The sequence below is a fragment of the Anser brachyrhynchus genome (genome assembly GCF_964034855.1).
Source record: "Anser brachyrhynchus genome assembly, chromosome: 2".
NCBI lineage: Eukaryota > Metazoa > Chordata > Aves > Anseriformes > Anatidae > Anser > Anser brachyrhynchus.
Window position 1 is genome coordinate 31,470,432 of NC_137695.1, and position 55,073 is coordinate 31,525,504.

At 37.2% G+C, this 55,073-nt stretch overlaps 1 long non-coding RNA gene across 3 annotated transcripts; it reads right to left on the reverse strand.

Moving 5' to 3' along the window:
- Positions 1-248: 248 nt before the first annotated feature.
- On the reverse strand, positions 249-29,523 carry LOC308191236. 3 transcript variants are annotated; one of them, XR_013947829.1, is made up of 5 exons: positions 26,802-29,523; positions 19,511-19,585; positions 18,533-18,723; positions 14,138-14,231; positions 249-682 (listed from the first exon to the last, which is right to left on the reverse strand). It is a non-coding gene; the product is annotated as an uncharacterized lncRNA (long non-coding RNA). The 3 variants fall into 3 exon arrangements; XR_013947830.1 differs by lacking the exon at positions 249-682 and adding an exon at positions 2,359-3,957; XR_013947831.1 differs by lacking the exon at positions 249-682 and having other exon boundaries at positions 13,427-14,231.
- Between the last annotated feature and the right edge of the window lie 25,550 nt (positions 29,524-55,073).

A 55,073-nucleotide genomic window follows, 5' to 3' on the forward strand; every position in this document is an offset into this window, starting at 1 on the left:
GCTTTGTTCAGGCATTTAACTCTTTCATTCCTAATATCAAATCACAATGCTTAAGCTGTTTTTATTTTGCACTTGAAAATAAATATAAAGGGAAGCCATAACTTAACCCATATGATGTGTTTGAGCAAATCTGGGAGAAGATTTTAACAAGAGACAAAAATTTTAAAAAGAGACAAGGATGTGACCTAGCCAAAGTTTTGATTTTTTTTAACCTCATTTTTTTAGAGGGGTGTAATGGGGAGCTGGGAAGTAATGGGGGGAAGGGGAACGTGCTAAAACTTTGCTAATTGTTGGAGAATTCAAACCTGTTTTCGTTTATTTGAAATTATTACATAATGGAAGTGGGACGCTATAATTCAACCCAAATGGACGACTTCAATAAGCGGGTGGAAATGATTCAGTACATTAAAGAGAAGCTGCTTCAATAACAAATCTTTATTATAATCAGGAGTGAAGTGGTTAATTTAAGTTTTTACTGAAAAACAGGCTGGCAAAAATGTTTCCAGGGATGTGGGGATTTTTTTCCTTTTACTCAGTAGGGGTTTGGAGAGGAGGTTTGGAAGGGAAGGAGGGCTTCAGTTCCAGGATCCCCGCATTCCCACGAGTTCCATTAAGGAAGGGGGAAGGGCTTCCTGCTGAGGCAGCCATCTGCAGCTTTCTGTGAACAGCAGGAACCAAAGGCCTGGTAAAAGGAGAGTAAACCCAGGGTGACAATTTTGTCTGCATTCAAAGGCAAAATGTGGCTGATTTTTTTTATTAGTGGTATTATTATTATTACTATTATTATTAAGGAGGAGGGAGGGCTTCTCTGGCAGAATTAGCGGGTCTATAATGGTATATTAATTATGAGTGAACAATAGCGTTGCAGGCAGAAAAGTGGCTAGCACAAACACACCCTGACAGCCTCTCCTGGAATGCGCCGCCAACAGCAAGCTGGGATTGTCATCATCCAAGCTACTGTCGCTCTGCTGCAAACTATCTGGAGTCCATGGATGCATGTCTGAGGTCCCCTTAACTTATTGCTTTCTAGGCTAGAGTAAATTAGACCTGGATTTTTGTAAAGTGCTGTCACTTAATACCTATTTTATTAAGGCTATTTTTATGCCCATAATTTGAGGCTAACACATCTGTTATTTCCTCCACTGCCTGGCTTTGGTGAACGTTGCCTATGGAAAGTAACAAAGAGTGACACTGGAAAAAATAACAAGGGTGTTTTAACTTCCAACATCTGGAGAAAACAATATTAAGGAAACAGGAACAAATAGGTACGGTAGCCTACAAAGCAAAAGTCCAATTTTTAACAACAGGGAATAGTTTATACAGTACAGTAGATTTTTATTATTTTAGTCTGGGCAAGCTAATACAAAAAATAAGGTTGAAAAATCTCATTAAAGAAGCAGCAGTTCCAGTTCTTGTTTAGGTCATCCTAATGCCAAAACCCCAGGTACACAGGGAAAAAAAATACATAAATATATAAAGGTACTAATATCCCTTCCAGAAAAGGGTTTCAAAATTCCACCCCAAAAGCTTCCTGTTATGTAGTTTTCAATTAAGTTTTATCACTGCAACATATATGTCCCTGGCTGCTACCTACAGAGATGCAGAAAATTCTACTGGATCATATGAAACTTCAAAACTGAATTAAATATTCCTGTGGAGTGATAAATAACAAGATTAAAACAGCAGCGGTAGTTTTCTAAGGGGAAAAAAAAAAAAAAAAGGAGAGAGAGTGACAAATATAAAACCTCTTAATATTTGTATTCACATGATTGAATATAACAAAATAGAAAATCTATCAAGAAATATTTTAAGGAAAGGGATGTATTTACTATACAAACATCTATTTGGAAATACCACAATTCAATACCACTGTTTTTTTCTTTTTAAATTTGATAGATTTATTTTTACAATGTGCATTCCTAAACCCTCCCATTTGTTGTCTGAATTCCTGTTTGTGACCTTGGAATTCCAAATTTATGATGTCATCCTCTGCCTTTTTTTTTCCAAGGGCATTGTATTAGAAAATGAAAACAGTATGAAAATATTTCCCTATTCCTTCACACCCTCTCCTTTTCTCCTATTAATAAGCATAACCTTGGCATCAATTAAAGAGAGAGAGAAAAAAACACATTTTTAAATGGAAAGGTAACTTATACTTACCATACTCTGTAATCCAGAAGGCCTATCTTTGTTTCACAAACATTACAGGATGTGTATAGCAGCAGCTGATAAATTCTAGCTACTTTTTTGGTGCATGGACAAGATTTCTGCTTTCATTTAATATTTTCTTTTAAAGAAAACAGTACATTATACTGCTGAAGATTTTTTATTTTTTATCCAGCTCTCCAAAAGGAAGACTCTGTTTCCAGTTGCAAATGATTGTTTTTTGCAGTTTTACTCATATGAAGACTACAGGTAAGTAAAACTGTTTCTCCTGCCAGTAATGAGAAGTAGATAAATGGTAGTTAATAACAGATGGTCCTAATGGCAGGACCATTTCTTATGACAGCAAAAGCAGGAGTCATTACACACCTAAAATAGTTGTGCTTTCAGTTCCCAGTACAAATAATACGTGCTCCAGGTCAGTAACACACCCCTGCATTTGAACAGATTGGCATTCCATGCTAACAAGGCTAAAGGTATACCTGGGGGGTTTTCTGAGAAGGTTCACTTCCTAGGTACATAAGAGTGACTCCAGGCATGGGTGAAAAAACTCCATGTGCTCTACAAGCTGAATATCCTGGCCAGGCTATGAAATGACATGTTGCAACATGGGTGAAATTCAGAGAGTCACAAGAAGCTACATTTAAAAATGATACCTGTTAAAAGCTTAGTGCAACAGGAAAGCTGACATAATGAATGCCAGCCTAGTATTTTAACAGATTTTACAATTGCTCAGCACCTCACAGGATTAAGTTCAAAGTTACCTCTACAAATAGCATTTCCTTCATGACCCTAAAATACTAATTTTTCTAAAGAAACTTTGGGGCCCAAAACCACATAAATCAAATTTTAAAGTAAATAAATAAATAAAATAATCTGCCTCAAATACCACCGAGACCACAATGTTTGTAGAGTGTTAAGAAGAATAAGAGAACCTTTTTCTATCTTTACATCATAACATATTGTTTTCCTCATATCATATGAGGCTGTAAATCGCAATGCCGAAATCAAAGTGCTTCAGCAACATAGCTGTTGTACCATTTTATGGAGGAAAAAAATTAAAAAAAAATAATAACAAAAAAAAAGAAAACTACAACTTTGCCTTAATAACTTTACAGTTTAAAAGTTCAGGAAGCCAAAGTGATTATTCTAAGGCAATAAGATTTTCGTAGCTGTGCCCACTTCTAAGCCCCGCAGCAGCTTCCACAGAGATGCTAGTTCTGACAAGTTTCCCTTATGGAAAAACGCCAGACACTCTTACAGAATTTCTAGATATTTAATGTCCACAGTGTGGATTGGACTAATACACAATGTGGATTGTTTCTTTATATATGTTTATATCAACTTCTATGATTGTTCTGTATCACTTAGTACAGAAAACACTTTGTGCTTGAATACATCAAAACATAGCAGGCCTTACTGATGAAAGATACATCTGTTTGAATAGTATCTAGTTTTTTTCAGTTGGTTAATATTGTAGTAGCTTTCACTATCAGAGGAATGGTTTACCTATGAGTAGCACCTCGGAACAACGTGTGGGTACAGTATATGCATTCACAAAATGAGTAAAATTCAACACTGAATATATAGTTATCAAGAGACCTCTCTATCACTAAGTCCTCAACGTAAGGCTCCAGTGGGATTTGAAAAATGCATGGGCTCTTTTCCAACCCTGTGAGGTGAGTTATATCCAGTGAGACTGTAGATATGCCTGTGCAGACAGGTGCAGGCAGTTCCCTCAGTTCCTCTGTGTCTCTGGTCCCAGTCTGCTGCAATCCAACTCCATTGCAGAGGCTACACAAACACATTTAGATGAGAGGTAGGGTGTATTGGCTTGAGCACAATCACACTTCAAAAATACTAGCTAAGAATCTACCAACTAGTTCATGAAATGGGTCTTTTGTACGCAGAATGCTGCTTAGAAATCAAATTGCAGAAAGTAATGATGTCTTTCTAAGTTTGTCATACAAATTTAAAAAAGAAAACATATATAGCAATATAAATAGCCTTAAAAATGTACCAAAATTGTTCAAAATTGAGTATCAGTGAGCACATTACAGTTTTGAAAAAAAATCCAGTGAGTTTATTTTTAAAGATACCCAGTCACATCCAGTCTCCATGGTAGAAGAAATAAGGTCAAGAGGCCAGTTTCTCTTTTAAATCCTGATATCCTTCCTCATGTATAATATGTGCCATAGAATGAAGTGGAAGAGGTAAATGGAGCAATGAACACCTAATAGCTTTACTGACAGTTTTTGCAGTACCAAAACAAACTACACTGTGTTTTTACTTTTAATACCAGCAATTCACCAGCTGAAATACTGACCAATGACCCCCAGTTCAGTAAAGTACCTAAATATGTTTTCAAGCATTTTCTGAGTGTGTAAAGCAAAAGCTTAGATTAAAGCGTATGCTGAATTACTTTGCTAAATTAGAACTTTACTCCACATAAACTGCAGTTGCAAAGCAAGCAATTACACTACAAATTATTCTGAAATTATTCCAAATGCTTATCACAGAAATCTAATTAATTCATAACACTGGAAAGTCAACAGGCAGACCAACATCTGTCAACTTGTGTTTGGAACAAGATATTGATTCCCAAGTGAAGCAGGCTTAAAATGATATAGCAACATGATCTTGCATGATTTTTCAAAAACTTACAAGCAAGAGAAATATACCAGGCAATATGCCCAGGAAGCATTAGGCCATGCTTCTGAGTTTAAGAGTAGAACCCAGTGGAAATCAAAAAGAGAAAATCAGATACCTTTCAGTCCCCAAGGATCTGCCTATGAGTTTACAACCAGGGAGGTGAACCTCCACATCACCTTTGCTTCAGATTTGTCAGAAAGAAACTTTTCCTTATTCTCTTCCCCATCACAGATATCACTCCTCTTCATTAACCAATATTCTGTTATGTCTAGTCAAATCTGTATATTGAAAGTCATAATATTAATATTAATAATAATAAATAAACTGTCTTTATTAGGAGAAGGCAGGAATAGGGTCAAAACCTCTTCAACCCCCCTTTGCTTTCCAATTTGACACTGAAAGAAAGTAAAATGAGCTAAGGGAAAAGCCAGCAAAATTTTTCTGAGCTTCTCTTGGGCTCAGCAAAATAACCAAGGAGACTTTGTAAGAGCTGTGACATTTGAAGGAACTGTACAGTGCAAAAGGAACTGAAAATATTTACTAACCCAAAAGCTGTTGCCCACTAGTGTTCTCAACCAAGAGGCAATGACACCCTTCTCATGTTCCAGTGGGATAACAACTCAGTTAAAAAATAAACCACGGGAAAGGTAGGGGTCATTGCTTCTGTGTTTGTATTAGACCTGGTTTCTCCTTAATTTTAACATATGAACCCTGAAAAAAATATCCATTTCCTTTGTACCATGGGAAGAGGAGGTCTTTTAAAGCAGAACAAGTAATTGAAAAAAGCTATTTTCTGGCTTTAATAAGAAGTAAGTCAACATGATATAAAAAAGCCCTATGTATTGCAACACCTGTCACAACTTCAAAGAACATAAAAGTGGCTATTGTGAAAATAACAGGTGTCTGCCTAGAGATGTAAAGTCCAATATGTGGCAGAAGCACAGCAACTCAAGTAATTGCTGTTCAAAAACACACCCAAAACCCCTCAAAAAGTGAAAGAAAGAGAGAGAGAGAGAGGGAGGGAGAGAGAGGGAGAGGGAGAAACACCTATGATCCACAACAGTGGATATGATTAAACTGTCCATTTTCATATTATCTCATAAGTAATATATCATCAAAGTATGCAAAGAGATTCAAAAATAGATTGGAACAGAACTGAGGTTGAGAAATCAGGCATTCAGGGCCAGGAAAAAGAAAAGTGAAGATTACTGTTTAATTTTCTTCTTTAAAATATGGCCTTGCAAATGGTGTAGATAGATAAATACAATACAAAGTGGATCATCAGGAAAAAAGAAAAGGAAAAAAAAAGATAAAGCTTGCATGATCTCGGAGAGCTATGATCTCAGAAAACTAAGTTTCCTTGTCAAAAAGGATTTAAAGCATCCCAAAGCCTCTAAACTGATAAATCTCTGATACAGTTTTGAAAACTGGGCAGAGCTGTCCAGTTAGTCCAAAAGAGAACATACTTAGTGACAAGAGCATTGATGATATTACAATTTTGTCCTAAAAACAAGTTGCATATTAACTGCAGTTTGCATAGGAGACGATACCTTAGAATATGCTGTGGATAAAGGTATCATAACTGAAATCCTAGGATGGCTCATTTATAATAATAATCTGTTCATGATTTCATATTTTTGAGTCTACTGTCTCTAAATCTCTGCTAAGGGCAGACGTTAAAATTTGGGGGTTAACAACATGAAATTTCATTTTCTTTTTTAACTACCCAAGAGGGACAGAGAGAGTAACATCCGCTTAGCAACCACACTTCCTCCGTGATGCTAACTGTGAAATATGTAGCTGGCCCAGGGTGTTAAGAAGTATGCTCTTGAAGCATAGAAACAGACTGGATTGTTTGAAACATAGCAACAGACTGGGTTGCAGGGTCGTCCCTCACTGCTACCCAATTTTGCTTATTCAAGGATATTCATGGTCTGGGTCCCCTGAAGAAATGTCTTGATAACTCATATGAGCACCATATATGGTGTGTTTATCATCATGCTATTGTATATGAGAACAGAACATCACTTGCTTTATTGATAGGCAGATGTGTGTTTGATGTAAGGTTTTCAGGAGTGCTTAGGTAACATAGACATTTATTCTCATTTTTTAAAAATGCCTCAAATACCTGGGGAGCCTGTCTGATGGCCCAGCAAAGTCACTGAGATCCTTTGGAGCCTTTTACCTTAGATTTTCAAAAATACCCATTCTTCATTGTAAGACTGAAAAGTGTGAGCCTGCTCAGCAGATAAATAACTGTTTGCACAAATAAGAAAACAGGAACATCATTTAGAACCAGTTCAAACCACCAAGGTTATATCTCATAGAATCAAGGCAGTTTCTTATCATTTTTAATGAGCCACCTTTTTCTCCTTTAGTACAACTCCTGAATCTCTTAACAGATCTCTCCTCAGTTATCAGATTCTTTGACCTGAAATTCTAAAATTTACACTTTACATGAATATTACCTCTTCAAACCGATGGATTCTTATTTGGCGCAAAATGGAGTGAGGGGCATTCATTACTTTGTTGTGTTTTGCAGGAGGTACAATGCAGATTTCCAGCTGGATAAACTTGAGAAGAAAACCCTCTGAAGCTATCACAACCCTGTCAGATGCTTTGCTACTTTGCTCTGTGCAGCTTAGAGCAACTTCCATTTTAGACTGCTTTTTACTGAATAGACAGTTTCAGATGTTCTCAGGATGAGAACTTAAGGCTGTACCTAATTAATCATGTTAGTTTTGTCCCAAATGTTTAACTGCCAACAACAACAAACAAGACAGTTACGAAATCTGAGTGAAGGTAGATTGAATATTATCATTACCCTGCAGCATTGATGGGAATTCTAAAACTAGATTTGTATTAAGGATTTATTTTAACTTATTTAGAATGTCAAACTTTATAAGAGCAAAAAGAGAACAGACAACAGCATATTTTTTAAGCAACAGTGGTTAAAACCTCTCTGCCTGCTTCAAAATCCCCAATCAATGTTTTCCTTTAAAGTTATGTTCCATGATTCAGGCTCTTGAGAATTTAAGTTCTTTGCTTCTTTGCCTGGCTTAGCCAGCTCAGTCAGGTCTTTGTCAGCAACTGGGAAGCATTGCAAGTGCGTAGCTATGTGTTCATTAAGAACTAAACTGTGGTACACTTATTCATGATGAGCAGGAACTTATTCTCCCCTTATTAGTTTTAATAGGAGACCATTAAGAGAAAATGCTGCAAAAGCCCAGCATTTAGTTGAGAAATTGATATATTTTCCAAGTATCAAACAGGATTGGAGTCTGCAAAATGTAACTCCAAAACAAAAGTTTCAGGTTTCATTGCAGTAGCCAAGAAGGTAACATTTCCTGATCTCAAGAGGAATTCTCTGCATCATATGCAGCTTTAACTTTTACCTAACAATACACTAGAAACTGTACAATATTCCAATCTCAATGAAAACAACAAACAAACAAACAAACAAAAAAGTGGTCATGACAAGGGGATATCTGAAGACTAGCTCTCTTCCCAGCAGAGAAATAGCTTTCATAATTCTATTTTACTCCAGTAATGACTTTCTAACAATCTTCTCTCTATATTTCTCTTCTGTGTATAAAAAGGAAGATAAAGAGGTGTGTTTTACAGAAAAATCATTTGACCCAGGCTCCTACATGACACAGACTCCCTGAGAACCTCCCTGGAAGTGAAACACAGGGAGGAAACAGGTGTGGGAATGAGCCATGCACACATTTCCCTCAACAGTAGCCACAGCAGCTGAACCCCACTCCTGCAGAAGCAATGTCTACAATATAATATCAGATAGAGTTACAGTAGAATAACAACTGCACAAGGTACCTTCTAAAACATGAGAGTAGATGAAGGTGAAGAAATGTTTACCTAGAAAAGAGACAGCTAGAGAGAGAAAAAAAATAAAAGCACACAGAACCAAGGAATAGCACCTGAGAGTAAAATTATTCAAAAACTGATATATAGTTCTGAATGCAAAGTACTTCTCTCTAATGCAGAACATTTTTCATGTTACATATTTGTTAGTCCTCACAGAGTTGCTAAACTCTGACTTAGTTGTATTCACCAGTGGATTATAGAATGCTTCAAGGATCTTTGATTCGTTGTATATTTCTATAGCATCTATCAAAAGTGAGTCTTGTTTCCTGGGTCACAAATAGTGACAAGAATCCACTGACAGCTTTACCTGCTGTCGCTGATCCCTAGTGTTTCATTACTACATCATAAACTGAAGAGATTCACTTCTATGCATTTCATAAAGGTTATAGCCAGTCTAAAAATACTCACCCACAGCTTTCTCTTTTGTTGGAGACTGAAACAATGTACAGTATGATCACTTTCTAGCTACTCTAATCATTCTATGAAGTTTCCATTTTTGACCCCAAGCTTTTGTTAGTGACAGTGTTCTTGTCCACCATGTTTCTACAAGCATTATATGTATGCATAATCTTCACCTTTTATTTAAAATCATTCTAACCTACAAAACGCAACTGCTAGAAAATCTGTGTTCTTTCTATATCTTGCTTTGCTGAGATCCTCCTGGACACGTGCTGCCGGTTTTTAAATTGGAAGGAAAATGGACCTTCTACACAGATGGTAGTTTCTAATCCTTACCAAATTAACTGGCCTAACTGTGCAATATTCTCTGCATTGCAGTATTCACTCCCATCATGATATCCGTCACCCACCCTCTTCCTTCCTCCACAGACTCTCAGAAGATTCACACTATATCCATTTCCAACTCTCCTCTCAGATTCCCAGGCAAATGCCAATCAAAGCTTCCTTTGTTGGTGATATGTACATTCCTCCATGAGCTATAAAGGGTAAGAATTTCCCAACTTTCTACAGACTATCATAGGCACGTGCAATATTATTGTCCCATAGTTTATCTTACCATACCCCAGAGAAATCTCATCATCCTGTTTTCTTTATATGGACTACAGATGTCTTAGCCAAGCTTCCTCACCACTGAGTCACTGACCAGAATTGTTTACGTCTTCATAATGAGTCACCTTCAGGATTTGGCTCACTGTCAATAAATGGGCTGACGGCTTCAGCTAGTCTCTCTTTTGTCTCACTCTCCTTCATCTTGTCAAAGTAACTGTACCTGTTGGGAGCATGAATGTAAAATGGCTCCCTCCTAATTTTCCTTTTGCTTTCTTTATGACACTTCATGTAGACTGATGTCACTTTCTATCTCTAGGTTGACTGCTGTTCCAAAACTTTGACTTTCATGTTGTTCCAAGTTCCTGTGCCATAGGAAATCCAATTCAGATTTCTTTTTTGCATCCAAGAATATCAGTTGACATTCAAAAGTGATATATCTTTGGTCAGATGTCAAACTATACTTAATATGTCTTTCATCCTCCTCATTTATAAATAAGAATATTGTGAACATTGCAAATATCTAGAATGCTTTAGAAGTCATGTTGCTTTTTATTATTATTATTTTATTTTTTTCTGTATGATATCTTTTCACTGATTGGAATGTGTAAATGACCAGGAATTCTGCTGGGCCAAGAACTTTCCTTTTTTCACTATCCATTGCCTTGAAGGTTCCTTTTATGAATGTTCTGTATTTATTAATTCTTTCCTTTTCTAATCAGTATGTTTAGTGTGTCCACTCAGCACCTAACTCCCCTTTAGATCTAAGCTCCTTGCAATCAGTGGTTGGCTGGGCTCCCAGAGTTAGTCAGATTCATTTTCTGTTTCACCTTCAGGCTTTCATGTGCTACTTCAGAGCTATTATAGCTATGTTTCCAAAACAGAAGAGCAATATTAATATTTTCAGTATTTCATTATTTTCTAAATGTATCTTGAAAATAAGTTCTTATATTAGTTCCTTTCCTTTAAAAGCATTAAAATATATATATATTAAAGTTCTTGATAAGGTTCCTTTAAGAGTCTTTCACAATTCCTTTCTTCTAAAGTGGCATTTGCCTTGTAGTACTAAGGAAAAAAAAAAAGAAAAAAAGAAAAAAAAAACACTTATGGTAACTAATTTGAGGTGAGATGTAAAATACTGCCATGAATTAGAAACAGGTTAAGAAACCAAACCAAAGAGTCAGAATTAAGAATCAGTTTTCAAGGGAAAAAGTTAACAAAATGACCAGAACTGACCCCAGATTTCTAGGTGAGTGTAGATTATAAAGATGCAAGTAAAAATATTATTGTAATTATTACTAATAATATGAATAAGTCATACCTAAGTGCTTTGCAACTAAATCCATGGAAATCACACCCCCAAAAAACTCCTCTTAAGTTTCAGTCAGTAACGTTCAAATTAAACCTGATTATAATAAAAAACACAGCTTTTTTGGAGAGAAAAGTGTTGTAATCTCATTTTAAAACTCCAAATCAGTTGTGTGAAGGGCAAAATATCTTTGAAGAGCTACAAACCCTGTAAAAAAATCTAAAAAATTCTAAAAAGTGAATCAGTTATTTAATTCTTCAGCTTTGTCTATTGGTCTTAGCTACAATTTCTTAGGTATACCAAGGTTAACCATACCCACATCGACACCGTCCAGAAAAAGGGATTTTTGTGTCCTCTGGTGCCAGTTCAAACTAATGTGTAACTGGCCACCCTTATAATTTTGTTTATTTTTAAATCAATCTAGATAAACAAAACCTTCCATTTGTCATTATTGTTTCTCTTTTTGTAATTAATCTTCTGAGAAGTTACAGATTAAACAGTACTTACTCAAGCAAAATGGAAAGTTTAGATAATAGTTTCTTTCATAAAGTGCAGATCAAATATAAATTCACATTTTTGGAATATGGAAATACTCATAGTGATGAAAGTTATACTAAGTGCATGTGGAATGTGTGCTTCATTTTTTAAGTGTGTGGGTTTTTTTTTTTTTTTTTTTTTTTTTTTAAAGCAACGATGCCAGTGAATTTCAAGATGATGAAGTTTAATGGGCCCTGGAGCCTGCTCAGATCTAGCTGCCTCAATCCAAATGCTAGTGTGCATTTAGAACTGTGAGCAGAAATACTCAGAACCTGAAAGACTCATTGATCTGGTAGGAAATATTATTTGTGCCAGTGAGAGGAGCCACTGGCTGGTTTATGTGATTGAAGGATTGAGAACATTGACCCATATGAAGTGTAACTTGGTTGTAGATGGGATTCCACTGTGGAACTCTCTCTGCCACTATAACTGTTTTTAGATGAGGCCAAGAACAGTGCTTTTTGTGTAGCCTGAACTGCCTGAGGTACAAATAAAGAGAGCAATCCAGCACTCACTGTGCTGGATTCCAGAGCTGAAGAATGATCTAATAAGAATGTTTTGTATTCAGATCCTGCACCCCATTTCAATGCTTTCTCAGTGTGGTGCAGGATAAGAGACCTGCTATTAAAGGCAACTAGCCATTTGTACACTCTGGCACATACAACCATTAAAAAATAAACTTATTATGGGTGTGACAGAGCCAATATTCCAAGTTGTGCGGGAGAGGGGGGGAACTATTAAATGACCATTCATGAGGATCTTGATGGACTTCTGCCTTAAAAGAAATAGCAACTTGTGACCTCGCATTCTTAACAATGAGACACACATACACACAAATACATTCATAATAAAGAAAACATAATTTATCCTGGGCTTGGCTGATCTGACAGTATAGAACAAGGTAATCTCAGTCATGCAGTTTAGCTGAGTGTTATGCTATCCATCAAAATATAAAACAAATATAAAGCAAAACGTAAAACATTGCTATATTATTGAGAGTCAGCATAATTTTTAATTAGAAGATGTGTTTTGAATGTTTCCTCCTTTGATGTGCTAAATAAACAAGTATTTTTGAATATACAAAAACCAAATAATTTATGGGCAAAACAATGAAATCCTCATTCCAAAACCAAAACCAGCCAAGCATGAATTCTGCCCTCAACTCTGCTACTGCAGCTAATGTGAAAACTAAGAGACTGCTTAGATAAGGCATAATTAAAAGACAAAGTCTGTTTGAACTGAAAATAAATTAAAAGTCTAAATGGACTTTTCAATTATTGGCTAAACACCTGCCAGGGAGAATAATGCAGATCTAGATTCTCTTCTCAGGCCCAGTTATAAAGTGCCATCTCTAAATAAAGCATAAGTTAGCATGAAGCACAAAACATAAAAATAGAAAAAGTAGTGTCTAAAATTGAAAGAGAGAAAGTCAGGTTGAAGGTGGGATTACTAACAGTTTCACAAGGTTTGCTACTTAAACTGATTTTGTTTAATTTTTTGATTAATGCCCTGGCTCTAGACCACAGAAGTATGCAGAAAAAATCTGCAGCCAACACAAAGATAAGAGTCATACATTAGAGGACTGGGTGTTTGTGAACTGAAATGATTCACTGAATGTCATCACATTCAGTGATGAGAATCACAAAGTTTGTATTGAAGTCTAAGAACTCATTTTGAAAAGATTCAATAGGGTCTGCTCTGGAACTATCAGATGATTGCAGGAGGAATACAAGCTACCAAAGTGATGCTTTTTTTAACGCAACAGTAGAGGATGAGCAGTAAATTCTTACTGTGTAACTTTGACAGACCTCATTGGCAATACTGTATACAACTGGTGTTCAAGAGAAATGAATTTAGCACTAGAAAAGGTGTAGAGATGGAAACTGGGATAGCCAGAAGAATTTATCATAGGAGAAGAAACTAAGTTCAGCTGTTGTTAATTATAATTAATTTAATTCATTTTAAAATACATTATTAATTATTATAATCAACTGTAATCAATTATAATTAATTTATTTAATTATAAAATTAATTTGAGGTGGGCAAGTAAACATCAGGAAAGCAGAATACATATTTATAAGCCAACAGATAGTACTGGCAAAATAATAATTCAGCAAGCAGTGGTCATATATTACTTGAGACTGGAAACTGAAAGATAGTGTCTAGCCATTAGCACAGTAACCTTCTGATGGAAGTTCTTCAGAGTTGAGACACAAAAAACATAACTGCTCTTCAGAAAAAAAAAAATAATAATAACCAACTGTGAAAATATATGGTAACTATATCAAACAATTTGAATAGATAACTCAGGAGTACACTTCCACTCCTATGTTTCTGTCTGATGAATTCACTTGGAAGGATAAATGCCCATCTGGACATAATTTTTGTTTCTAGAGGCCCATTAGCTCTCTGAGGAAACAAACTATATTACAAAAGCAACTTTTTCTCTGTGACAGTGAAGTTTTCTGCAAATTAGAGACAGGAGCAGAGGAATGAACAGGTTGACCATTCCCTATTGGATAACTATGAAACCCTTCACAGCAAAGGATACCATGTCCCCTTCTGACCCAGCTAAAAGTCTATTACCTGTTAGCAATTTCAGCCTGGCAAAATGAATTCTTGTCAGGTGTTCAAATCTGAGGGCCAAAACTCAGGGTGTCTAAAATCACGCTTGACTAGTCTGAAATGAAAGTGAATTCAACATTAAAGAGTCATAATGGTACAATTGAAAAAGTATTGAACTAAGTGGTCAACTTTTATATATACATAGACTTTGGGGATACTTAAAAGGTTTCTAAGGCTCCTTTAAAGCTAACATTAGTTTTCTACTTAAGGTCCTCTGATGAACAGCATTCTATAGTAAATTTATGTCGTATAAATGAATATAGCTATGGTTAAGCAGGCTTACAGAATAGTTCTAAAGAAACATTTTGTTCCAATAGTTTACTCATGCCTGCATGATGTGATATATGCAGGAAATCTTTTTGAAGAAAAGAGACTATTTACTGAGGAATATTGTTTAATCCAAAAAGATGCAGAACAAAGTAACCAGAGTAAAACGATGTTTAAAACAGACTGCTTCAATGTTAGAAAACATAACACAAGTCAATTCTTAACACTGTTGAAGAAAGGAATAAAGTAATTCTTATTCCATACTTGGGCTGTCCCATCTTAACATTTTTTCTGTGTCTAATTAATTCATTAAATTTAAGCGATAGGTTCTGACTTAAAGTTCCATATTTTCATTTGAACCCCTGAAGGAATTCATCGAGAATGGCCCTTAGACCTTATTTTGCTAAATTCAGGAAAAGTCAGATTTCCTTCAAGACTAACAATTCTTTCTTTCTTTCATAAATGGTGAATTAAAAATACAAATATCAGCTCATTTCTGATCCTTTGCATTGCTAGGATTTTGTTCTACATGCTCAGATCATTCATTCATTCAAAAAATGCATGTTTAGTAGCTGTTCAAAAAGCAGATTAAATCTTTTAACACATTATTATTGCACTGCCTCAATAAGACCTTAGTTTACCAAAAAGGATATTTACTGTAAATATGGCACTAGAACCAGCTGCATCACATTTACACAAAAAGAAAACATACTGGATTGTTTAGAAAAAGAGGCATAATATAGTGGCGATTGCTTTTCCCTATACTTCAGAATTAAGAGTTTGAAATACTGTGCTTGAAGTCCCATAAAGCTTGGTATGCTTTGGGAACAGCACACCGAGCTTAATTTGGGCCAGGCTCCTTTTTCCACTTTGAAGGAACAAAATGAGACTTTAACAGTTCCAGGAGCCTCTAGGTAGTTGTGAACTGAGGGCTCTAAAGTATTCACATGGGCAGAGCTCAGCCCATAGTATAACGCATATTTGAAGGAGCCTGACTTCAGAACAAGATTGATCTGTCTCCCCTCCTACCAATGCAGAAACAAAATAGAAATCAGTTTATTCCCCTCTCTGATTGTCTACTGTATAAGTTCTGAGGCTTGAGACCCTTCTTGAACTAATATATGCAAGTGAATTGCAGTTATGATTCATATCATTTAGGGACGTTCACAACTCAAAAATCAAAAGAGGATAAGCATTTGGAAAGCACAGTATGAGACAGTAAGTGTGTAAATGCTAAGTTTCATCAAAAATGTTGGGGAGCCATGTAAAATTTAAGTACAAAATGTATTTAGGTACAAAGGCAATAGGAATCTTCCCTACTCATTCACCTCCCAAAATAATAGGGTTTCATTTCCCAGCATGGATCAATTTCAGAAATTTGTGTCATGCAGAACTATGTAGCTCAGGGCTTTTAGCCAGGAAATTCTGCAAATTTGTCCTCAGATTAAATGGTGCCATGCAACCCAATCACATTACAGCTTTATTTTAAATGCTTGCACTTGGCAATGCCTCTGGCTGAAGATGCCTTGTATTTTTTGGCTCCTGCAGAGTTTGTACTAGAAAAACATTTTGGCACAATTGGCATTTACTGTTTAATCTCTTAAATGGGTATAGAAATAAAATCCCTTTAATTGCGCTTAGGTATGCACAGGTCTTGAAATACTGAGGTCTAATTTCTATAACATGAACTAAATATACAACATGGACTAACTTCCTACCCAGCCAGTACGATCTTTCCTGATCAAAGATGAGGATGCAGAAGGAATGCAATAAAATTGCATCAGAGAAGAAGCTTACTGCTTGGCATTGCTATGCAGGGGTTAAAGACATGGCAGCCAAGAAGTATGATTTAAAACTTGTTTGAGGATGTGTGTGCAAGCTGCAGCTAGCTGGTCTATGAATGATAAACATATAGCCACAGCAGAGCAGAGTGTGGACTGAAAACTTAATCTGAAACTTTGGGCAAATATTTCGGTGGCTAACCTGCACTGAACTCCAAGCTACCACAGACAACACTTAAGTCATAGGATTTATGCTCTTATCTAACCATGAGTACAAAAAAATCTGACATTGTTCTAAGTATATTATAAATTCAAACAGTGGGAGGGAAACAGGGAACAGAAGGTTGTTACTGGACCTTTTCACATGAAATTGTTTCATCAGTAAAACTAAACTGTTAAGTTTCTGTGATACTAATGCTTCTAGCAAAATCCCTAGCATTTCTAATTTCTTGTTGCAGTTGCTGAACAGCATTTAGAAACACTCCCTGGGCTGGGATTTTTCATGTGAAATTTCAGAAGAGAGTTTAGACGTGTTCTTCCTTAATTGACTAGATCCACATACTGAAAACAACCTTGAAAACCTGGAATAATAGTGCCTGCTTACTTCAACAGACCCACCCATGATTGTGTGCTTTAATTTTTCAAAAAGATGTGGAGGTAGGCCTGAGGAAACCCATAAAAATGTTTGGTTTGGCTTTCTGGCAGCTCTCCCCTGCTAGAGTGCATGAAAAGCAATGAGGATGCAGGATCCTGCTAAGTTTCCATAGAACGCCTGACTTGAACACCACAGAACATTCTGTACATCCCGTAGTGGAGTATCGGATTGCTCCACTCACCCTAGGGACTGCAACAAGCAGCAGCAGGTCATCAACTGAAAACTGGAAACCTGCCATCTTTTAATTAATTTCTCTCTACTTCATAGTAATCCGGTTTAAAATCCTATATAAAGCAAGGTCAGATTTGCTGTACGAGCTCAAATAATGCCAAGACAAAATTTTAATTGTGTAATTAGCCGGCAACACCTTTTTAGATGGAGTAAATATCATCTCCTCATTAACATTAGGGAATATAACATATGGCTAAGTTTTGTTCTTTCCTATTCTTAATGATTGTCCAGATAAACAAAAATGCTTCCCAACTGACTGTGCATTCAAGAACCACTTTTTTTTTTTTTTTCTTTTTTTTTTTTTAAACCAAAGACAACTGCTTTCTATATGACTTAACTTGGAGCTGGTCTCAAATTCCTTCTAGATAGCCTTTCAGATACAAGGACCAAATTCTCAGTCTCATACAAAGACATTTTAAGCCACTCCACTTTCCAGTGATTTAAAACCAAAGTGGTTTATGAGCATATAATGCTACCTCATACAAACTGTACACAAGACCTTAAAGCAGAGGATATCAAAGGCATCAAAATCTTATCATCATTTCACAGACTGTTGCTGAACTGAAAAAGAAAGATTAAGTGTTACTTAGTCACACAGCAAATCAGTTCCTGATTCAGGAGCAGAATACAGGTCTCCTGACTACTGATCCAATAGCATGGAAGCAAATGTCCTCATCTGGATCTAAAAGGAAGAATTCTTACATCTGGTCCCTTTCCCACTTTCAGTGTCATACCACATTGCTACTTGTTCAGGGTGCTGGTTTGAAATGCGATCCTTGCTGTGCATTAAATAATAATGATAACAATAATAATAATCAGTAATTTACAGTGGGTGTGTTCATATTAATGCAAATTAATGAGGTTCTTCTGTAAATAAGCTGCAGTATATTGTGTAATAGAACATAATCCTAGTAATATGAGCCCTTGCTACAGCTCTCTGCTATTAAATCATTGCCAAAAAGTGGGGGAAAAACTGCCAACCTTATGTGCAAATTATGAAGTGTGTAGATTCACAAGATTCTGCCTTATTGACAACAGTAAACTATTTTTGAAATAGACTGATTTAGATAGCTGATTTCTTTAAATACATTTATTTTACCTTGCAGGCTTCATCCATTTGGGCAGGAAATTAAATTTTCAGCTAGTGATCTTTTTCACAACACCTCTTAAAATGATATTTTTGTATGGAATGCTAGCAAGAATAGCTCTGCATGATCACACCCCAAGAATAAGTTTACAATGCCTGACAATACCCCAAATATTTCAGTAGGTGCAATGCATACAGGCACTTGGCATTAAGTCAGAACTCCAAGTCCCAACTCACAAAACAGCACAGAGCTGCACACAGAACTCGGCAGGTCTGGGGCTTCAACCTCACCCCAAACAGTCAGACAGGCAAGCATCCAACCTTTCAAGAACTACCTTGGGCTGCTGTAGAACTCCCAGCTCTCAGCCTAGACCTTTCATCGACCACTGGATCATCCCTCCTCTCCAATGGATTCTGTTCTAATGGGATGTCTTGTGGGATTCTTCTCCACAGTCTTCTCACTCTTTAAAGCTCACTCTTTAATTCCAGTCCTCTCTGCAGGATCCTGCTCTCCATCATTCACCCACTTGGGGAAAAAGAGATGAGCTTGAGGTTTCCCATTCCCACAGTAGATTTCTTTCTCATACTTACAACATTCAGACTTGTTTATCTAACCTGCAATGGCTTAACAACCATGACAAGTAGTATGTTTCTCCAGAGAAAAACAGCATTAGTAAACAGGGAGAAAAGGGAGCTCATTACTTTTTACTAATGCTTTCTCAGATAGAGGCAAAATAGAAGCCGTTCTCCTACACCTGAAAATGATCCCACACCAAAATCTAGCTCATATCTTTGAATATGTTCTTTGCACTTGGTTTAAATAATATTTCTCACTGCACAGACTGTATCTATCTCAGGATCTTCCTGATTTTGTAACCAAAGCTGTCTTTGGAAAGAGTTGACTATAATTTTTCCAATGAAAAGTGACCAAATGTAATATGCTCATGGAAAGTCATTCTAGTGAAATGCCCCCCCTCATTCTTTTGCCATAAAACAGAACATTTTTGGTAAATGCTGAAAGTTGTTTATTTTAGAAAATAAAAAGTAGTTCTTCGCAAGTCATTTATAAAATCAAGACAGTTCAGATTTCAAAATTTGTGGGAAGTTTTGGGTATTTTTTTCACAGTTCCTATTAAATCTTCGATACTTGTCTACTTGCTCCCTCTTATTTCTCATTAATAAGCAAAAGTGATGACATCAGAAATTGTTAGAGATTCAGCATACAAGACCTTAAATACTTTTATACCTAAAGAAAGGGAAAAGGAATGTAAACATTAACAATGCCCTGCAATCTAATTGAGAAAGTGTTTTACCAGTGTCAATCCAGAGTTTTCACTTGTTCCACTGAGACAAGTAGACTTCCTCATTGTTCTTTCAATTTTCACTCACTTGCCAAAGGGAAAAAAGAAAAAAAAAAAAAAAAAAAAAAGATTATCTTAAGATTGTCTTCTTACTGGAAATCCACCTTCATTTTTCTTTTTCTTTTACAGTGCACTGTAAAATCACCTATACTTACTATCATGAATAAGACCACATGAAGGCAAGGAACTCTAGTCTCTTTTCTATTAAACTGAGAAGAATTTTCTTTTTTTTTCTTTTTTTTTTTTTCCAAGATTTGTCTTACTAACAAGTGCAACGAACACAGAGAACACACGTGAACTGACATTGTTTATGCCATGTGGTGACCAGAAGTTGTTAGATAAATAAAATAAGTCTAAACCAAACATAAGAATCAAAAAAGAAGAGAAAAAATTAAATATGTAAGATAGCTGACTAGCCAAGAATGAGACAGAATGGGTGTACCTACACTAGTAAATTAGGCATGTCAATCCTGGCTGCTGTGAACAGGCTTGTCCTGGCCCAAGACCATACTATTAAATTCTCTCACCCTCCAAGTACAAGACTGCATGTAACGTACCATTTGGAAATGGTCACTGGTGCATGCCAACTCCTGCACCGTACTCAGAAACTGTCCACTGTCCAGTGCTACTAAGCGGCCCAAATTAAAGCCATGCTGGGGTCGATGTAGCAATTTCATAGTACAGTTGATCAAACCCCAGCATCCAGGAACATTGCCTTGACTTGTGAGTGTGGTTGCAGCCAGTGAAGCCATACTGATCACTAATAACAGGTACACAACGTCACCCTTCTGCTTCTCTGAAAAACACCAGCAATGTTTCAGACATATGGCTTGTTGCAATACTAGCCCTCTATTTTCTCTTATTTAATATGTTCAAGGAAAAAGGCAAGTCAGTGGCAAGTCATCCTCTGAAAGATGGAATCGTTTGAAAGGAAACAATAAACAAAGAAAGCAGAACCAAAATGAGAGTTAAAGATATCACATCTGAATTTTCTGCAGGGCTGCCTTGGAAAGCGTTATTTTTAGGATTATCTTTGCAATCCTATGGAGAACTTGCATGCCTGCTTTTGCTGTCTTTTCAGTTATATATTAAATATATAAGTACTGAAAAAGAAAATACAGGTTTCTTAGGCATCCCTTTGCACTCAAGGTCATAAGTTTTCCTACCCATCTCTAAAACTTCTGTTTGATTTGGGACTATTATAGGACTTGAGTAGAAATACCTTTTTTCCTTTTAAACTTATATCACAAGGTAGATTTAGCAAAAGTCATTTTATTGGTTAGAAAGAAAAGAAAAAAAAAAGTAATGATGGATTTAACTTATGGTTATATCATTAGGAATATATATTTCAGGGCTGCGACCTTACAGCTGCAAAATATAGAACTACTTTTACTTCACAAGCATTTGTCCAAACATTTTCTTTCATTTTGATCCAAATAGTTTCACACCCAGTGAGTTAGTCTTTGACTTTCAGGTTTGAGCAAACTGAAAATTTCAATCAGTTCCTCAGCTAGAGTCAATTGGTGTAGCTCTACAATTGAGCAAAATATTGACTTCAATGGAGCTACACCGATTAACACTGGGTGAGGATCAGATCCTGATCAAATTGAAACTCAATTGAAATTGCTGTGCTTCACCTGGTGTTTATTCGCACCTCACATCAAAACATTGCAAAGCTATGAATTTTGCATGATTCTTATCCAAAGCCACACACCATATATGCTTAAAATTGAGTTCAGGTCATTCAGGAGTTCCACAATGCTAAGCAAATCTTTTGATAAATATGGTTTGCGTTACTAGTTTGTAACAAAACTCCACACCACCTGACTTTTGTGTGGTCTGGTGTTTCATTGTGAACATTTTGCACTGCTCTAATGAAACGAACTCTGAGACAGGGTAAGGGATAAATAAAAAAATAATAATAATAAAAAAAAGGAGTTTCTATTCAGTGTTTTACCCACAAGTTCTTCAGTACGCATACAAACTGTGACCACAACATCAAACTTCTGATGTCTAAAATTTGAAACCTAATTCTCTGTTAAAACACTTAAATAACACTGGTATGATCTTCTAGTGATTTTATGCAATGGACTCCATCTCTCATTACTGGTATTACTGCAAGTCAAACCACTTTGCCTTAAGACTTTACGTAGTCTGGGATTTCATCATAGCTTGTAAAGGAGCTGAGACTAGTTTTTCAGAGATATTTACAAATAAGTGTCTGAAAATGCAGGTAGTCATCTAGGGCCAGATCCCATGTAGGCACTGGGCTCTTTAGATTGGTACAGGAAACGTCGTTTGTGTAGAGCTCACCCAGTCCTGGCCAAGAAGGAACTCACTGACATGAACATTTTCACTCTCTCTGGAGTTTTGGTAACAGAGTGACAGCTCTGGGCCTGTGGGATCATGAGCCTGGAACAGAGGGTTGCTAACCTAGACAGAAGTATTTGCATGCACCCATACATTTATTGCATGTACAAGAGTCTGCTGCCTTGCCTTTTCCATGCAGGAAATGTGTATACCACATGCACAGTAGGCCAGATGCCTCCACGAAGCTTTGAACTTATTGTATTTGCCCTGAACAGCTGATTTGTGCATGTGAGGTAGATTTGATATACACACACAAAATGCATGTCTAGGATTTCTGGATTGCCTGAGGCAAAGTTTTCAGATAGAAAAATTAGATATATTCAGGGAAAGAGTGACAAATGGCAGCCTTTAGCTAGTGAGGCAATAATGCTTATAGCTTCTTTCACTGCACTGAATAGAATAAGACAAAGACAAGACAAGAGCAAATACTGCCATACAGATGAGCCTATAATATGGTGAGCAGCAATAAAACCCTTCAGGTGAGTTGAGTATAGTGCTTCCCTGTGGGAGAGTGATCTAAGCAATAGGTTTCTATAGTACCATGCTTTCAGCAGTACCATGCTGAGCCTTTCAGAAGAGATAAGACAGGAATGTATTCTTTGATACTTCTAATCAGGCTTTGGAGGAAGACGCGTACCTACCAGCTCAGAGTTAGGCATCTATAGCTATACAGACAACCAAAACTCTAGCCACACAGGAAACTTATAGTCTACAGTGAGAGGCCACTTGAATTTAGGCAGTTTTAGGGTTAGATGTCACTATGGAAGAGACAGTCTTCAGGATTCATGTGGCTCAGTTCCATGCAAGAAATCCCCTAATCTTTTACTGAATTTAGCCTATGATATATTACATAAATTTAAGAAGAACTTAGACACCTACAGCTTCAACAGGAAAGTTTTATACACTCCTGATTTTGTTACTGTGCCTCTCTCAGAATGCTGCCATCTTCACAGAGCTAAGCCACACAAGATCTGTTTGTACCTAGACCTCACTGTGCCACTTCAGCCTATCATTGCTCTCTAAAATACATAAATTTGGCACAAGACTGAACTCCTCACAAGGCACAGAGCCAAGGCCATCTTTATTGGAAAGAAAATTTATTATTTTGTATATAGTTCAATGTTTATGTTGTTCCCAAAGCACAGGACACCTCGTGAAAAATGTTTTCCTAATCTGTTATACCTCCAAATTATGTATTCTATCTTTTAGCAAGCGGACCAGCTAAAGAAACTCTGTGTATTTCTATCTCTTCATTTAAAGATGTATCAGCATGAGATTCATCAGATGACAGCAGGAGACCAAACAGCTGTATGACTCCCCAGCTACCAGTAAAGGTATTCTTCTAGGAAAAAAAGAAACCAAGGGAATGAGTCCATGGATTTCTGCTTCATGATCTCCAATGTCTTTCAAATAACCCTTGTGTAGCTCCTTTGCTGTGATTTTCAGATGTGCTGTCTACATCATTGCAAATCTTGTCCTTAGCACCCGATTTCCATCATGTCCTGGTGTTCAGTGGTTTTAAATGTAAGCAGCCACAGCCTGGTTTATATAATGATTGGTTCCATGTTATTACAATACTTTGATAATCTCCACCAGGGATCTGACCATTAAATCAAGCTGTAAATTAGACAGATTGGATCAGCATTTTTCTATAGAGAAATAGCATGCTTCCTTATCCACTATAAGGGCTTACTGTTGGCACAATTCTTCAGGCATGAAGACAAGTATGTATCATACTGAACGATGGTACAGATGCCTGAACAAAACATTATAATAGGTCACTGATTTCTCTTGGAAACATCTAGTGCTTTTTGAACTGTAGCCACCTTGGTACTCTAACTTTCACTGTCTTTCACGGAAGAAAGTGATGTAGGAACTATGAGAAAAGAAGATAAAAGTATCTAAGCTTTCCCCATTTAAATTTCAAAATGTGAGATAATGGAGAGAATGTTTATTCTATCCCTTGGGAAAATTAGTCCTTTTATTGCCAGCACCAAAACCAACATCTTCTTATGTGGTCTAGTGTAAAATGCTTCCATGGGTCAAAATTATTTGATGAAAACTATTTCCAAAGTCTTTCTATTTTTGTGTCTTCAGTGTGTCCATTTACAGAGCAGGAGAACTCTAAAACTTTTGCATAGTACAGTGTTTAATTTTACTTAGGCTACCATCCCTTCCCAGTCCCATAAAAAGATTTACGTACAATACATCACAGAGACTATAAACTACAGACAAAGACTTACACAATGCTGCTGAGGTAATCCTTTGTGCTCTGCACATACCGGTGTTGTATAATATTTGAGGAAAAGCACAATAAACTATTTCAGACATCTGTTTTTAAGGTTGCAGAACACTACAATGTAAAAAACAGACACTACAAGCACTCACATTTCCACCGACTTCAAATGATCCTGGATATTCAGTGGAGAGCACCAAACTGAGTAACTGCTCTCCCAACTGACAACAATAGCATGACGTTAAATGAGACAGATACTCATGCTGCCACTGTGTTGTACTGTCATGATTTCTTTGCTCTCTGCATGATGAAATAGCTGTTAAGCAGAGTTTGACAACAGTGCATTTGCCTTATCATATTTGCTGTTAATTCCACTATTAGGTACTGTATCAGATTTCAGTGCCCTTTTTCAAAGAGCACAGCATCTGCTTACTAGAATTTGCCTTATTGTCTCTAGTCAATAGACAGCATAAATTCTAAATAGAAATGCTTATTACTGTAGTTCTATGCTTTCTTCCAATATACAAAATACTTTATCAAAAAATAATTCAGGCATCATGGAGCAATGAAGCTGAAACAAAGCAGCTTTCAGGCAGCTGCTCAGCATTCCTCCTTCTGCCTTGTTTTCTTTTCCATAAATGAAGGGAAACAAAGGTTCCTGTTTGTTCTCTAAACCTCCTGCCCATAGCGCAGCAACCTCAATAGCAAGCCAAAAGCACAGTGGCCATAAATGACATAGCTGGACTTAGGTGAAAGCAAATGCTTCACTGAAGTACATTGCTTCTTTCAGGGTAGTAAGGCAAATAAATGCATTGTATAACCTCCATAGCTTTTAAGAGTCACTCAGATTCGCTGTCATCTGGAGCAGGATGTTTAAAAAACTTTCCTGAAGTTCAGGTCTGCATATTCTAGAGAACACAATGAGGTAAGGATGACTTCCATATTTTTGGTCCAAAGAAGTCTAATTTTCCTTTAGTGAAAAGGAGAATTCTAAGACTCTTGAGCTCCAAGGAGACTTCCACAGAGTTCATAAATGCCTTTTTTTTTTTTTTGTCTGCTGCAGTTTTCTACCCTCCTTTGTATATTTTGGGTCTTCAGTTTGTGCATCATGACAAAGAATGTTGCAAAGTACTCTAGAACTTCGTGAAGCAAACACAAAGCAACATATTCAGCTCCTTTGCAGTACATTGCTCAGCAGTGGGCTTCCTGCCAGAGCTCTGCATAGTGATTTTACAGCATTCCAGATCTCAGTATGAATACACTCAGGAGGTTGTTGTTAGTTTTGGTTTGGTTTGGGTTGTTTTGGGTTATTTCTTAAAGGCCTCTAAAAATATTCTTGTAAGTTGGCCTGGCTTATGTTTTCTATACTTACACAAATTATATAGAAAAAAAATTAGAAAAATAAAGCAGTAACTACTCTGTATCTAATCAGATGAAAACCATACTGTATACCATACCATATTTCTTTTAGTTATCTGTGAAAACCTGCCAGCCTCTCTGCCTGTGCTACTAGATATCAGTCAACAGTTGTTAGCAAGCTAGACCATGGGAAGTGAATGTCCTGTGAATGTATTGTGTTCCTTCAGCTGAGGATAGCATTTAATTACACCCTAGGTAATAATGCTTGAAAGCTTGTCTTTATTCACCCTGGTTCAGGGACAGGTAAGTGCATATCTAATGTCTAGAATGAACACAGGCCATGGCAATACCCTGAGTAATTTCAGAGTAGATAGGAATGTGCTTTACAGCTAAGGGTTTGTCTTCTGGACCTTTAAATGACTTGGGACTTTAAAAAGCCCTCTATGTGAGTTTTGCTCCGAAAGCATGTTTAACCAAATCCATATTCTGATGGTAGTACACCAGTATGGGGACAGATCTGGCTGTTGTCCAGCCCCCCACCCTTCCTCCCATATGCTTACTCTCCCAGGGAGTGGGATCTTGGGAGGCCCTAACAGTATATAATTGATTTTATTTTTTGAACAAACTTCCCAATGGTGTGATCTGTTTTGATGAAAAAGTCAGAATAACCCAGACATCAGCTTAACACAGGGCTAGCCTGAAAAGGACCCAATGTCTTTATGACCAATTATGGTCAAAGAAGCTTTTGTTTTGATAATAGCAGGTTTGACGATATCTGTCTTCAGAAGGGGGATGTAATGTTTCCTACATGAGATACCTTCTGTATTGTGTCTTGTTTTCCTGTGTTCTCTCTTTTCCAGGTTCTATTTGCTTCTCAAATTTTTTCTTGGGTGATATCCCATTTTTGTTTCATAGCTTTTTGTCCTTAGAATAGCAGATCATTTATATTATGTGTTGGGGAAAAAAAAAATGGGTTTGTGGATGTTCTGTCTGTCTCCTATGAGTATTGGGACTAAAATGTAAAGGACCTTCTTAAATATCTAACTTAAATTAAAAGAAAAAAAATGTGTTAAAGAAACTTTAAATATTTGGCACTAGGTTCACTACTAGAGAACTTGCTCAATATATCTAGTTCTCTTCATGGTTCATTATAAAAGTTCTTTTATATTCCAGACAAAGCATTTGAATCTAAGCTGATTTTTGTTCTCCATTCTAGATATTTTATAGTCATATAAACTTTATCTACCCAGAGTAAGGACAAGAAAGATAGGTGCTCACCTATGCAGTCTTCTGGAGGAGGAAAGTCAAATATGTCCAGCTGCTGGCAGTTGAAGCTACACCTGTTGCACCCAAAGGAGTTACTGCAGGTTTAATGTGACAGCTGAAACTATCACTATCAGCTGGAAGGACTCAGCTACTCAAAGTGTTACGACAACCAGCAGAGGCTGGGCCTAGCAGCCAAAACGTGTCCAGCTATCAAAGCATTTCACTACAGTTCTGTCTCTGCAAGATACTCTTCAGGTACAAACAAGCTCACTCTGCCAGCAAACCAAAGTGATAGCAAGATCACATGAAAACAGCACTGAAGTAAGCCAAAAGCCCTGCAGAGAAATACGTACATTAGTACAGGCTCAACACACAGAAAGGTGACTTTTGGAGGGAACTGACTGACTCCTTTTGGAGTCCACACTATTGATCTTAAGAATTCCTGCAACAGAGCATAGCTGACCACAGCTGAAAGGGGAAAGGCAAACTCTTCTATTTGCACAGGAGCGTGGGAGTGCAGTAAACGCAGCGTAAATGGCTTGCCTTCTTCCACAGACACTTTGCAGCAGTGAAAGAAAGTCTATATGGTGCAGGAAGCCTTTCAAAATTCATGTGTGTCTTTACCTTGGAAATGTTTGATTTTTCTCTGCATTACAAGCTCCTCAAAACAGGTAGCTTTTTACCAGTGTGCAATCATCAAAACACAGAAATATGTGCAGATGCATATGAGCAGGGAAAAGGGCTGCACAGCCATGTGGATGCAACCACGCCATGGGTCAGTTATGTAGGACATCCAATCACTGCTTATAGATGGATTTCTCTAAAAGGTCACCATGTCATTAAAATAGTGTCTGATTGCAGTTATTACAGTGTGGTCTGGACTGAATGGGGACACTCATCTACATAGCTGAAGTCACAGATGCTATCTTTTCTGGAGGCAAATATGGACATCTCAGTAAAGAAAATTACTTGTAAACCAGTAAAAGTGAATACATCCCTGTGACACTAGTTGTTCTGCTTGGAGCAGACTCACGGGGATGGTAACTGTTAGTAGTTCATAGCACTGATTTCTGTCTGAGAACCTGAATTAGTCATACAAGGCAGCAGGCAGTAAGGCTTTTTGGTGTGCAAGCACCACTTCTCACCATTGCCTCAGCACCCTACCCTCACTTTCTTCCCAGCTTGGCCAGCCTTGCCTTGGCATGCTCCACCTCTTAAACAAATTGCATCTTCTTCTAGATGTTTCCATTCTAGGTGTCACAGCTGAGAAAGCTGGGCAGTATGAGTAGCATATGAGACTCAGGCATGTTTGTGCCCATGTGGCATCCTTTTTTGACTGCTTTTATTGACCATTTCTGTATAAAGAACATTTTCATAGGGATCAAGTTTCATTTCTGAATAATTACATATATGAAAATTAACTAATTGAATTCCAATGAATAATTCAAGCAGCTGTAATATTTGAATCTATAATCTGCCAGAGTGTTATATGATTTTATTTCCATTTGATTCCTGAGAGGAAGTGTCTTACAAGCACTGGTACATAAAGTTGTCTCTAAACACAGACACCATCCATCGTAAATGTTTAATGTCCAATCATGAATTACAGCACCTGTTTTAAGTGATCAGCTACTAAAGGATATATAAAAAATAAAAAAAAAAAAAGAGGACGGAAATAGGGGTTTCTTTCAAGGAAGATTATTTCCTGCTGTTGAATTTCTACATCTCAATAAGAGCCAAATTCAGACTTTGTTCTTGCAACATCTACTGTGTATAGCTGAAAAGTGAAACAAAGATCTTAGCATGGAATTTCAGTTACAACACCAAATATTTCAACCTTGTTTTGCATGCAAAATGATTTAAAACCTTGGCTATCTGTGTACATGCAATACACTAGAAAACAGGACCCACAAAAACTTGCTCACTTTCTCAGTGATTTTTGCATCAATCTTGTCTACTATTCCAATTGTTTTTGTTTTTTAAATACCTGATAATTTGTAAAATGTCATTTTTATTAAACACACATTCACCTGCAAAAAATACACTCCTTGGAGCCTCTATAAAAATTTCCTTCTAATCAGAATAATTTCTTTAGTGGTAAGTGGCATGCGATGAGTAATAAAGAGTCAGCATTAAGTTGCAAAATCAGTGGCTTACTAAAAATAAATAAAATACAGAGGAAAATAAACATAAGATATAATAGAGAATAGAGGGAGTAAGGCGGGGGGGGAGGGGTGTGGAACCTCACAGACTGTTTTGGAATGATTCACATACAGAAAAATGGGGAAAAATTCACAGTGGATCAGTTTCTCAGGATGTTTGGTCCAAGTCTCACTGGCAAGAGTGAAGAGGCAGACATTAGAAATATGAAGCAAGGAGAAAGACATTATAAAAAAATGGAGTGAGGGGAAGGACTTTGTGCCACTTTTTCCTTTTGGCCTTTATACTCTACACACATTTTCCTTACCCTTACTCATACTCGTATGTCTGGGGGAAATGTTGGGATTGGGAAGTGATCCATGAGAATGAAGCAGCTTGAAAAGCATTATATTAGTCTGTGGAATAAGTAATACTTCAACCAAATGAAGTAATGGAAACCGCTTCACCCAAGTCATTTAAAATTGGACTGAATAAGGCACTGGAGATTATGCTGAAGGGAACAATTCTGCATTGGCAGGAGTATGGACAAGATGACTTAATAGATCTAGTGTCCATGTGCCAAATCTTGAGATCCGGATCCAGTTTTTATTACTCTATCGTTACTAAAGCTGAACTTCCATTCACATTATTGGGAGCTCAACTTGACAAGGAAAAAATAACCAGGAGCTTCAGTATTTATGCATAAGAGCATGAATAAAAGCTATTTCCATATAATTTTAAAAAATAACTTGCTACATAATAATTGTAAAGTTTGACTGCAAAAATAGTAGATCTGAATAGAGCACTCTTTGAATTATTCCTTACATCCTGCTCAGGAAACTTGCACAGTATCTAGCTTAATTTGTCAAGACTCACCAGAACTTTTGATTGTGTAAACCCTACTGCTGACTTGAAATAAGTCTGTGTATGTGTATTATTATCTTCCTAAAATGGGTAAAAAAAATCTGTGAATAAAATATTGTGATGAAAATTAAAGTTTAAGTTTGCTTTGTTATTTAAGCATGGGAACAGTATTAGAAGCTGTCATTAAAAAGTAGAGAATATAAATATAACCAGAATCATTTTTCCCTTCTCCTTACTGAAGTAATTTCTTTAAATATCAGTGGGGCATTTCAATGTCAATGGTAGGTTTTCGTTAAATGGAATCTGTTTTCCATGGTACAAAATTGTGTGTAAAAGAATCAAGGCTCTTCAGAGATTGTGCTAAATTCTGATTTAACTTCAAAACACAACAATACTAATTCCATGAAAATTATTCCAAAAATGTTATTAATACTTTTAAAATGAGAGACTTGAAGGTGTTCTTGGGACAAAGACCCATATGTTCCTGTAGGTACACAAAGGTTGGATGCAGTTAAATGGTTCACATTTTCACTTTGTTGCCATTCACACCAATAATTGTTGTCTACTAAGATTATTCCTCACATGGAAAAAGTGAATCAGTACCATGTGGCACACTACAGAATGACAGACAGAAAAATCAAATGCCAAATTGAGTATATTGGGAAAAAATGTACAGAAATACAGATGAGGCAGCAAATTCTTTCTTTATTTGGTGATATACAGAGAGGAAACATACATTTATCCTATCGAATTTAAAACTTCCCAAGATGGGCAGCAAGATTGGGAACTGTAGGACAATGGAATTTCCTTCTATCTAATAAGAAAACTACAATAAAAGTTAGTTGGAATCATACAAAAGATTTTTACACTATACTGAAAATTTTCAGAGAAACTTTCCTAAATTTGACTTTTTAGGAATTCTTATTTGTGCTAATTCTGAGCACTAGTTTTTGTAAGTAAGGAGGAGATTTTTCTCATATCTTTCTAGAGTAGGGTTATTGCCCAACATGATTAAGATAAGAAAAATTATTCTCCCTAGAACTATTCGGGGAACCTGGCATATAATCTTTAAAAATGTCACTAAATTGAAATGAAACTCACTAGTGAGCACATCCAAATATCCAAATATGAGGGAAAGAGCTGCTGCCTTACAGCAGTTGGAAAAGAGATGATTGTGATGAATTAACCATGGAGGGATTTACAGTTAGTACCTGGGAGTGCAGGCAGAGCAATGCATAGCCTGATCCTGACCCTTATCCTGTCCAGATGAGGGCATCTGGTGGGAGGTCACCTTTTCATGAAGAAAAGGTTTAGCCAGTGTAGCCAGCTTTATTGCTCCTGGCCACACAGGTCAAAGATGTTTCCAAGGCTACCTAAAAACAGATAGGTCTGTCAAGTCTGAGCAGTCAGTGGGACTTGGGCATTGGTTCCTCCTCTGCATGTCCCTGCAAGTGAGGCCACATTGCACAGCACAGTACAATGCTTCTTCCTCCATGGCCCTCCATGCCCACCTGGGAGGGGCACAGCATTGGGCACATGGCATTTAAAGAGAAAGAGAAAAGGGCAATGCTCCACACCATGCCCTAAGCCCAGTAAATGAAAACCCCCAGCTACAACTTAGCCTCCACTAGGTCTGCCCGTCTGGGACACAATTTCCTCCTTTCACAAAGTACCTTTCAAGTACTTTGTCAGGCACATGGAAAAACTGTCACATGTCAGACTGAAAGATATTGAAGGCACAGAGGAGAAAACAGAAGTGGTCTGACAGAACAAGTATTAGGCAGCGAGAATTGGTTGCACAATTTTAGAGGACAAGTATTGTTTTAAATTGCACCACCTACCTAAGCTGCTTTGATTGATCATGGGGATGGGGAGAAGGACAACAGATGTGCAGAGACAGATATCATTAATACTGTACTATTGCATTAGTCCTTTAGTAAAACCAAAGCATGCGTCAAGTCTCACCCCAAGAAAAGTTCAAGCCCAGGAAAAAAAAGAGTAGTAGCTGCCTAGAGACCTTATGGTCTATACAGTGACTGGAACTGCTGCATTCCTCCCCAGCTTCAGCTATACCCTGTAGATGCACCTGATGGCTTGGCCCATCATTATTTTTAAAGTAACAACAACAAAAAAGTCTTTCTGCTGCTTTAGGTATGGAAGGCATCACTTTCACAGTATGCTTCATCTGGAACTGTATTTAAGTAAACTCAAGAGAGCATATTCTATATAGGCAATGCAAAATCATGTGTGATTTTTTGTTGTTGTTTCAATAGACAGGACTTGAGTAATGCCAGGGTTTATGGCTTTTATTTTATTTGGAGGGACTACTTTTTAACGGAAGCAGGAAGCAGTCCTTGGACACAGTAAGTCACAATGTATAAATAGCTCTACAGAGAGTATAACAAAGGCTCTTTTGTGCCTTTTTTTTTTTAACCCACAGAGCCAATAATATATGCAACTTAATAACATAAAAATACTTCATCTCTACTTATGACACCTCTACCTTATACAAAATTATTAAGACATCCATTCAGAATTTCTACCAAAAGCACATTATTTTCAATGCATTGCTTAGGAGGTATCATACACTATTTGAAATTATTTTCTTTTAATACTTATAGAGAAATTCAAGCAATTTGCCATTGTCTGATTACTAAATAGAACTTACAGTTACTTTGTCCTGAATTGGAATACATTTGTGGAAATATGCTTCTCCATATGGTTTCATATTTTTTCTGCAAGGTGAATACAGTGACAGGATTTTTTTTACATTAGACTATAACATTTTTTATTAAATCAAAAACAGTAGATTTCCTACTTAGTAAGCATTCTGGACCTCATTTTAAGCCATTTGAAGGAGGTCTGAATTTTATTGGATTTTAAATACATACTTTTCTCCTTCAAGGGTCTTTTAAAGGATAGTTTAATCTGTCTAATTTACATTCAGGAATTTCATTTTTACATGCCAGGCTCTGGGACTGTCAAATCTTTGGGCTTTTCATTCTTATCAAACATAATAAAGCGATCATATACAACCAGTAGGATATATATATACATATATTTATATTTATCAAATGCCATTTTCAAATTCAATTTATGTCATATAGGATGCCAATTTTTTACATTTAAGAAGCTAGACACGTTTTCCAAAGAAAGATTATCAGTAGTAAGTATAAACATATGTCAGTTTGTTAACTCTTTAAAAATATGCAGCACATCAGGCTTCATTCCCTTCCACATTTGCAAATACTATAGTAGATCCTGCTTGAGGTTCTGTAAGGTCCTGATAAAAAGACTCCAAAAAAACAAAGGAATCCTTTTGCTTTCCTAGTGAGGCTTGTGGTCAAGCAAACTCCAATACATCTGAACACTTTATTGAGTGGGCTTGATCACATGTTGAGATTTGGGACAGATAAGGGGCCCATGCAGACCATTCTGGTCACTGGTTAGAATAGCTTCCAGTGAAATACTCTCCAGCTGCTCCATAACTTAAAGAATTATTATGTCCTACTTACAACCAGAGACAGAAGCTAAATTTGCCTATTGTCAGTCAATCATCCCCTCTCCCCCTCTCTTCTGCAAATGTAATACTTCTGTGTAATAAAAGAAACATTTTCCCATTCGGTTAAAATCAATACAGCTTCTACACAAGGTGTTGATGTGCATTTCTTAATCACGAATATCTTTTTCAGTGTTATGGTAGAGCTTAGGAAGTATTTTTTTTTCCTCTCTGTACTTTGAAAAAGAAAGGTTCTGTTATTTCCAAGTTTAGGAGCAACCAAATCTAAATCCATGCTAATCCCTAAAGTCAAGTAAATTCTAACAATTTCTTAGAAGTCGTACTAATGTTACCAATGACTTTCTTCCTCTGCTTAGTGTGATGCAAATTGATACAGACCAATGAAAGTGGGCTTGATTTCCCTGTGCAAATCAGCTAGTATACCAAAAATCAGTAGTACACCCAACTTGAATTATGTTAAGCATCTTATTCCTTGCATACACTGAATGCTTTAAGATTAATAAAATATTCATATATTTCTTAGGCTTAGTGAAAAAGCAAGTCAGTCTTTAGTGGAGCTTTGTACTCTGATGGGGATAGATGTGGATTCTGCCAAACCCAATACACCATTCTCATTAACATAATATATATATTATATATATATTATATAATATATATATAATACACCATTCTCATTAACATAAGCCAGATGAAGTTACACTTTCAGCTACAGTTAAAAGTTATGAGGTAGAATTTGTTATCTCATGTACATTAAAATGTTTGGACATACAGAAAGAGGACAATCCCTCCTTTTCTCAGTCTTCAAACAGAAGGAAAAGGATTTTGGAGACTGACTTGCTTGTTCTTCAAGCAATTGCTACATCATTAAATCAACCTTTCAGATTTTTGCAGCCCCTTCTGTTTTTTTCTGCAGCCAGCCAGCCATACAGTACCCATTCTCTTGTGAGGCTAGTTGATCCCATATCTCACCATAATGAAAAATAATTTAGAAGTCTACAACAATTATTTTAGATTCAGGGTTAGCTTAATTAATAAAACTTAGCATTTCCCAGCACCCTTTGACAAGAATGCAGTCCCATTTTCAGTCTTACATACATTCAGATCCAAACATTCAAAAGCTTTCAAGCAATCAGTTCTGAGCTCTTAAAGGAAAATATGAATAACATCTGAGAGGACAAAGCCTGTGTCACTATAAGATGCCTGCAAGTGAGGCACCTCATAGAAGCTCTACCTGAAAGATGGCCAAGAAAAGAGAGCAGGACTCAAAACATTTTTCTACCTCCTTCAAGAGCAATTAGTCTGCTCCTCCCAGAACAGTTAACACAGACACCTTTGTGTGAGCTCATTTACAGCAGCTGGTCACTATGGTTGTTCACTGAAATCCTTGCTCACCTCCTACTGCTATAATCCAACACCTGCCACAAACTGACAGAGAAAAAAGGAAAGTGGGCACCTAGGTCATTCTCACCTGCTATTGCCTGGACTTGCATGGATGTTGAGAAAGCCTCAGTATTTTTCTCTCGCTGTGTAAATGCCATTAGGAACAGGTAGCATCAAACTCCCTTAAGAGCCTATGGGCCTATGTACATGAAAGGTACCTCAGTAAGTAAAAATAGGAGCTGGATCCATATTCTGTTCTGTGTAGTCATCAGCACAAGTACAAGTCAAAAGAAAAAGTTCTTCTTGAATATACAACCTGAGATTTTTATATTGCATCTCCTGGTTATAGACGTGTTTGACAAGATTTATAAAACTGAATACATGAGAGAAAGAAAACATATAGGCTTCAAAGCTTCTGGTCATGAGTCATGTCAGAGAGAGATGGAGGCTTGCTTGTGATCTCATTAGGTTAGTGTCCATAGTTCCTGATTAAGAGTGTTTCCAGCAGCTATCATTTGGAAAGTCTGTACCACCTCCACCAGAACAGAAATAAATATAAAAAAAATCACTCCAGTGTCCCACAATATCCACACTTCCACCAGCAAGTAAATAAGATTCATTTTACATTCACACTTGAGTTATTGTTAAGCAGCCAACAAAAACAAAATATGAAGCCCTACTGAAGAGCAGTTTTAATTTGACAGCATTTCTGAAGCGTCTGGGGAAATCTGCTGTCTATGAATGCTGCATAAATTCTGCCGTTGTTTTCTACAGTACTGCAAAAAGAGAACTTCCAAGTGTCGTTCACAGCAGGAAATGCCTTCAGCCTATTTCTACCCACAACCAATAATTCTTAAGTTAATATCTGGTGGGCCCCTCCAAGCATTTCAAAATAGTATATACTTTTTGCAGCGGTCCGGTAAGAACCATATGACCTATAAAAATTGGTAGCATGAGTTGTGCCATCTCATAATGATGTGTTCTCCTGTCAGTTCTATTTACTATATTAGTGATGCAAGTTGTGATCAGGAAAACAAAAAGCAAGACAAACAAACAAAAGAGTAACATATAGCAATTAAGAAATATTTTGCTTTTTGAGTTTTTTTTCCTTTTTCTTTGAAAAATAAAAATCTTATTCAGACCCTTGCTATCTTTACACCATCCTTCCTCAAAGCCCTCAGTAATAAAATGTTGATGATGTTCTTCAAGATTTAGAATACAGGAATGGGATTTTTCATTCCACTTATCACAGAATTAAACCCGTTACCCTTTCATAAAAAAAGTCTCACCCTACCTATTTATAATGTTGTATATTTTCCGAGACCAGATTTTACATATTGCTGTATGTACAAACTTTCTATATAAGATTTAAAAAAAAAATACTTATGCAGCAACATAACATAAGCCCAGTCATTCTTTTAATAGTAGCTAATAAGTAATATTGAAAAAGAAATATGAAAAACACAGTATATGTAGCATGTGTGTGTAATCAAAATGATATCACAGACTACATAGTTGGTAATGAAACCTTCACTGATCATCTCATTTGCATTTTGTCCACTGACATTTTGCACCTTTAAAGAAGAGCTATTTCTACTACACCTATAGTTAGAACTTAAATTACCTTAATGATTGCAATAATTTACGCCATTAGAGGATCTGGCTGTAAACTTCTAGCCACACCTCAATTAAGGTCAAAGAATACATATACTACCACATAAGTTTATCCGGTATTATGAAAAATGTATTGGGAAACTAAATTAAATAAAAGTGTTTTGGTTTTTGTTTGTTGTTGTTGTTTGAAAAGAAAGGTGTGTGGTGGAAGATATTTTTATTTATTACAATATGTTTTTTCTGGGAACTTTTAAAGTTCAAAGACATAACAACACAAAAACCACAGAGTTAAGAATAGATCATTAAAATCTCATCGTGGTGTGTACTAGAGTCATTTGGACGATTCTGAAAAATATATATTTTTTTTTTTTCAAGCTACTACAATTTGTCCTGTTCTTTACATTTTAACATTAGTTTCAGGCATTAGATTAGGCATTTCAGAAGCAGACACTACCCACCCGGTTAGAAAGAGATTACCTTAAGTCTTCTTATAAAAAACAGGTAGAAATATGAACCTTAAACTCACAGCTCTGTCTGTTTTAACTGTGCCGATCCCATTTGTGTTTCAGCACATAAGTGCTGAGAGCTTTGCACTGATTTGAAAGGTCAGAGATTTGAGGATCTACTCATTGCAGTTTTCTTGTTTCTGGTTATTTGATCATTGTTCTGTTTAAACGTTCACCAAATAGACCTGGGTTTACAATTTTCAAATTCCATTCTTTAGAAAAGGAAAGTGTCATATTCTTTCAATTCATAAGGCTAAAAAAGTCAAGTCAAAGTATAAAAGTACAATTTCTCAACGTGTCTGCTCTATCCTTAGTTGTTCCATTTTTGAGTGACTGAGTATTTGATTCAGCTCAGGCAGCCACCACTCCCAGTTCCTGAGCCCCAGCCAGGTCTCTCAGGCCCATTCACAATTCCAGCACTAACTTTCCATAATTATTTTATTTCCTTAATCTTCCCAATGGCTGGTTCAGCCCCAGGTGGGCCTCATTCCTCTCCAAGTTCAATAAGACAGTCTCTTACTCCCTCTGCTCTCCTGTCTCCTCCAATTTTGATTTTTGCTGGCAGCTTCACAGTATCTCCTCTACTCTCTCCCTTTTACACACACAAATAGACACATGCATGCTCACAGAATAGCATGGGAAGTGCCTCAACCATTTGGAAAGAAACAAAGACAAACTACAATTTTCCACACCTAGAAAAGAAGGGAATGAAATAAAGAATGACAAAAAACAGAGTATCAGGGAGAAAGCAGGACCAAAATACTTAAAAAAAAAAAAAAAGTAGGAAAAACCAGAAGAGTTTAAATATAGCTGCAGAAAAATTGAAAATGTAGAAACAGAAAAAAATAAAAAAAAAAGCCCCAAATAAATCAAAGCTCAATGTAGCTGCTGCAATTTCTACCCATCTGTCCAAAATGTTTATCTCTAGAAAATAAACAAAAGATACAAAGGAAAATAAGAAAAGTTTTATCTTTTTCAATTATTTTTTGTTAACATAAGAGTAGTTTTTGTTTATTATACAGTATTCCCAATGTTGAAAATTTTGAATGCTGGAGTCTTCCCACAGGTTTTTTCACATGTGAACCTGGAGTGCAACACATACCATTATGCAAGTGCAATTCTGCGTGCTACACCGTGCTGTAACATCTAACTGTGGTCTACAGAGACTGGTCTGTCAGCTGCAGCTTAATAGGATATTTACATATGTGGCTGATTTAAAGCTATGGCTAAGTCTAACCTGTGGAATCCAGGCATGCTTCCCAGCCATGTGCATGTGTGTTTGTGTGCCCATGCCCCAGCTGCAGCTTGGTTCCCCATTAACTCCCTTCCTCCCTCCACCCCCACACCCCACTTTCCGGCCCAGCCAGGTTCCCCCCTGGATGATCGGGGACACAGCCATGGCGCACACCCCACAGTTCAGACAGAGCCTCTGGGAGCAATCTTGCATTACGTTTGCAACAGCCTGAAGCACAGCTTTGGCTAGGGATAATTATTTTGTGAGTTGAAAGTTTTGTGAATGCTGTCTGCTAATAGTTTTGCTATGAAAGAGCACATCTTTTCGCACTCTCAAAAGCAGAAATAAGTTCAGTTCATTTTTTAAAGAGATTACCTTAGCAGCTTGTGGCATATTTAGGCAAAGGAATATGAGAATGGACCAGGGCCAGTCTGGTAACAAAGAACACACTGGTTTGGTATAAGCAACCAGATCATTTATATGGCCAAAGCACCATGTACTGCACTGGAAGTGTACTCCTAAGTGTCACTAGTTCAGGCTTGGCCATCTGTATTTTGTCAACAATAACAATTCACTTTTTAATGAATGTTTAAAGTCTCAATTCCTGCGGGACTAACAGCTATAGAGAGCATTGGCTGTTGCTGAAAGAACAGGGATTCTAGGAATAAACAGAATATTGTGGAATGGCAAACGGGAACCAGTGACCTCATTATTCTGGAAAATGTCTCCTTTTGAACCACAAGGAAATCTGACAATTGAAAAGGTTTAGCCTTGAACAATGGAGTTTCACAGAGATAGAGTGAAAGCAAAATTGAGCCCCTTGTGTACTTATGGCAGTTCTTTATTATGTGCCATATATTATCATGTTGTGTTGTGTTTTGCTTTATTGTTGTTGCATCTTTATTAAAGATGGGCCAGAAATAAAACCCAGATGTAAACATACCTGCACTTCCAAGGCTCTTGGCTTTAGCTAAAAACACGGCAGCTGAAAGCCATCCCAAGCACATTTTGTTCTAGAAGATTTATATGCTTGTCTTAAAACCAACAAGCAAACAAACAAACAAACAAAATGAAAACATTTAAAATAGCAAGTAAAATCTCACTGTTATAAAATAATTATATATCATGTTTCTTGTTGTGGTTCAAAGGGATCTGATCATGCAGGTATGAGGAATGATTTGACTTTAAAGAGAAATGAAGGGGGATAGCAATTTTGCTCTGTAGTCTGCAGAATACTAAGAACACAGAACGCATTCATGTCTTAAAGTCAAGGATTTCCTTTGTTTAGGCCTATTAAGCAAATTACAGATTGGTGTTTTGCAGTCAGACACTGAGGTCTGCTCTGGATTATTGAGTTGTAGGACACAAAACCATATAAAGTAAGAGATGTCATTATTCCAATGACAATGGAGGAGAAAAATATCCACTGCTGACAGGCCTACTCACTCACAAGTCCATTGGTGTCAACATATATAGCAGTAGAGACAGAATAGACTAGGAAAGAGTTTGTTACATCTGGTTAAAAGGAAAGTGTAAGAGCTAAAGGGGAGCAAAACACTGTATGTCAATATTTGCCCTACTGAGGAACAGCAGACACATACTGGAAGTGAAGGATACCATACATAAAGAAGTAAGTAACCACATGCATTGTTTCAGCCCTGTGCCCCAGCTGTAAAACATTATTTGAAGTACTAAGGTTATAATGGTTGCACAGCTGTGGAAAGGTGAGGGTCATCCATTTTACATACATATTCAAATTAAGAATGCAGTGCTACTGGTGCAGAGCAACATCTATGATGTGTCCTCAAAGATAGGAATGTGTAGAAAGATGGACAAAAATATCTTTTCCTTTTCATATTTGGAGATGGCTGCGGACATTTTCACTCCTCTCTTGGTTTGGCATGGTTAAATCTGAAGACGGAAAACAATGAACACTGTGGACACTTAAAGTGCATATCCATAGAAAATTCAGGAGCCTTAATTAGAAAAACTCATACAAAAAGGCCTAATTTACACCAAACTCAAGTGGTGCCTAAATCCTTAGGTTCTTTATTGTTCGGTATTCAAATGCGTTTATTGAATCCCACATCTGTTCATGCTAGAAATGTCCTGCCCAAATGTCCTTTCCTTATGCCTTATCTGGATACAAAAATTAGACGCTTTTCACATATGAATATGCCTACACAGCAACAATACACAAGCCACACATACCTCAACTAGCTCTTAATGAACTAGGCTGGGTACCAGAAGCTCATGTTTCACTCTTGACTGATTAATTTATCCTGTTTTGATATGTCTTCATGATCTTCCACTACGTCAAATTAGAATAGAATCACTGAGGTTGGAAGGAGCCTCTGAAAATCATTTAGTCTGATTCGTCTGCTCAAAGAAAGGTTAACTACAGCAGGTTGCTCAGAATCATGTCCAGCTGTGTTTTGAAATATCTGCAGATATAGAGACTACACCACCTTTCTGGACAACCCGAACTAGTATTTGACCACACTGACCACAGTGAAATATTTTTTTCTTACTTTTAAAAGGAATCTCTTCTATTTTAATTTGTTAATTGCCTTTTGTCCTTTTGTTGAGCACCACTGAGGAAGAATCTGGCTCCATCTTCTTTACTCCACCCACATCATGTATATATGTTACATATTTATAGGATCCCCCTGAGTCTTTTCTCAAGGCTGAGTGTGAGCTCTCTCAGCCTCTCCTCAAATGACAGATGCTCCAATCACTTAATCATCATCATGGCCTTTCACTGGACTCACTCCAGTATGTCTATGTCTCTTCTGCATTGGGGAGCTCAGAACTGGACCCAGCATTCCAAATGTGTCTCACCAGTCCTGAATAAAAGGGAAGGATCACCTCTTGACCTGCTGGCAGTGCTCTGCCTAATGCAACCTAGGATGCTATTGGCCTTCTTTGCCACAAGGGTGTATTGTTGGCTTCCACTGAACTTCTTGTCCACCAGGACCCTGTGTCCTTTTCTGCAAAGCTGCTTTCCAGATGAATAGGCTTCAGCATGTACTGGTGTACAGGCTTATTCCTCCCCAGATGCAGGACTTTGCCTTTTCCCTCATTGAACTTCATGACATTCATGTTGGCCCATTTCCCCAGTCTGTCAAGGTACCTCTGAATGACAGGACAGCCATCTGGTGTATCAAACTCTCCTTCCAATTTTGTATCATCCACGGACTTGCTGAGGGCGCGTTCTGCCCCATCATCCAGGTCATTAATAAAGATTAAGTGTATTGACACTAGTATTAAGGCCTGGAGTGCACCTCCACTGACTCCAGCTGGACTGTATGCTGCTGATCACAACATTTTAAGGGCAGCAATTCAGTTAGTTTTCTGTTCACCTTGCTCTACTTTTCTAGTCTATACTTCATCTGTTTTGCTATGAAAACATTATGGGAGAAAAAGTTGAAAGCCTTGATGAAAATGAGATAAAGATCTCTGCTCTCCCTTCACCCACTGCACTGGTCTTCATTGTAGAAGGCTATCAGGTTGGTCATTCACGACTTTCTCCTTCATAAATTCATGGTGACTATTCCTTGTAAAAATAGTCTTCTTGTCGTTCATATGTTTGGAAATGATTTCAGAATTATTTGCTGCATCTCCCTCCAAGTGTTTGAGGTGAGGTTGACCAGCCTGTAGTTCTCAAGATTTTCTTGAAGCTAGGAGTGATGCTGTCCTCGGGATCCTGTTCTGATCATCTTGATCATTCAAAGATAGTCAGGAGTAGCTTTACTGTTTTTAAGTATCAGGCTCATCTCCCCTCATTGGCTCCTCTGTCACCTGTGTCTAGAAGTTATCCTCAACACACTTTGGCAACCTCCTTGGTTGATTTTGCCCTACTATGCTGTCCCTCAAGCAGATATAAGGTAGTTCATATCCTTCCCATGAGGTCAAATTGTTTTTTGTCGTCTCTGATGCTATGTAGGCTGTAGACCTCCTCCTGAACCAATTTAACTTGTTAACACACATCTTCCATCTTTACATACCTACTGCAGCCAAGGATAACATCTCCCCCAGCCTCATTGAGACATCCCTGCAACCCTGAACCTGCTGAATTTCATCTTCCCTCTGGAGTTCAGTTTAGGTTGATGCCAGAGGAGGTTGCTTGAGTTGTTGCCCTGTGGCAGGTCACCACCATTGCTCAGTACATGTACATTGTCCTCAACATTTTCCAGCCTCCTTCTGTATATACTTCTGCCCAGACTGATGGACTGCTGCATCTGCTGACTGCCTCTGTTAGCTGCACTCTGTCACACAGATGTGCAACAGATACATCACACAGGTATGCCTAAATCTCATGATGTTCATAAGCCAGCTGGTACAGGACCTTCAAGATGAGTCCCCAGAATTATAACAGATGCTCTCTTTAAGAGTACAGAAGCACTGGAGAAGTAGTTATTCTCCCTGGCATCTAATTGTATTGTGTTTGAATCTCCAAGGACTAGACATTCAGATCCTCAACACATCCATTCAATGCATGAATGAATGCAGAGTTCATTGTGATGCACAATAAGTGCTAGTAAGCTGTCACCTGATGTTGGATTCACAATTGTTCGGATTTCTCTTTTGTTCTATCACTCTCTTCTAGTGTAATTCTATACTACTCTAAGTCCTGTTCTAGCAAAGACGACAAATTAGTAATTATTAGCCACAGAGATGAAGGATTTAAGGTTTTTAAGAAGCAAATTCTACTTTGAATTATGGCAAAGTGAGCATAATAAATTGAATACCACCATATTATAACAACCTGCACTCAACAAAGAATAAAGATAAGCTAAGAGCAGTGTCAAGATCAGAAATTCGGTTATTTCTTCTGTATTGTGAATTGTGAGACTCAAAAATAGATCTGCCAGAAATGATGTTTATACAAATTGAGTTGTCTCTACTTCCGTCTGTTATAAGATGTGTAAGTCTATAAAAGTTCCTCTCAAAAACTTACAAGGAATTAAGTGAACACAGAATCTACGGGTTTGCTTACATACTCTTTGCATGTGTGCGGTTGCAGTCAATAATTCCTTGTAATCTCTACTTCAGTAATCTCTGAATTTCTTGTTAAATCCTAAAAAACAGGAGGCTTTCAAGACTTACCAACAGTCTGTCACTGATCTGAGTAAAGACTCTGGATTCAGCAAGTTAAGTGGAAAATGGGAAATATAGGAAGATACTTGGAAATAGCAGAAAATGAGGCCCAAGGGCATAGGAAAGTCTAGTCCTAGGCAATGTCAAATGGGCCTAGATATGCCTCGAATTGAACACAGGGCTGACTCAGTGATAAGCGGTACACCTTAGCAACACCAAAAGAGATACGAAGCCAGAAATCTTTAAAGAAAACAGCCAAAAGTCTAGCCATGAGAAGAAATGTGGAGAATGGTTCTGGCAAACATGGACCTGAGAGCTGAAAGAATCTTTGGATTAGTATTGTAGATAAGAAAAAAATTATTGGTTGTTTCGACTGTGCACATCCTTCACAAATAAGCAGAACTGTACCAAAGTGCCTGTGGTACTTTGGTACCTGACTTAAACTACATTTTATTAAATTGAAATAAATCTGTTGTGCACAGACAATGAAAAACAGAATGAAGGAAATGAAGCATAAAAAAAAAAAAAAAAGACTTAAAAAAATAACCTGTACATCTAATATACAAGATACTGACATGGAATTTTTTCAGAAGATAAATTTCAGTGAAGGAGAAAGGTGTGGAATATTTTCTCTGTGAAGAAGGTTGGGCAGACCAGGGCTGTTCTGCTTGGATAACAGACCACAGAAACTGTAATAAAGGTTTATAAAAACACTGAATGACAAGAAAGTAGATAGGAATAACAGTTCGTGGATTTTTCCAGTGCAAGAATTATCAAATAAAAGTAGTGTTTGGCAAGACCGAAGTACAGTAAAGGAAGAGATCCTTCATGTAAGACACTTCATGCAAGTCATATGCAAGCTGTGTGAATCCTTTTTAAAAGGTGTTGCAGGCGATAAGATTTTATGTTATGTGAAAAGTGATTAGAAATATTCCTGGAACAATTATCAAGGACTATTAATTACAGTTATGTGGCACATAACTGATCACAGTTTGTATTGGGACAGAAAATTTTGGTTAAAGTTTGCCTTTCTACAAAAAAAATCCTTAAGCATCCTCTATTGACTGCTCTCAGACAGAGGTTACTGGCCTGGAGAGAACTCCGGTTTTGTGTGGTCATTCTTATACTCTGAAGTTCCTCATCTGGATGAAGCAGAGCTGGAATTTTCACTTTGCAATGAGGCTGCTTCCAAACAGTGAACCCTAAGCTAACATATGGCTCTGTGATTTTGAGCAGAAACACCATCCTGGAGTTGCAACACTCCTTCTGAAACTTGTTCATATATTCCCAGCATTATCTGATGAAAAGAATAATAAAAAAGAACACTTTGCTTTAAAATTCCCAACCAGCTCCTCTGTTATCCAATCCAAAACTCCACACTTTCCTGAGGTTTGCCTGCCAGAACCACAAAAGACATTGGCACGTTCCATATGCTCAGGCACCGGGAAAATCCAATACGTATCTAAAGAAGACAGATTGCCTGTCCTTACTGCAATGATTTTAAGGCCCAGTGCTCCACAGGGGAGAGATACAAGACGGCCAGGAAAGACATCGTGAAAACAGACTGTGAGCATATAAATCACCAGTGCACTTCAGACATGGAAGCTAAAAAGATGATGTCTATTTTGAAGATTAACTACACTGCACATGCTAAGGCAGAGAAAAAAAAAATCTTTTGATATCAATAAAATACAGAATGCTGTTGGGACAAGAAAGGAATCACCCTTCTGCCCCCACTGAAAAAAAAAAAAATTTAAAAAAGGCTTAATTGAGGCAGGTACTGGAAAGGGTTATTTTTGCCCTGTGCTGAAATATAGCCTCCAGACCATAGCTGGGAGGAGGACTGGTGGACTTGCCTACAATGATTCAATCTAGTATGGAAAAAATATATGTTCTTATGATGATTTTCTAACACCAAAGAATTTGTCTATTTTAATAAGCCCAGGGAACCTAGGTGTCTGGTGATTTCTTGTCATAAATCAGGAGCTCATTAAAAAGAAAAAAAAATATGAAAAGAAGGCAAAAATTCTGGCAGGAGTCTTGAGAAAACAATTGAAAAAGCATTTTTGAAGTTTCATTCATTTTGGTACAATATGTGTAAAGGCCAGAGCTCTGAGCAGTAGTAGTTCTGAAGTCTGCCAACTAGGAATCTAAAAGCTCCTGAACTTACAAAATTTTAGACCATGGATTCAGTTTTCTGCCTATGTCTGGATATTGCCTGCTCAGAGTGAAGCGCAAAGCTGTGGTTGTGGGAGGGAGGTACAGAAAGTCATGCTACCTGACCAACAGGAAATTCAAAGTGCATCAATTGTAAGAGTCCAAAGAGCTGTTGAAAAGTAAGATAAGGTTCAGAAGGGGATTACTGTGTCCTAAATGTGATATTTTTATTGAGAGGGCAGTGCTTAAATTACATTTTTATGAGCCAGTGTGGCATACCATCACTTTTTCATTTTACTGGGAAGCTTGCTGGGACTTCTCTGGTTCACAGCTGCAGAACGGATTAATTTTATCCTCCCCTGAATGAGACCTTCAGTCCCACTGTAGCTTCTAACTTGGAAGCAGTGTACAAGACCAAAATACTTGTATCATCAAACAAAGTAGAAGAGAAATGGGAACAAAAATGGAAAGAACACTAAGACTTGATTCAGCAAAAACATTTATGTGCATGTTAGCCATAAGCATCCCTGTTTAGTGAAGCACTAAAGTATGTCCTTGGGTTTAATTGAAGTTAATGTGATTTACGTGGGTCCTAAAGGTAATCATATGCTTCATTGCTTTGTTAAATCAGAATACAAATATTATAGGGCAAGGTTTATCCTCAAGGAATTCCAGGGTGTTATAAACCTATAAATCACTTTAAGGATATTTAGCATTAAAATGCATGAACAAAAATGCGCTAAGGGAAGTGCAGGTTGCATGAGAGCTGAGCCTCAGAATAGCACTTTGTTTAACAAGATATCTGAGACATAAGACCTGTTTAAGTGTAAAATCAGAAGTAACTATACTGAAGCCAAGGTCAATGCAGCTGAGATCAATATTAAACCCCAGAGAAAGGGATTTTCTAAAAGCCTGGGGGAGGGGGAGAAAAATGGAGAATAGGTCCCCAGAGAACATGATAAATGATGATGGGTTAGGCAATATAGTTCAGCTTCCAAAAGCCAGGCTTAATCCTCACTCAGGAGTAGACATTGTGCCACATATTTAATCTATCCCTTAGAGAAAGTCGAAAGGATCAAAAGCATCACACAGATACTTAAAGGGAAAGGTCATATTCCCATTGAGGACTAATGACTATATCCCTTCCTGCAAGCATTGGGATTTCTTGTGAGGGAACTAAAACTGCAATGTTTCCAGCGTTAACTCTGGCTGTAGGGTGTCTGCTGTCACATCAGCTTCTTGAACCCTTCCCCTTTACTCTAAACTGCCCTCATGCTGTGAGCTTGCAGCTCCCTGTGTTTCTCCTACAGCTTTTCCATACCTTTCAGCAAAGGGATTTCTTTAACAAAACCAAGCTCTGTGATCAGATCACCCGAAGCCACTGCAATGTCTCAAAACTACCAAAGCCTTTGTGGTTACAGAAGAATTGTAGAGAGCTGCTATAATTTAAGAGCAGGGATTTTTTTTCCACTGTAGTGGTTCAATGTGTGTTGTGCGCACACATGTGCTTCAGCACAGATGGAGATTCAAATGAATATCAGACCCTTTGGTGTGAGTTCAAATTTCCTGAAGGTGTTGGAATGTCTGTAAAACATCAGATGCCCTTTTGGTTGTTTTTTTATAAATACATTTTAATTCTCTGCTGATTTGACATTTCACTTTATTTAGGAAAAATGGGGGGAAAAATGACAACATATTGAAAAAAGTTATTATGGAAAAAAAGAAAAAGAAAAGGGAAGGAGACTTGTATGTCCCTGGCAGCTACCTGCCTTTCTTATACAAAGCCACCTATGATTCTTCTACAACCACAAACAAGCCAGTTTTTCTTTGTGCTCTGTCCAGAAAGGAAGTTCAAAATATGTACATCTACTCCAAAGCTATTAATCTTTTTTACAAGATTATTGAGGGGAGTAGAAAACCATTGTCATCTTTCCTAAAATAAATTTTCCCCAAAGCTTCAGGAATTCTTAAAGTAAGGTTTAAGATATTCTTTCTTTTTTCTCCCCTAACCCATTTACCTCCTAAAAATAGTTACTTTATTATGGATTGACTTTTGTATTAATTATATCTGTTTCTTCAGGAAAAAAAAAAAAAAGAAAAAAAAAAAAGGAAAGGAAATCTTTCCCAGCCTTTTGCATTTAGAGCTATGCATAGCTGGATTTAGTTTCAGCTTGCTGCTGTCACCCCATAAGAGTGCACTTCGAAGGACAAAGGATGTGTTGCCTGAAAGAGTTTCTAAATGGTCAGTAATACCAAAATAAATAAATAAATAAATAAAAAATAAAAAAATCCCTAAGACTTTAGATTTTCCAAAATGGTTTCAATTGCATATTGAAAATAACATGAGGCAAAATAGCAACAAAAATCAGAATCATACCCCTAAACAAATGTCATCACTGCTTAGACTTCAGTGAGGGTGTTAATTATTATCACAAAGTGAGGAAACCACAGAATTGTTGGACCAAACACACGTTTCATGTGGAGAAAGTAGTACAAACAAACCAAAAACATACATCATTTTCCATGGAGCACAGAGAAGATCCATCTATTTATTCAACAAGCCTTAGGGATCCTCCTCCTGTACAAACTATCTAACCTACTACAATACAACTTGCATCCCAAGGCTATTACAGCCTTCCATATGCCTGTAATTTATTAACTATCTCAGTTATGAGATTACAACTGGAATAATTCTGAGTGCTGTTAAGAAAGAGCTTGTTGTATAAAGTCTATTTAACTGTATTATGACAGTAAAATGGGAAAACCAACCTTATCCCATATAGTCTGCAATTCACACATCTGCAATTCTTTAAGTCATTTGAACTAAATTTAGGATACACAATTATTCTGCCTGGTTATGTGGCATGGGATACAGAAAATGCTCTACCCTACAGTTGATCCATGCACCTGGTGAAAAACATGTACTTTTCAGTGCAATATACCATAGGGAACAGTGACACATAAAGTTCAAAAGGTATCCCAGAGAATGACAAATACCAGGGACTTCACATTAAGGCAGTAGAAAGCCCACAGTAAGCAGTTTTTGAATAATCTGTCTGGAAGGTATCCTCTTTCCCCCTTCAATTTCAAGGTGATTTGTGACCTAAAGCTAAATAAAAAATAGCATATCCTAGTGTGTATTTAATGCGGGAACATTATCTTGCCATCCCACAAATATTTTTATATTTATGAACCAAGCAAGCCATAAAATTACTTATAATGTGGAGGGGAAAATAGAGATTAGGCAGTTCGCTGATCTGTACTCTCAGAATTTAGGATAGACCATTTCCTGGTATACACTCATCACTATAGGCAATTTACTCTTTACTGTATACTGATATCATATAGGATAAAAAAGCTAAGATGACAAATTTAGGTTATGTCTTTATTACCACATTTGCCTGAATCATAACCATACTGTCAGATCTTCGTTTAGGGCTGATCATAGGCAGCATTTTATAGGTATGTACAATGGCTGTACACTATTTTTAAAAGACAAAATATAGTTTGAGAAAATGCAATGGAAAATCTACAAGTGACCTACCAAGGTGACTGAACAAATTTCACAGAAGTGAAAATTCAAGTCAATCATACTGTACACTTGGAAATTCCTGTTGTCCGTAGGGCCTCCCTATTTTCCTCAAGATTTTCTTTTTTTTTTTTTTTTTCTTGTTTGTTTGTTTTTTCCCAGCTTTGGGACTACATTCCTAAAACACACATCACTAAAACTGGTGTATTGAATACAATTACTTTTGTTAGAGTAACTTTTAACTGTGGTCATTCAACGTTAGCAATTTGAGACACCTTACCTACTTTAACTTCAAATAGGTTTAATATAGTCTAGTTTTTCAATTGATCTAAAATAATTCCATTCCTATATTTTCTAATTGATGTACAAATTAATTTTTGAAATGTCTCATACTTAAAACTTTGCAGGCAAGCCAGTGCTATACAAACCACACCTTTCCTTGAAGTTATTGCCATCTTTATAAAAAGTTTATTTAAAAGAATATAACCCAAATATGTGCTTTTCTATGAAATGTACTTTTCAAGCTCGTTTTGCCAGAGAAAATACTCATTTTCCAAAATGGTATATTTCATTTGCTACCAAAGAGGACTGACTGTAACATAAAGCTAGTAGCTCCTTTAGAAGAAAGAGAAACAATTTGACACGGCAGGTCTGGTATCCTTCTGCAATATCAAATGAAGCCCTACATTTTCAAATTGATGCATGGGAATTTAACCACGTGGTGCCCATTAAAGTCAATGCCAGCTCTCATGGTTTACGAGGTCACCATAAGTCCTTGATGGAATTACACCCCTGTCCTGCATGGCTGATTCTCCTGTATCACAGAGTCAGAAAGGCCCATAAAGTCAACAAATGCATCTGCAGTCATTTCGGTCAGATTTGGATCAAGTATTTCCACTGGAAGGAGAGAAGCAAGAGAGAAATAAATTACTGAACAATTGTTAATTTAACAGCATGGCATGGATCCTGTGTTGATACATATTCCTGTATAGTAAGGGGGAAATAATGTCTTCCTGTGATCGTGCTGGAGGCATCTGATGGAAAAGAGAAACACTGGGGAATATTCCTTGGAAAAACAAAAGGACATCCTGTGAGAATGCAATTATGAAGTAATTCTTCAAGCATCCCTAACTATCATATGACATACAAAATACAGTATACTTGAAGAATAAGTGTTCTGGGCTATTTGTGCATCACCTATATTTTTAGAATATGCCATACTTGTGTACATCTGTCAATTTTGTGTTTACTGGACTGAATAATTAATACCCATCACACGCTAATAACATTCAGTTTCCAAAAGTGAAATAATCCCTTTTTTTTTCACAAAGACTTTGCAAGTCGTTGAAATTTAAAGCACTCTGTTAATAAAAGTCTGTGGTTTATTGGTATCTTGATTTTATATTCTCTCAGATGGCATATGAACTTGCTTTAGTGATATATTGATATATTGATTGAATACTTTCCAGTTTGTTAGGTTTCAGGTAGTGTCCCTCTGGTTATATCACTGGAAGCACACGGACTTGATTTAGTCTCCTAGGTATGTGTGTGTAAGATATAACCATTTTATTCAGAAAGTAGATGTATGTCAAGGCATATGATGATATTCAACATTAAAATAAGGACTAGCACATTTCTAGGAATTTGTGTGCATATCTGACATAGTCAGGATCTCATCCGAATATGAAATGTCCTAAACTAGTTAAGAATTTAGGGAGAAATTTGTATGCATACCCATATTAATTCATGCATACATACAAACAAAAGTCAGCAGACATGCTTATAGAAGGAGATTTGCACAGAGAAAATAAATAATATCCGAGAAAAGTAGCAAATATAGAAACATAATGTCAGCAAGATTAAGGGAAATCACCTTGTATTTCCATGGATGCATGGTGTCTACAGTTTTCTGTAATCCAGGGCTATGTAAGTGAGTGAGTGGGGTACCCTGGCCAGCCAAAAACATGGATAATGCAACACTTACATTACAGCAATTCACAAGATCAGATCAAACCAAGAGGTAAAATAACTGGTGCTTTAATACGGAAACAGAACTAGGAAATACAGACAGTACAAGCTGTACTGCTTCTGAATTTAGGTGTCTTCATACTTACTGCCCCGTCTGTCTACAAGCTGGATAGGTCACCTACCAGATAAGTGTGAATTAACCATACAGGGAATGCAGAGCTGTATCAAATGAATTTCTGTAGCAGCTGTGGAGGCTATGGCAAGGTTTTAGATCCTTTGAATAGCCGATCCCAGTGGTACCATGGCTTTTCATTTTCCAAGAGAATTCTTTTAACACAGGCTGGAGTATATTTTCTTCTGTCTTTTGTTTTGGTCTCTGTTATTACTATTCTTCAGAAAGAAAAAGAAAGTTCAGAGTAGGGCAACTTTTTCATTACAGAGGATTGAATCACCCAGTAAAGGACAAAGTTTACAGCAGGAATCTGTGAAAGAAGCATTGTGTACCTATGTTCACATCCAAACCTTATGATATAGCCTGTAATATTTTACTTTTTGCAGCCAGAATGCTTTTGCTTGCTTGTACTTAAATGAGCAGTCAGAGTACACACAGCTGGCCTGGGTCACTCCCCTTTCCCATCCTCTCTTCACCCCTCTGAACATAAAGCTTCAGCTAAATTTTACTGATGAAGACAACACTACAGGGAAGGAACAACATACATTCTTCTTGTTGTACAGCTGAGTGGGACTATCAGGCTAATAAAAAAGTCCATGGCATCAACTTAAAAGGAGGAAAGGCAAGGGCTGGTGCTCTGGGTGGAACTGGGAGGGGAGAGAGCTTGGTGTGTCAGGCTGTGGAGGGGGATGTTTCAGTCTTTGAGCTGGAGCCAATGCCAGTCACGCTACATGGTTTAAACAGCACTACCTCAAGAGTGCATGTTTATTTCTGTAAAGTGTTTAACTTCCATCTGAGGGCATTTTGTATGAGCTGAGAGGAAAACTATCCTAAGTCCTTTTATAAACAGAGTAACTTAGGTAAGTATTTGACATGGATAAATAGAATTATTAGTTAGGAATTTGCAATCTCTCAGCTTACATCTATACTCCAATGCCCTGTTTCTGAGGAAGTATCACAACACCGATACAAACGTTGGAGTATTACAGACATGCAATCACAGAGCCCAGGCTTTTAATATGATTTATAGACTGTAAAGATTAAAATAAGTACTTTGGGACTGTTGCTTAGACTAAACCTTCTAGTTCTTTTACCCTCACCATCTATAGGGGCTACTCCAATGATACCGTCACCAGGATTGCTGGCATGCTCACCCTTATAGAACTCCTCTTTTCTTCCCTGTCATCTTTAACAGGCTGAAGCAACGTAGCATCATTCAAACCCTCAACATTTCTTCATTGCTGCTTAGGGAAGAAACAGACCATCACTCACAAAAGCAGATGTGTGCTAGCTCTTGGCCAAACTGAGCTAGGAATCTCTGAAGAAACTTAACCGAAACCAGTAAATAGAGATTTAAATGAGTTATTATATTGTCTATCAGTAGGCAGCTGTTGTCCCGGCTGTGGAGAGCCACTAGAGGGAGATGCGATTATCACCTTCGGGATGCATTGCAACTGCAATGTATTACAAGTGCCAAGTGCACATGGGGCAAACGCTACCATGTAGAGAACACAGAAACTGATTTTTTTTCTTTTTAATGGACAGTCCTGCAGTAAATACAATATGGAAAGTGTTAGTAAATCTCAATGTGGAGGACAGATTGGTTGCCATTTAAATCGAAATGATTTCAGGATAAAATCCAACACTCAGCCAACATGTTTTGGATGAGAATGCAGAAACTTTTGAAACTTATGAAAGCCATTGCTGAGGATATCACATTTAAAAGCTAATTAAAACAACCCCTTCCATGCAAAATATTCAGGTTGCAAATGGAGTAGCTATTAGGAACACTTGCTAGGAATTCAGCAGAGATATAAAGGAAAAATGTATTTGTAATTCACAAGTAAGGAAAAAATAGCTGAGGAAAGACCTTATTTTTCCTTCCATTATAAACCCATGTTTCTTTCTAAAATGTGTCTATCTTTTCTTATCCAATAGTTTTAGATTAGAGTTATATTTCTTCTGCTTCAAATAATTGACACAATGAATACATAAAAAACAGATTGATGTAATCTTTGAGATTAGGATCCTAGGGCTATAAAATAGGAAAAACTGAATTAATTCTTCAGTAAAATAATAATATTAATAATAACATAATTCAAAAAGTTATGATTTATTAGGAGTAAAAGCAACTTATGCTTTCCTGTTAAGTTATAATATGAATGGTAGCATTTTGAACTCTTGGCCTAAAATAGTTATATTGAGCTTTGATCCTTAGGACGTTAACAGACGGGAAGCAGAGGAGTGAAATGGGGTGAATTTAATAGTATCCAGAGATAGAATAATTAACTCTTCTGGTGCCTATTAGTTAGCAGCTAGGGTCCAGAGGAAAAGATTTAGAAAAATAAAACCAGGAAAGGAGAAGAGGCATTTTAGAGTATTCTTAGGTACATAAGTTACTGGAGAAAAAACAATGACATCCTTCCTTAATATGAGTCATGTAATGAAGGCCAAGTTTGTCTTCTTTATCATCCACCAAAGACGATAACTGTTTGCAAATTGAATGAAAGGTTGCAGGCCACTAGTTACTGTCATTGTTCTTTTCTAAGCTTTTATACCCCTCTTACACTGGTAAGCTTTTCAGTCAATTTACTGATTTCACAATATACACATTAGTGCATGGGATAACAAGACTTCCTATGAGTTATGAGTGCTACAGATGCTCACCTTGCTTTCCAGCTTTCTTTTTTAACTTGATATCAGGTCCTATTTTGTTAACACATAGACTAGATCTGTGAAAGTTGGTCAGTTGGTCTTAGCACTTTTATACTCCCTGATTCACTTCTAAGTGTACGCATCAGATCACACTGCTCAATGTAGCATGTCTTCCTTGTTAATAACAACAACCTGAACTCAGGCTGTTTGTAAAAGCCTTTGTGTCTTTTGTGTGGTATTAAGACCTCTCTAGGAAGGACTCAAAGTAGCTTTTTTGTCAAATAGAAATAGATGAGGGTTGGAAAGAGTATGTCGTCCACACCACAGATAGGCTCAAACCACAAGGAGTCTGTGCTCTTGTCTACCTTCCTGTTTAACTGCTATGTTATGCATTCAATGGTCTATTCCTACAAACAAAAAAAAACCACAGAGGTATCAGAAAACAACAGACAGGACATGTTCCATGGCTAATACAAAGGTTGTAGACTGAGAGGTAAAATAAAATGATTCCACAAATGCTGGAGAGATGTCCTTTACATCAAAAGAAGAATTTCATTTTTCAAAGGCTAAGACATCAGTGCAGGTGACTACAACTTTCAAAGTGTAGTTATTAACCCACTTCACTAAAGCTATGCAAAAACGCAGAAAGATGTACTTCATATGATTATGTATTATACACCAAAGAGGAAAGAAAGGAAGGAAGGAAGGAAGAAGAAATCTCCCCAGTCTTTCTGCAAATGCATACAATAGAAGTCATTGAAAAGCCTCTCAGAATCTTGCAGTACTGGACAGTAAATCAATGTAATCTGCATTTCTGCAGTAGCAGGAAACTTTCCAAATGATCGCTATAAATGGAGCACATGTTTTACGTATAGGTTACTATTTTTGGCAGTCCATCAAACCCCTTTGATCTGTAGACAGTGGGGTTTCATCCAGGCAGCAGGACAAGAATAAAAGGCCCATATTCTGCCTGTGCCAAGATCCACTCAGAGCAGGAGATGGGGAGCCGGTTATGGTCACAAAACTCGGTGGCTGCTCCTGTGTCAGCCTGAGACACAGCAGAACTTAGATAAGCTTATGCAGTTCAAGTACATCCTAACTAGTCCCAGTTTATTTCAGTCCCCAAGATGTGCCCGTTAAGAACCAAAACTGCTCTGTTCTGCTTCTGTGGATCTCTCCATCACTCCCTGTGCCAGCAGAGGGAGAAGAATTGGCACAAGAGCTTTTTATGCCGCCTTCCAAGGGCTGGAAGTCTCCCTACAAAGGGAGAAAGCCCTGGGGCCATTTAAGACAGTGCTCTGCACCACCTGCACAATACAAAGTGACAGAAACCAGTGGAGAGAGCCTGGCCCACGAGCCCTTGAAATGGAAAAAGGCAGATGATAGAAAAAAAAAAAAAAAAAGAAAGCAAGGGAAAACAGGCAGAACAGGAGGATTAGAAAGAAA